Source organism: Varanus komodoensis, unplaced genomic scaffold (assembly GCF_004798865.1).
Source record: "Varanus komodoensis strain SLA01 unplaced genomic scaffold, ASM479886v1 scaffold4, whole genome shotgun sequence".
Classification (NCBI taxonomy): domain Eukaryota; kingdom Metazoa; phylum Chordata; class Lepidosauria; order Squamata; family Varanidae; genus Varanus; species Varanus komodoensis.
This window is the reverse complement of record NW_025335941.1, coordinates 62,187,055-62,259,143: the sequence shown is the minus strand read 5'-3', so window position 1 is coordinate 62,259,143 and position 72,089 is coordinate 62,187,055.

The window sequence follows — 72,089 nt, the reverse complement described above, 5'->3', positions numbered from 1 at the left end:
TGACAAGACCTTTGTTGGTGATGTGCTGCAGATTTAAACAACACCTAACTAAAGAGCTAATTCAAGTAGGATGAGGCAAACTTCCCTTGAGAAGGCACTCCAGAGTAGCGCCAGAACCAAGAGGGCCATTTCCTCCATCACCACCTACCATTCTTTGGATCGTGGGGGCATCCAGAGTTGATCCTCAAAGGATGATACTCAGGATCAGATGGACCAGGGCAGAAAAAGATGCTTGGCTATATCATCACTGGAAACATCCAGGAGAGAAGGGGAGGAGTGAATTTCCTTTAGCCGAGTTTTCATTGACATCCTGCCCTGAAGATCATCCTGTGGTGATGGATGCAGATGCGGATGGTGGTGTAGATTAGGGATGGGTGAGGAACCTATTTGGGAGGTGGGGATCCATCAGATTTCCTGGGCTGGGCTCCTCCAACTCCAGCCTGCTTTCCCACAGGCCTGAGTCTGACTTCCCAGCAATTGCGTCCATATGGCTGCTCACCATGGAGCAAGTCCATGTGAATGCTGGGCAAGTGGCATCCATCTTCCGAGCACCTTTCGTGCTGCTCATGCTGCAGAAGAAGTGTGCCGCCTGTGCAGCTAGAGTTCCGCAAGCGTTCCTGGACTTCCTAGCTAGGCTTGGTTTCTAAGTGAGGGCCGAACATGAGAAGAAGCTCCATGGACAGAGGAGGGCCAGACGCTGAGGAGGTTCATCAGAACCCTGGCACAGATTCAACTGGGAGGGCAATGCTCAAAGGCCGACTGCCCAAAGCTCCCTGAATCCATGAGCTGATAATGAGCCTGGATAATTTCCTCCCAGAAGTGCCCCTGCAGCGTCCTTCTCAGCGTGATGATCAGCTGCAGAGAACGAGTCATAAACGACCTGAGGTCAGGACACTGGAGAGAGCCTCTTTCTTGTATCTGCTTGCTCAGCCTCTGAGGTCATCAGACAGCGTGTTCTTGGTGGCTCTGCACGGACCTCTGGCCTGGTTGGAGTCCCCTTGGAGAAGGGCCTTCCGTGCCATGGCCCCATGTCTCCAGAACTCCTGCTTTTGGAGTTCAAGCAAGCACCAACATCATGTGGTTTCTAGGGCCTCCTGGAAAAAACTATTTCAGGAAGCCTTTCTTGGCCAAGCAGACGTTGTCTCCCCCCAACACCAATTCCCTGTTTTAAAATAGCATTTTATATGTTTAATCTTTTAAAAACTCTTTCCGTTGTTCACCCCTTCAGTACCTGCTTAGCTGTGGAATGGTATGTAAATGCTGTACAGAAATTTGCACATTAATAAAATAGCAACAGATGCAAGACCTGATTGTTTATCTATCCCCACGTGGAAGATGGTGTCAGATATGAAACCCAGTATGTGTTGCACATGAGGAATAGATGGGCGAGTTTGCAAGACTGGCGACCTGCACAAAGGGCGGATTGCCAACAGATCCGGAGCAGAAAGAACCCGTAACAGTGGAGTTTGCTTTCCCGGCTGATGATGTAATGATAAAAACTGAAAAGTGAGTGATTCTCTCTCTCTCTCTCATGCTCAAGCATGTGCTTTTGGCAAAAGATACAATATTATTTGACAAGGATTCCAATAGTTCTTTTGGCAATAAATGGATTCATATTTAAATGTCAGGAGAACAAAATGTGAACCCAAATTACTGCGTTTTAGGAAGTTTAGCAAATAGCAAGAAATGATCCTAATCGGGATTCTGGCTTAGATTTACTAATGGTGACAGGACATGCTTTGCTAAGGTAGCACAGGCGATTGCGAAAGAAGCTGCTGTCATAATGCCTCAGTTGTGCATGAGTGCATGTAATACCCTCTTAAAGGGCCAGGAGTCTCCCCAGCTGCCTCTCCTTCCTCAGGGAATCGTTAGTCCACATGTACATACCGCTGGCACCCCTTTTCCATGCGGCTGTTTCCGATTCCCAACGAGGTCCTAGTCAGGCCCCTGAATCAAAGTGTGCACTTCTTCTGGAGATGCTGCAGCATCACAGAATCCACCCCATCCACTCAACAAGCTACAGTACGACCCTGATGGGCACAGGCCCACGGATGGAGGACCCTTCTGAGGCCTCGAGTCACCCTGGGAAGGATTCCTAGCTCACAGTTCCATGATTTGAAAGACAGGATTTCCCCAAAGGGAAGCAAAACTAAGCAGCCCAAGGGGCTCCACCCTTGATACGCACAAGCCCTGACTTCAGAAGCTTGCAAGAATCCTGTGCAGGGCAGGTGGCTTGTGGAGGTGATCCACACCTTCCCATACCTCCTGCATTTTCATTAGATGCATCATTTTGGTCAGCTAGCTGGGGCACTCCAGAGAGGGAGTATGGAGACTGTAGAAGACACAGATAGCTTGTGCTGAGCTTTGGAGTCTCCTCCCTGCTCTACTTGTAGTGCTTTCTTTACCTTTTCTATTCCCTGCCTCAGAGAGGCTTCCGGTTCAGTTCTTTCTGGGTCTGCTGTGCAGGGAAGAGGAAGGACCAGAGCTCAGCCTTCTCAGCACTGTTTCTGACTCAGCTCTAGGAAGCCAAAGAATCCTATACAACCCCCCACCCCCCGTCCCACATACCCAGTAAAGTCCAGGGGCCATAGGACCACACTCTAAACATTATAACTTCAGCTGATGAAATAATTAGCAACCTGTTACTTGACTTTTGGTTCACACTTTGTACACCTGCCCAGATGGACCCGGCGAAGTTGTTTTATCACCCCAGCCTAGCAATCAGGTTACTATCCAGAGATGAATTTTATCCGTTTTACCAAACCAAACTTCACCACTTTCTTAATTTATGTAGCTGAGCTTTAAGGTTTCGGGATTGCAATCTCTTCAGAATCATGAGGTCTAGAAACTCTATTCATATTTAGTCTGCACCTCATGCTACTTCATCAATTTCAATTCCATCCCTTGTTGCAACAGATTGCAGGGTGGCTTATAATCATGTACTCTGACTGTATACAATATAAATTCAGGGTAACATGCTAACCAGCAGCAGAATGAGTGGCAGAACGAGGACTGTTAAACTGGTTTATAGGAGCAAAATTACTTCGACAATCACAGTTGCTCCAAATGGCTCTGGGGACAAAAATGGCTTGCCTTTTCTTGGCAGTAATCTGCAGAACTGGGCCTCAGGTGCATCTCGCCAGGAAATGCATTTCAGGAAACTGGAATGATGACAGAGAAGGCCCTGGTGTGCAAGCTCATTGATTTTTCCCTCCTGACAGGGTGTAGTGTTGGAAGAAAAAGAAAGCTGGAAGCCACCTTTCCCAATTTACACCATGGTAGTAGGCAAAAAATAATTCAAACAATCTGCAGAGAAGGGAAAGCAGCTTTCTTAAGCTCGGCAATATTTTGCTGGCTAGACCAGGGTGGGGAAGTTGTGGTCCTCCAGATGTTTTGGCTTGCAACTCCCATCATCCCCAACCAGGATCAGTTCTGTTCTGTTCAGTCACAAAGTTGTTCCTGACCCATCCTGAGCCCATGAACAGAATTCCTCCAGACTCTCCTGTTCTCTGTCATCCCTCGGAGTCCACCCAAGCCCACACTCACTGCCCCAGCGACCCCATCCAGCCACCTCATCCTCTTCCACCCCCTTCTCCTTCTGCTGTCAATCATTCCCAGCATCAGGCTCTTCTCCAGGGAGTCCTTCCTTCTCATCAGGTGGCCAAAGTATTTGAGCTTCATCCTCAGTATCTGGCCTTCCAGTATCTGGCCTTCCAAAGAGCAGTCAGGGTTGATCTCCTTTAAGATCGACTGATTTGAATTCTTTGCAGTCCAAGGGACTCTCAGGAGTCTTCTCCAGCCAGGAGACCCAATCATAAAGGATGCTGGGAGCAGGGATGTGTAAGAAGCTGCTGTGGTGCTGCGGGTGGTGGGGGGAATCTGTCCGCTTCACCACAGACTGCAGCCCACTTTCTCATGGCCATGAGCCTGACTTGGTGGCACGTGCGCTGAGTGTTCACAAAGGAGCCCTCCAGGAACTGAGCCCACTCAAGCGCAGTGCCACTGGCTCCCCCTTCCATGCATGTGTTTTCTGCACATGCTGCAAAAGAAGGTTTCTGGTGCACAGCTGGAGTTTTGCAAATGTTCCAGGTTTTCCTCTCTGCTTGGCTCACTTCCTAAGCCAGGCTGACCATGAGAAGAAGTTTGATGAACAGAAGAGAGCTGAGTCCCAAGAGGATCTTCGCAACCCTAGATGGGAAACATCAGCCAACATTGCCAACCCCTGGACTGGACAAATCGAAATCTCTTTTTTTGTCCAGGATGCATGCTAGGCCTTGAGAAGCCACTGGACTCTCGATTTTGTCAGGCCAGAATCTGCTGGCAATGACTCATCAGAGCCTTCCTTGGCCGGACCTTGGATCACCCTGTTTAACCTCAGGGCCTTCAGGGATTCCCCAGATGGGTTTACCTCCTTCTGCCTCCTCTGCCCACCTTCAAGTCCTGCCCTCTGCTCCAACCAAGCACCACTAAGCTCCGCCCCATACTCTCCGGCACGCCCCATCCGTTCACAAGCCCCACCTCCTCTATCTCAAGGAATGAACCTCAGGGGGACGTGTTTAAACAGACCAAGTTCTGCCCATGGTTAGGTCATTTTGGGTGCACCTGCTGTCCCTGAAGGCAGAACCAGAAAATGTCGTCTCTTTTTTGTCACACCAAAACCTGCCCATCCAAGGATTCCTTCCAAGACCAAAACATTTCTAACTGCATGTCAAATTATTCTCCTGGCTGCAGGAGGCACATGGACAGCCAGTGACATGACTCAGGCAAGGTCACATTGTGCTTCAGAGAAGGGTTTGAATGGTTTACAGCTGCAAGCCTCGTGTTTCCTACAGACAAAGCACTCCTTTGATGCTTTATGGTGTCCTTTCCAGAACCTTTTAAAGATCTCAGAGTATCATTAACCAGATAGAAATAAAAACTGCACTGGCATTTATGGCCTCACAAGTTTGCTTTGGCGGCAGACAACCGGCAATATAGTACCTACAGTAAAAGGTAGACGTCGACTAGCCCTCTAGAAAAAAAACCTCAAAGTGCTCACTTGTGCAAGCGTCGCATCTCACAAAGCAAAGATGATAAAACACGGCCCGGTTGCTCATCTCGGAAGCCCGCTGACTCAGATGCCACCAAGTCTCTCCCTCAACATCAGCGCTTTGCCATAACTGCAAATTCCACCAACCAGGTAAGCACCCGACAAACATCTGTGTTACACCGAGCAGCAGTAAACCCTAAGAAAATATTTACTCCACCTGGATCCAATTATTAATTCCAGGTCAGGAATTAAACCTGTGGAAAAGTTTGTGAACTCACATACCAAGAGGGCTTGGACAGTGCCCTGCAGAACGAGCTTCTCACTGGGATAATTCCTCCGTCCAGTACCTTCAGTTGAGTTTTAATTCCTTAGATATTTATAACCAGTGACAAGGAATCCTGAAAAGAGAGAGAAGGAGAGAAAGGAGAATACATTATGTGAAAGCAGGGCTGTCATGCAATTAACAGAGACATAATAATAGTAGTACCCAATATTAAGTAGTGCATAAAGTCTTGTGTTTATTTGCAAGGAGTAAATAACCAACTAGGGAGGGGAGGAACAATGTGCTTCTCTACATGCATGTGCAAATTCCTTGTTCATGGTTGTTTACGAACCCTTTAGATGAAAATGTAATCCTTGCAGTTTTGTTTCTATTCAGAGCACTCTCCTGCTTTGCTTTGCTGCATCTTATTTATTTATTTATGTCATTGCTGCCCTGAGACACTGTAAAGGATGGGTTATAAAAACTTTAAATAAATAAATAAATAAATAAATAAATAAAAGGAGGATTATTTCTGAAAGCAAAAGAAAGGATATTTGCCTAATTATGTAGTTGCAATATTTTATGATAGAACAGTGCCACCTAGAGGTTAGGAAGCAGAAGAGCAGGAAAGGAAAAGATCATTGCATAGCACTCAGAAACAACCAGCAGATACTGCACTCAATATTCTCAGTTAGAAAAGCTCTGTGAAGTTCAAGCTCAACCAGGTTCTCTGAATTTTATCTCAAGGCTCAGTCAGACTTGCTCCTCATCTCAGCAATGATTTTTTCTTGGCATTTGAAGAGGAAGAAAGCAACCTTTGGCTCAGGGCTTTTTAAAGTAGGCATGCAAATGTGCACAGTCCACCCCCCGCCCCACCAATGCGCTTAGCCATGAAAATGCATATTTTTTCCCCAAACATGAGTACATTTTCCAAACATGAATAGAAGTTTGGGAAACACGCAACCTTTTCCCGAAAACAACATGCTGCTGTTTGCATTTGGAGGTGCAAACCAGGCAAATCTGAATTGTAAAAAATGAGGAAAAGCCTTTTACATCCTTAACTCTAGACAACTGCTCCAAAAATAACCTACGACTACTTTTATTTTAAGATCATACACTTCTACAGTTGTAGATTGTTTCAAGTTTTTCCAGTAGGTCATCTTGGCTGCCATATTTAAGCCAAAAACCAAGTTGACAATCTGCACAGAATCCTAACCCTGATTTGCCTTCATTTCAACCTAATTTGTTTATTATTATTCTATGTAATAAGACATGGCCAATCACCAAAGCTCTGCTCGGAAATTGATCCCTGGTCTGTCTTAGCCCACTCACAGCTTCCAACATTGGTCATTGCAGAGGGGAAAAAACAGCACAGTCTCCAAGATCTCTCAGTTGTGAAAACAATGGAAAAGGTTTTCTCTCTTCAGGAAAGAAGTTATTCTATAAGGCAAGCTAAGATATGTACCAACACATCCTGAAAGCAAAGATACAATGCAGAAGGCTCATGACCAAGTAAAGTGAGATTCAATCACAAGGATTCAACAAGCCCGAAGAAGCTTGGATGACTTGGAGGTCAGAAATGGAACACCCTGGATTATTATGGTCAGGCAGAGGGTCACCCATGGGAGATGGCTTGAGCATGCTGGCCCTATGCCAGGCCAAAAGGAGTCCGAAGTCCAGAAAGCCGCATGCATCTCTGTCTCTCTCTGGTTCCTTCACTCCGTTCAAGGCAGGAGTCCTTCCCCTTTCTCCTCTCTCCCTTTCACCCTCCCATGAGGGTTGTTTGAGGGAATCCCCTCCTCCCTAGGGGAGGCAGGACCAGTATTATTCTCATGGGTAACAGTCCTCTCTCCAACTTGCTACCAGACTCTCTTCCCTGTGGTGTGTCCTCCACCATGGCAGGCATTTGCTCAGTCACTCCCTTGTGATTTTGCAGCCCAGGTCCCTTCCTTTCCAACCCTTGGCTGAGCCAAGCCTCTCTCTCCTCTCATTGCTGGGTTGGCTTGTGGTTTGCCATCACCAGAGAAGTCTTCTGCCCACTGCTTTCCATCCAGGCCACGGGGTTCTGCTCTTTTCCTGGCCATAAATGACACTGAGAACAAGCACAGCCTCTCTTTGAAGGTTCTTTTTAAAAATGCCACCCTGAGCTATGGCAGCTGGGTGCCCCACTTTCTTGAGGACTGTACTGGCAACCCAGCCAGAGGGACAGTCCTCCGTTTGAAGAGTTGTCCATTCCAAATGTCCAGTCTAAGTGAAAGAACTATAAAAAATGACAGAGATCTAGAATTTGATCATCAGTAATGGAAGGAGATTCGGGCCTGTCCTGCCAAGCTGAGCTGTTACAGATTGACTTATTAATTGATTACAGTCAGATTGATTGAACCTAAATTCTCATCTCTCTGTGTTAAAAAAATGACAGAACATGTATATTTATTTATTTATTTATTTATTTAGAAGGCTTCTATGCCACCCCATTCGCCGAAGCCTTGGGGCGGCTCACAATAATAAATGAATAAACACAGTATAAGACAATATAATATAATTTGAGTCAACCTGGCCCGGAAAATAAAATAAATAAATAATATCAACCATTAAAATGACGCTTGAATAAGAAGGTCTTGGCCTTGCGCCGAAAAACAAATAACGACGGCGCCAGGCGGACCTCTCTGGGGAGCGTGTTCCATAGACATATATCTGTGTCTTCTGTCCTCTTTTTATTAATGCATCTTCTCTTTTTTGGGCTTGTGTCATCGGCCACTCTATTTTGGGAAATGGCTTCCCGGTATTGATGGGGTGTTGCCTCATTTAGAAACTGTGCTGAACTTCTGGACTTAGGGCAGGAACACATTGTGGTTTTGGGTGGGTGTGCTTGGTTGTGCTTTGTTGTGAGTTGCTTTTCGCATCCTACAGGTGGAATAAGCAGTCTGTGGGTTGGGGGACTAGATGAAGCCCAGAGGTGACAACCCACCCAGGTTCCATTTCCAAGTTTTTTTGCTTTGTAGCTGAAAGCAAATTAAAAGCACAGTCCTTAAAAGGCCTGTGGCTCCCAGGATGCCTCGGAGCATTTTGCCACTGAAAGCACATCGTGATGCATCCAGGTAACACCTGCATTCTGCCAGATTAAAGGGGGACGGTTTGCATGGATTGATTTCAATGGCACTCACATCCTATGCCTGCTGATTGGAAAAAAGGCCTGTAACATCCAGAATGCCAAGAATTCCAGCCCCCTCCCCTTTTTTGGTCCAAATAGGCAACAGATTGCAATAAATAGCCAATCTGATACTGCTTTCCACTGAATGGTTTCACATTTGGGTTTTTTTTTTTTTTTTTTTTTTTTTTGCAGTGACTTTGTAGAAAAGCCGTGTTTGTATTTTTATCTAAATGCTTTTCTCCCTTGCTGTCTTTCAAAGAGCTCCATTGCAAGTGTGGACTTGGATTTCGAAACATTTCAGTCCATCTCAGAAGCCTGCATCGTGTCAGTGTGACCCGCATGCAACCTTTATTCCAAAATGCTTCTTGATTTTTAAGCCAACTACAGACTCTTGCAACACATCGCACGCAATCCTAGAGGCGATTGTGGTTTGATATGTCATCCCAAATGGTGCCTTTTTTAAAAAATGGAGGGGAAAGTGCTTCTGTTAATATTTCTATTCTTGCTTCAGGGTTTCCTGTCTCTTTTGTGCTGCATACATGTTGTTTTTATTCCTAGCTGGTCTATTGGCTGAAGTCAAAATAATTGTCTTTTGTATACACTACGGCTCTGCCCTTCATAGACCTTGCTCAGGTGCAAGCGTTTTAACAACACACAAAACAGGGAGTTGAGATCTTTCGATCTGTTCAGCTAAGCAGGCGTAAAATAAAACAACTGTATGCATCATGCAAGACTTTGGAAATGTGCTGGTTTCAAGGAGCTAATATGGATGTTTCGTGGCAGCATTTTTATTGTGTAGAACATCAGCAGTGGAATGCCCTCAAATGGGACAGGGGTTTGACTTGCCATGGGTTTTCGGGGTTCAAGAGGATCATGCTGGGACAAGCCTCCAAGCCAGAGGTCCTCATGTTTCGAGTTCAGTTCACTTTTTCAGGATCCGAGGAGCTGATACGGGAACACTTGTGGCAATCATTTCCCTGCCACAACATGCTACAGATTAAAAAGAAAGACCTGCCTGAAATCAGGTCCTAAGCATGTGGAAGCGGCAAAGGGGACCCCTTACCCAAGTCCAAGAGGTCCAAATCTGGGCTGCGAGCCTGTTACCATGAGGAAGAACTGAAGCAAGATGGCCATGCATGCTGGAAGCTGTGCATGCTCATATATTCCCCTGCAGAGCTCAGGGAGGTTCAGACTCAGCCCTTTGAAAGTCAGGTGCCCAAAACCGTCAGCCTAGCTGCACAAATCTGTCCATTTTGATTTCTCCGATGTGCATTAAAACTCTCTAGTTCTTTCTGTGCCAAGTATGAAGTATTTTGCAAATTTTGGTGATTTTTAAATAAAAACAATCTGAAATGAAATTCTTACTCATCCAGCGGATGAGCCAAATGCGTGTGGTTAGTTGACTTGGCTGGATCCACTTATGCAAGCTGCCAAGATGGGAAGCTGAATGCCACCCGTGCGGGGAGCCAGAACCTACGCATGGCATCGAAAGAGTATCTGCTAAGTGCCCAGGGAGGGAGAAGAGGGCCACACAATGATCTTGCAGCCTAAAAGCCGACAAGCTGTGAGTGAAAGTGAGGACACCTTTTCTCTGTCCCATAGTCTCTCGTAGAGAAGCTGCATGGAGATCCGTGCCTCAGGTCCTGACTGGCCCAGACTTAGAACATTTACCTCCTTCGGATTTAGAAACTGGAGAATGGAGTGACTTTTCCTTCTGGACAAAATCTAGAGTGAGGAAAGTGAGAAGTCATGTGTGGTGAGAGGGCATGTTGTTCTGTTCTGTGCCTTGAAACCGTCTCTGACTTACGGCAAGCCGGTGAATGAAAGTCCTTGAAAATGTCCCATCCCTGCTTAGCTGTACAAAATTCAAGGGTGTGGCTTCCTGGATGGATTCCATCCATCTCCTGTTTGGACTTCCTGTACTCCTGCCTTCTACTTTTGCTAGCATTATTGTCTCCTCCAGGGTTTCTTGCCATCTCATTGAAGGACTCGAGAGCTCCACACCTGGTGCTCTTTGTCAATTTACATGAAAAGGACGAGAGATACAAAACTCTGTTTTACTCCTGAGAATACAGTTTGACCACACCTGTAATGGTAATCAATCCAGAAACCATGGTGGAGTCCGCTTTTCTACCTCTGCTGACCAGGTGGTGATGACAGCTGCCTGTTGGGTTGGAATTCCCACCATGAGGTTCTAGCTATACTGATAACACCTGGGGACGTGGCCAACCTGTCTGGGCTTAATGCCAGCCCGCCAGGTATGTCCTACATCACAGTGTGTCCCAAGTATGACAGCCCCAGTTTTGCCATTTTTGCTTCCAGGGAAAGCTCTGAGTTGAAGTGACCTCGGACCCAATTGCTCATATTTGCAGGGTATTTGCAAAGCTCTCCTCCAAAACCATCGTCTGAATGCAGCAATTTTCTCCCAGTTAACTTTCTTCACTGTTGAGTTTGTGCTCCCGCATATAGTGATCAGGACTACACTGGTGTAATGATCTTGGCCTTGGTCTCCAGCAAAACATTCTTATACGCGATGATCTTTTCTAGTTCTTTCATTGCTGCTCTTCCAAGCGCTCCATGGCAATCTCAAAATACCACTTGTGTGACTTGGAAGGCATGCAAGCATAATTTTGAGCCCAGATAACGTTCCAGCCAGAAGCAGAGAAATCGGGAGCATTGCTTAGAGAACATGTCAGTTCTCATTTTCCTTCCTGTAACCTTTAAAGTAAAAGCAAGTGACATCCTGACTTGTACAAGGATTGCTAATGAATCTCAAAGGCTGTTGAAATAATTAGACAGCAAATCAAAGCATCTTTGTGTGCATAATCCAAGAGATGGCATGCATTCCTTTATCTTTACAGAGAGACACCTCTTTCCCTCTCCTTTCCCAGCATCTTTGAAAGCTGAAAATTAAAGGTTAAAAGGATAGAACGCTGAGGAACAAGCGAGGAGTTAGGACCAAGGGCAAGATTAGGACAGCAGGACATCGCAGAGCTGTGGTAGGCCTTGTGCCCTAGAAAGCTCCAACCTGAACAGGAAATGCTTTCTCGTCTTCTTGATCCAATAGCTGGCCTGAATGGGCTGCCTCAGTCCGAAGGTCATTCCCAGAGGAGCATCCTCTGCGGTTCAGTAGTTTGCCACCTGGAGTGGCTGCACACAGATTTAGTATCCCTGGGCAGGCATGAGCATGCAAAGAAGGTCAGTTGCAACCAAGGCAAAGGGGATGGTCCTGATGGTGTCTGAGGGGAGCCGGGAGCTGCTCGGTGTTGGCCCCACCATGAAGCAGAAGGTAGAATCACTGCAGGTGCCAGGTGGTGGGAGGCAGCAGCAAGGGGTTGGAAGAAAGAGCTGTGTGCCATGTGTCCTTCAAAGACGCTGCGGTACGCCTGGCACTGAAGGAATGGCAGCTGCCAGTCCAGTCGGGTCTTGCACAGGGAATGGGAAAAGGAAGCCAGTTCGATATTTGTCTAAGGCAGGAAACTATCTTGAGCCAGACATCTTCCACTGCTCAGTGTCCCAGATCTGAACTCCGTGCTTGGAAAGAAAGCACAAGCACTGGCATGCCTGGCACAGCATGAGCACAGAGTGCCGCAAGAGGGCCCAGCAAGAAGGTGATTTGGTCCATGAAACTTCCATGTAGCTTCCATATAGCCTGAAGTGCCTGATCCTGCCTAATCTTGGAAGCTAAGCAGGGTCAGGCCTGGGCAGAAGTGGGATGGGTGACTTGAATGTATGATTCTATGATTATTGTTGTCAACTGCCTAGAGAGCTTTGGCTATGGGCAGTATAAAATGTAATAATAATAAATAATAATGAAACATGGCATGGGAACAGTCGAGGAAGGCGTGGCCCTCCTCCTTTGGGAGCTGCTACATGTCTTTCTGGAAGAAGAGACCTAGGGATCTCAGGCGCTTGCACGTCTCTGTTAATTGTTGGTTAGCTTAATAAGGGCATCGCAGTAATATGGATTTTGGAAGTTTGTGCAAGATCCGCACAACTGTCCTTGATTTTCAAAGGCACATAAGTGCTCCTGGAGCAACTGGCTGGCCCTCTGGGTGCTCCATCAAACTAGGAGCAGAGGATCTATGCGTGTGATTCTCGCCTTCTGTGAGGAAGGTAGTTGGAGAGTCAAAATCTGGCAGCATGGACCTGATTGGACACCTTTAGATTCTGGCCCAGCAACCCAGCACCGGAACAACGTGCTCTGATGTGAGTCGAGTCCACACACAGTCTTGCACTTTTGAAGCAAGTCTTGATCCCCTCTCCTCCCCTCTTTTCCTTGAGTACATTCCATGCGAACCGGGGCCAGAATGTATGCAGATTGAGCTGGAATGTATGCAAATCAAGCTGGAATTTAGGCCACTTGAGCTGGAATTTATACAAATTTCCCTTCCAAAATGCAAATTGCAGCCTATTTTAAAAAGAGGCACCATGATTCCCCAGTAAACTTGGGGAATTTAGGCTTTTGCATTGGTGAGGTACAGAAGGTCACTTGCCCATGTCACCCATCGCTATATGTCTGCTGTGCTGAGGGTTCTGGTCCCAGAAAACCCCTTTAATGGATCAGACAATCCATCTTGTGTTACACAACAGATGCATGCCAAGTTTTCTAGTGCTTATTCCTCAGTGACCATCATATCTATTTATTGCTCCTTGGAGAAGACTCTTTTCTCGATCCTTCCTTTTATTTTTGAGCAAACATGTACTATTATTCTTTGAGTGCTTTTTAAAAGGCATGACTTCCCATTAGCCCCAGACATAAATTTCCTCTGCTGTTATTGAGTAGCCCTTTAAAAATAAAGCAATTCTGAAATAGGTACTTATGATAATAAAAGATGGATCTTTTCTTCATCATAATTCTGTTGAAGACCATCTCCATAGCCAAGAAGAAACTGCAGGGCTTTGTTTAGGGAAGAGAATGTCTTAAATCAGGCTATGACGTACAAGACCTGACTCAACATGGGCAGATTTCGGTGGCTGCCCCTCAGATCCGGAGGTGGCTACTGAGATGTCCGAGGAGAGGAACCTTAGCCAGGTGGGGACAAGGAGAGAGGCCGCCGGTGGTGTGGACAGCACCATTCATGGTGGAGAGCCCAAAGCACCCAGCACTGATAGAATCAACATGCAACAAGCTTTCCTCGCCAACAAAGGTCCCCAAAGATCTCAGACCAGCTCATGCTCTTTCATCAGCAAGGAGACAGGGAGCAGTTGGGTGTGAGACGGTGTTTCATCTTCAAGGGCACTCCTGATTGTGACTCCCTTGCTTGCTCTATGGGAAAAGAACCGTGACTCAGTGAAATTCCATGGTGTGAAGAGGAAGATCTTGCTGCTGTCACATGCCATCAAGTTGTCCCCAACTTACGATGGCCCTGTGATGAATGTCCTCCAGAATAGCCTAAGAAAGAGGCTGCAATCACCAAATACGACAAGGAAGAGGAAGAAGACAAAGAAGAAGAAGAAGAGGAAGAGGAAGAAGAGGAAGAGGAAGAGGAAGAGGAAGAGGAGTGTCCAACTATCCCAAGGAATATCCCCGTCTTTCCCTAGATAGTTCTGCAGTTAGCCTGAATTCAGGCCCCTGGAATATTTGGGCTCTGATATTTGGGCCCTCTCCTATCCAGGTGTGTCATCAACACTCGTCAACCCATCCAGCATGGCCGATGGTAAGGGATTATGGTTGTTGTAGTTCAACATATCTGGAGGGCACCTGGTCAGGGAAGGATGATACCTTGGGCGGGACCCGCTTTGACTACCAGACTATGGGGATGGCTGAGTTGCATGACACAAATCTGCTGCATACAAAAGATGTTAGGGTCCACCTCAGATTTCGCCAAATTTTTCAAGGGAGCCCTTCAAACAAAAGTGATGAAAGAATAGGTATGCATGTGCCTACAATAATATGTGCACATTATGCCAGTGTGGTGTGGTGGTGAAGAGCGTGGGACTGGGACTCAGAGGATCTGGGTTCGAGTCCCTGCTCAGCCATGGAGCCCACTGGGTGACTTTGGGCCAGGCACAGACTCTCAGCCCAACCTACCTCACAGGGTTGTTGTTGTGGGGAGAAGATGGAGGAGGAGAATGATGTAAGCTGCCTTGAGCCCTTTGTAGGAAAAAAGGCAGGATATGAATTGAAAAATAAATAAATAAATAAATAAATATCATTGACTGCACAGGAAATTATTGTAATTATCATGAGAAACAGAGTGAATCAGAAGGGACCTCCCGGGCCATCTAGCCTGACCCCAGGCTCCAGCTGGCTGTGCTCATGACATGCCTAAAATTACATTGCATTTATATCTTGCCTTGTAAGATGGCCTACATATCCCTCCTCTACTCCATTTTATCCTCACAACAACAACCCTGTGAGGTAGGCTAGGCTGAGAGTGAGTGACTGGCCAAAGCCATCCAGTTTGCTTCAGGGGCGAGTGTGGAGCCCAGATCTCCCCAGGTTCTGGCCCTGCACTTCCACTACCTCACCACACCTGCTGTGCGCGATGTTTTATATGAAAAAAATATTTGAAAGCATTTCTACATCAGGCAAAATTGTGCTCAGAATGGCTGCTTAAGAAAGAACCCCTTTTTCCTGTAAACGACTTAGAGCAGACCCATTGAAATGAATATGACTTAGCTGACTCATGGCTAAGTTAAGCTCCATTCAGTTCAGTGGGTTTTCTCTAAGTGCATTCAGTACTGCCTGCATCTCCCTGACTTCTTTTATATTTTATATTTTTATTTATTTTATATTGTTAATTTTAATTTTATATTGTTATTTTTGTATTTTATTGTGTTTGTAAGCCGCCCCGAGGCTTCGGCAAGGGGCGGCATAGAAATGTTCTACTACTACTACTACTACTAATAATAATAATAAACTTTGCACTTTCTGGACATGCAGAGCAGAATGCAAGCGTTCTTCCAATTGCACATTTGTCTGAATTCTGCAATGATGTTTTCAGCTCAGACGCTGTGCAAAATGGAAAACACGCATCAGGGAAAACTGAACACACAAGCCACTTGCAGTGCTCCTGCTGCCCCAGGGCAATGTGTGTGTGTGTGTGGGGGGGTAAGTTTGCACCTGTAGAATCTGAAGGTGCATACCTGTTTATGGCACATCAGCCCCTTGACCCTCTTATGCCAGACAATAAAATTGTTGCAAACACATAAAGGTAGATAGAGACATGGAGCACTGGAGCACAGCATCAAAACAGCCCTCGTATGGGCTGAACTGTTGCAGAAGCCCGAACCTGGACTACAAATTGCCAAATTTGCAGAGCGCTTAAAAATGGCACGTTGCTTCTCCTTTGAAGAACAAATGGATTGTGCATTTTTCAAATCAACTAATATTTTGATAACTGAACATTGTCTGAAGTTCAGGCAATCTTCAGATCATTTTATTTTATTTTATTTTATTAATTTTGAGAAAGGACACATTGCAGAGGTTGTGAGAAGATCCAGTAGTACTTGGGAGGCAGTCCTAACAGACTGTTAACTAAAGCTGGCATATATATATATTTTTAAACAGAATATACAGAATCTCGACTATCCGGCCTCCATACTATCCAGCTTATCCAGCCTAGTTAAAAAAATAACTATCAATGAACAGTAAAATAAGTTTAAATAGTTTTTGTAAGAATTAAGCCTATGTTTTACATTCATGTTTTGTTTATTTTAAAAGTGTATTAATTCATATTGTACAGTGTACATGATTTCATGTTTCCTGCAATTAAGTTAGACATTATAAAATTTATCTTAAAATGTGTACAATATTTTTATCCTTGGACTTCCTTTTTCTGTAATAAATTTTTAAAACATACAGTACAGTACATAACAAACATTTATAAAGTACTGGCCTGTACTAAGAGGTCAGAAAATATGAATGAGAGCGGGTTTTGGTATAAAAAGGGAGTTTTTAATGGTATGGATGGGGTAGGAAGTGAGCATTTATAGAACTCTGGCCTATCCGGCATTTTTGTTATCCGGCCTGCCCTTCTGCCACATTGGGCCAGATAGTTGGGAGTCTATTGTATATGTGTATTGAGAGAGAGAGAACAACATTCTTGCAAAATAAATTAAGTATTGCTTAAAGGGCAGCTGGTGTATTACCAGTTTGATGTTCATGGAACTGGATAGCTTGGAGATACCTACTGTGAAGAAGTACCATCTACAGAACAACTAATGCACGACCCAGATTATCCACATTCAGGAAGAGTGAAAAAGCATGCCAAAAGATCTGTTTAATTAAGCAAGGAGACCTGTGGAACCTTATCTGATAAAGACATTAAAAGAAAATTGGTCACATTTGTATTCCAACAAGTAGCTTAGCACAGTGCTTTTCACACAACAAACATACAGCTGAAAAGGAGGATGGAGTACTGCCGTCTATGATTTAGCAATATTTATTCCATCGCCATTAGATCAGAGATGGGCAACCTGCAATCCGAGGGCCACATACAGCCCTTGTCCCCCTTTCAAAGCTCATCTGCATGCAATCAATTCAGATCTCTGCTGAAAGCCAGCTGGCAGTCACGGCACTGAAGAGGGAAAGGGAGAAGAGGTGAAGTCAGACAGAAAGAGAATGAGGACCTGAAGATAAATAGGGTGACCCTCGGTTTTGGCTTTGGCCTGCCAGCCAGTCGGTTTGGCCTGCTTGCTACCAGATTTGGCCCGCAAGGGAATGTAGCTGTGGACAGAAAAACGGCTGTGCTCATCCCTGGGCTAGTATGCTTATGTTTCTCACCCCAAATGCAACAAGAAGTACACCAGACATCCCTGATTGACTTCCCAGCAGTCAGAAATGCTGGTGCCCACCTGTTTATTCCAAGGAAGTGTTTGCAAGCTGTGTGAGGGTGTTGATCTAGAAATGGCCCACGCCTTGGTCCTCCATCAAAGCACCTGGACACAGCCCAGAAACCCTACAGCGGATTGTGAAATATGGAACCAGTCCCACGGTCCTCTCTATGTTTGTTGTAAGCCGCCCCGAGGCTTCGGCGAATGGGGCGGCATAAAAATGCTTTAATAAATAAATAAATATGTATGTGCAGGGAAGCCTAGTCCAGCCTGGGGACAGAATCAGGGCCAGGGAGGGCCTTTGGCAAGCCACCTTCTCTTGGCCAGCCCTGGGCATCACAACATCACAGCCAGCTTCTGCTTCCAGAGGGTGACAAGCTTTGAATCATTTCTGGAAAGGGCCGCATCCCAGGAGTACATGCTGTGGAGCATGGGCCCGATCCCTGTAACCATGCTGCCTCCTCCTGATCAGACCCGGAGTGTCCTGGCCATCCAGTCCCCAGATCTGGGCACCAAATCTGCCAGAGAGCTTCGGCTACGGGGCGGTATAGAGATGAAATAAATAACAGCAGCAGTCATCACGATGATGCAGGGCAGCCCTGTGCTAGTCATGCTGGAAGATAAGGCCGTTTGTCACCTAGGCTGAAATGCTCCGTGCTCTTCACCCCTTGAGAGGTACAGCAGTTCCAAGCTCAGCACGCCTGGCAGGAACAACATTTCTTCTATACAGGAAATCAATGTCATTCAGCAGAATTCACTCTGCAGGGCAGGAGACCCTCCGGGTAGCGCTGCTCGAAATGCTTACACAGACAGCTAGTTTAATACTGTCACACAAGCCAGAGGCGATGGAACCTGTTGGGACACCCATGAAAGCCAGTGGCTGCCTCGCTCCCGCAGAGCAGCTGGCTGCAGATGGAAGCGCCTCGGACGAGTTGTAAAACAACCAAAGCGACAGCCAGAGGAAGAAAGGAGCAACATGTCCATTGATTGTTGTGTGTGCGTCCTGTTGCTTTTCCTGAAAGGAAGCCCAGGCGGCTTACATGGTCACACTCAGAGAGCCAGCGTGGGGTAGCGGTTAAGAGCACAGGATCAGGACTACGGGGACCTTGTTCTTGCCTCTGCTCAGCCAGGGAGCCAACTGGGTGATCTGGGCCAGTCACGGACTCTCAGCCCAATCTACCTCGCAGGGTTGTTGCTGTGGGGATCAGATTGAGAGCAGGAGGAAGAGAATGGTGTAAGCCACCGTGAGTTTAAGCCACCCTTCCTCACAAAGAGGAAGGGCAGGATCTCTTCTTGCTGATGCCAGAGTGTAGGGCATGGAATAATCAAGTCAAGTTGCAACAACCCAGGTTCAGGCTGGACAGTGAGAATGGCTCCCTCACTGTCAGAGCAATACAGCAGTGGGACCAGCTGCCTGGAGAGGCGGTGGGCTCTCCCACACTAGAGACATTCAAGGAAAAACTGGACAGCCATCTGAGTGGGATGGTGTAATGTGGTGTCCTGCAACAGCAGGGGGTGGACTAGATGGCCTTCATGGCCACTTCCAACTCTACTATGCTATGAGTCTATGAGTTCTTTGTAAGACAAAAGGCAGGAAATAAATCTGATAAAATAAACTGGCAAATAAACCAGCAATTCTCCCCCTCTTCTCCTTTTAGTCCTTATAACAGCCAGCAGAGGTGGGTTAGGCTGAGAGTCTGTGACCGGTCCGAAGTCAACCGGGAGTTCCATGGCTGAGCGGGAATTTGAACCTGGGTCTTCCAAGTTCCAGTCCAGTGCTCTAACCGCTAGGCAGCACTGAAGCTTCTCCAACACTGAACACTTGGCACCTCCATATCAGAGTGTCCAGACTTGCCCAACCGAAGAGCCACATACTGGAAATGCCTGATGTCTGAGAGCTGCAAGTGGGCGCCCGTGGGCCGCAAGCTGCAAGCCACTGCAAACCATTTGGCCACCCCATCCCTATAAGGACAGATTGCAAATTTTGAAACTCTTAGCTTAAAACGGTGGAGCAAGGAGGGATCTGCAGAAGTGCTTTGATTTGTGCATGGAATACGGGACATGGCAAGGATGCATCTATAATATTAGTCATTCCGTGAGATGGAATGGAAGAAATAGACGGCTGTAGGAAGGGCACTGATCCACAGAACAAGTGTCTCCCTACTCCAGCACAGGCACCTAGCTGCCACGAGAAGCCCATAAGCAGGATGGGGGGTGCCACAACACCTCCCCACTGCAACAGGGTACAGAGACCTATTGCCTACGGGCTGATCCCAGGAGAAAGCAAGAAAATGTCTCTCACCACTTTGACATCATGCAAATTCACAGCCCTCCCTCCGATAGCCTCCTTTTTTCTAAGCCAAACAATGCCAGCTGTTGCAACCGTTCCTCGTAGCAGAGTTTCTCTAGCTGCTTGATCAGTGTTTGCACGTTTTCTCACTCCCCTTCTTGTGTACATTGAGTTGAACTCTAGCACTATTCTGAGTGGTCACAGCAGAGGTTTGTACAAGGGTGTATAATCCCGGCATTTTTAAAAATCCCTTTCCATATTATGCCTAACACCGACTTTGCATTTTTCACGGCACTTGTGCACTGTGTTGGCATTTTCCGCATCCTCTCCTCCATGACTTCACCTGGAATCCTGTGTCCAGTTCTGGGCACCAAGATTTAAGAAGGATGCAGGTAAATTAGAAAGGGTCCAGAGGAGGGCAACAAAAATGATCCAGGGTTTGGAAACATTTCCCTGTGAGGAGAGATGGAGAGAAGTGGGCATGTTTAGCCTTGAGAAGAGAAGACTGGGGGTGGGGGGACATACATGAGATCCCTCTAGCAGTACCTCCAGGGCTGTCACAAAGAGGAAGGTCAAGATCTTTTCTTGCTCATGCCAGAGTGCAGGAAACGGAATAAACAATTCAAGTTGTGACAGCCCAGATTCAGGCTGGACATCAGGAAGAGCTTCCTCACTGTCAGAGCAAAACGGCAGCGGAACCAGCTGCCTGGAGAGGTGGTGGTCTCTCCCACACTGGAGACATTCAAGAAGAAACTGGGCAGCCACCTGAGTGGGATGGTGTAACCTGGTGTCCTGCAACAGCAGGGGTTGGACTCGATGGCCTTCATGGCCCCTTCCAACTCTGCTATTCTATGATTCTATGATTCCATGTACTCTTTTTTGGTCAATCATTTCAGGGCAGGTGTAAAGAGGTCCTTCTTCACTCAGCACATGGGTTATGGAATTTGCTGCATCCACATGTACTGATGTATGGAAAGCTTTAGGAAATGGAAAGGTAAATTCTGCAGAATGGCTAGATAGGACCTTTAGTATCAGTGGCAGGATGCTTCTCAGGACGATTTGTTGGGGAGCATGGGTGATGGGGTGCTATTCTCCTCTTGTCCTACTTGTGAGATTCCCATAAGGCATCTGGTTGCCTCTTGTCGGAACAAAATGATGAACTAGATTGGCCTTTGGACCTATCTGGGACTTCTTGGATTGGTCTGTCAAAGTTTCTTGCTGAGCAAGCTTGCTGAATAGTTATCTAAAGCATGAATATTTCACCATCTCAATATGCTTCAGTAGCCTACACTTGAATGGGCATTATAATGGGTGAAAAAACCAGAAAAGGCAAAAAGGCATCGTGGCTTTCTCTTGAAAACTAGTTCCAAGAGCACCATTGGGGGGGTAGGGGGGAGGATTAATGTTTTAATCTGTATTCCCAACAGACATTTAGTCCCTTTTATTTATTTATTTGGTTTTCAATTTATATCCTGCCTTTTTCCTACAAAGGGCTCAAGGCAGCTTACATCATTCTCCTCCTCCATCTTGTCCCCACAACAACAACCCTGTGAGGTAGGTTGGGCTGAGCGTCTGTGACTGGCCCAAAGTCACCCAGTAGGCTCCATGGCCGAGTGGGGAGTCGAACCCAGATTGCCTGAGTCCCAGTCCCATGCTCTTAACCACCACACCACACTGGCCCTTAATCCTTTTTCTTGCTTCTCTCCCCTTCAATCCTGCTCACAGCCAGGCATGGAATATGGACAGCCATATCTGATGCTAAGGAAAGCTCTATAGATTGGTGAAAAGGAGAGCCTTTGATTATGGGGCAGCATACAAATGTGATAAATAAAAAATAAATAATAAGAAAATATGGGATTTACATACACAGTATTCCAGGTTCGGTCCCTGGCACCTCCAGATATATAGAACCAAATTGCAAATGTTGGGAGAAACCTTTGTTTGAGACCCTGCATAGCTGATGCAGTGGTATGTGACACAGCAGAAAGTGAGCTTGCCAAATTTCTGAGGGTTTCCTCACTTGGCAGGAAAATCCATGCCTGTTTTCCTGAAGGGACACATTTTTGATGGTGCCCATTTTTGATGTGTACTTATTTCTGAAAAGTACGCACATATATTTTTCGGGTCCACAAATTATATCTCAAGCAGAGAAATATGTGGATTTTGATCACAGATTTGATCTGAGTCCATGTTTGGTCAGGAGTGGGAAAGCTGGACAGGAACCTGACAAAAAATGGTCTGAAAAGGATTTCTCTTATTCAGGATCTCTCTGTCCAGGTTTCTGCCTCTGACTTTGCCTCTGAAATTTCCTTTTTTCCCCCTTTTTCCTTTCTGTTGCAGATTCCCCCAGACCAGTGCTCAGTGCCAATTGCAATATCTCCGAGCACTGAAGCAGTAATAAGTCTGTTTTCACTTGTGGGAAGACACTCAAAGAAGCCATTTGAGATAAATCTTTAGCAGAGGAGACCAAAATGTATTCTAGGATATGCTTGGCCAATTGCATCAGAATCTGTGCAGGCCTCTAACTGCTGCTGTCAATGCTGCTGAGGCGTCTTTTGGAAACAGAAAGGAGTGTCATGTTTAAAAAAAGCCAGTGGAAAATAAAGGACATGATTAAGGAGACCACAAAGCCAAAATGTATGCAACTTTGTATGCATTGCAGAATTCAGGGAAGTGTGAATTTTGAAGAATGTCTGGGTTTCAGTTAATGTATTATTTGAAAGTGGAAAATTAGGTAAGTTTGCATTAAAATGCATGCACATTTCCACCGTCTCCCCTCAGCTTCTCATATTCAGAGGTTCACTACCTCCAATCGGAGGTTCAATTTTAAACTTCATGGCTAATAGCTTTTGATAGACCTGACTTCCATCAGGATTAGGAAGATGGAATAATTAGCTGGGTTTGAAATGCTTAATGTTATAAAAATTGTTCATTCTGTGAGTCTATTTGAGTTTTTCCCCCTGACTTTTTAATGTGTCTCCTTGTTAAATTCCACCGTTGATAGGACTGAGCAGTTTAATAAACTCCCAACAATCTTTTCTGAAGTCTTGTTTCTTTCCAACCTCTAACTTCCATCTAACATTAGACTTAGATCCTTCCGTGCCAGAACAAAAAAGCAATTAGACTGTTAAAAATAATAAGTCAACAGAGAAGAAATTTGGCTTTAAAAAATTATGCCACACACAAGTCAGAATGAGAGTCATGCAGCTTAATTCTTTCTGGATTGCAATCCAGTCCGGACTTGTTTAAACTGCACCCACATGGAAGAATAATCCAGAAACAAAGAAAAAGAGGAGTTGCATTTAAACATCAAGGACAAAACCTCCCACTAAGTTTGAAAAGGTAGGCAAGTAGGTTTTGGCAGAGTTTTTCTTCTGTTCCACTGCAAAAGGCTTGCAATGAGCAATTCAATCTAATTTCTTGGGGAGAGTCTGTTTAAATGATATTACAGAGAGAACGCTAATGGCAAAACCCACTTTGCCATGCTGGCATGAAAAGAAACTGGCCAGCTTTTAAGCAGAGCCCGACAAGCCCTGTTGATCCTTTGATTCAGATCCGTCTGCCTTGAGTTGGTCTTGCTAAAATGTCAAGCAGTGTGAAATCCACCTTCCCGATATACCCAGGTGGTAAGACAGTGGTGAATTTTCTTCCCCAGCTTTCACGGTGCCTAGAAATTCTTGTATGCCTATTTGAGCTTTCCGACAGAGACTGAGAGTGCCTGATGCTATGCTAAACCACAAAGTGATATCTGTGTTCTCCAAGTATCTCCATATGAGCTTGATGATCCATATAGCGGAAACAATTCTAGACAGGTTCTCTTGGCCAAATGATTCGAGTCTTACTTCTTTCTTCAAAGAACTAAATGTCTCCAGCATCATAAATATTGCTGTGTGTTGCTGGGCCTTCAGGAGTGAATATTTCACCATTCAAAGACTCTTTCCATACCCTACACTTCAGTGACCACTGGATTGAGCAAATGAAAGGATAACACAATGATGGATTGGGATTTGCTCAAGGAAAACCTGTGCTAAGAAAGTGCAGGTTTTTTCCTCTGATCCCCAACTATAGAGTGTTGTGCTGTGTTTGAGCTGACCTGCCCCTAAAGAAACGTTCTTATGGCTCCCAACTTATAATATGTCCTGAAGCAAGGGCATTCAAAGGAACCTATCTCTGCTTTTTTCAGGTTTAGTGTTCTAGGTCCGATCCACAGGTTTTCTGTTTATGGTGTCTCTGGTGCTGTAGCTCAGACCACATCCTGAGTCCACAAACAATATCCGGTAAGAGATTAGTTATTTCATGGATGGGGGGCTGTCTGCACCGCTTCCTGGTAACACGGGTAATTCACATATCGAGTCAGAGCTCCAGTGAAGGACAAGGACAGGCAGAGTGTTCCGAAGCCTTCCCTGGAAGATGGTTTGCTGCTTGAACCCACCAGGAGACAGCCTGAACATGGAATAACGCAGAGCGAGCAAGACAAGGGCTGACACTGGTATCAGCTAGGCAAGGCAGACTTTGCAAGCTGAAAGGTGTTCTGACTCAAAATGGCATTTTAAAAAGCATTTTTCACATTTTCCTTTGCAATCGTCATCCCAAGGTAGACAATGATTAATACCAGAATCAGTAAATGCAGATCCCCTACAATTCCATCTTTATTTTTTGCAATCCTCCAGCCAAAATGTAGATGAAGGGCAGTTTCATACACTGCTTTTAATGGTTGCAACTGCACTAGTTCCTATTCATGTATTCCACCTAGGAAGTCTGGGCTCTTAGCAACCAGCCTTAGCCCAAGTTAGGATTTATTAAAAACATTTTTATGCCGCCCCATTCGCCGAAGCCTCGGGGCAGCTTACAACGTTAAGTTAAAAAATAATTATAACATTAAATTAAAAAATACACACATTAAGTTAAAATGCAAAAATAACATTATAAAATGTTGGTCCATCTGTTGCATTTTCATTGATGTCCATAAACCTGGTACCCTCCAGATATTTTGGACTTCAGTTCCCATCAGACCTGGCCAGAATGGACCATGGTCAGGAAGGCTGGGAGCTATGGACCAAGATGCCTGGAGGACACCAGGCTGGGGGTGGCTCCTTTACACACTCAGAATAGCTCTTCAGGCTTGCAGACCAGAGTCCCCTTTTAAAACCATCGTAGCCTAGGCCAAGCCTAGGTGAATTCCATATAGGAATCCCATAATTAAGTGAATGCCACAAGACCTGGTTGTTGCCCAGGGCAAAAAGACTTATAAAGAGGACCAGACAAGTGCCCAGAGAACAGATTTCACAGTGGCCCTCAGTCAGGAAAGCTACACCTTCATGTTCAAGAGCTGCTGATCAAATTCACAGACGACACTAAAACTGGAGCAGTGGCCACAATTGAGGAGCAGGTACTCCAGATCCAGAAGGATCTGGACAGACTATGGAAGTGGGCAGGAGGCAACAGGATGGCGTTCAATGTGGATAAGTGCAAGGTCTTGCACTTGGGGGTTAGGAATGGGTGTCATAAGTACAGGTTAGGGGACAAGTGGCTGGAGAGCAGCACTTGTGAAAGGGACCTCGGGGTGCTGGTTGACTGCAGGCTGAACATGGGCCAGCGTGTGACATCTGGAGCAGATGCCCTATTCCAGGTGCCCTCCCTGAAGGCAATAAGGAAGGGCCTTCTCTGCGGTGGCACCCCAGTTGTGGAATTCACTCCCCAGAGAGGTCCGCCTGGCACCGTCACTGTCTTCTTTTCAGTGCCAGGCTAAAACTTTTTTCTTTTCCCAATGTTTTAAGACTTGATCGTTTTAATTGGGGCTTTATTGTCAGGTGAATTTTTTTTAGGATGCTGTGTTTTATTTTACATTGTTGTATTGTTGAACCATCCCAGGTCTTCAGTAAGGGACAGTCTAGAAAAGTTGTAAATAAATGAATGAATGAATGAATGAATGAATGCCTGTTTCATTGACTTCAGCGCTGCCCTTGGCTCAGTGTGCTTGTAAGAACATGAAGGGACATGAATGAACCATAAATCACACAATGATAGAGAAGTGTTTCTTATGGCCTCCCTGAGAGGGAATACTGGCCCATTTCCTCACTGTTACCTAGAGTGGCGGCTGGCCTCCCATCCGCCCATTCTGCTGCTTGGCTTCTGCATAGCATTTTTGGCCCATGACCAACTGGTGACTCCCATGTCTGTTGGGCTCCTTATCTACGTCAGCTTTTGTTCCGAGCCTCATGGGGGCTATCCATGGTGATGTACCTATTTGGGGGAGGGGGTTCAGTACTATATTAGTTCCAATAAAGCTCAGAATAAAGGATGAAATGAATCAGGAGCCCGAATGAGACAGGAGTCAGCTCTAACGTTTGCTAAGTCTTGTTACCCACCAAACTGACTTGTTCTGAGCAATTCCCGCCCAGCCCACTTTCTGAAGGTTGGGGTTGAATTATGTAAGAGTAATCCAGAAAATCTGATGTGAAACAAAGGCATTATTTTGCAAATTAACATTTAACTCTAATTGTTCTTTTCAGCATTCGTTTGTAACCGGTTCCTCAGCACGCACAAAAATTGGAGCCGAAAAGGTCACATTCAAATGTTGATTAAATAGGAAAGTGCCTCAGCTCCAATTTACCATTTTGACTCTGTCAAATAAATAAAAAAGCCAGGAAAAACGCTTCCAGTCCGCCCTGCATTAGAATCATAGAACACATTGGCAGCCGCACCTCCAAAAAGAGAGAGAAAAAGAATAACCAATTTGCTCCTGTGTAGTTCAGAGGAAAATAGCCTTGAGAAAAAGTTACTGATGCAGTGTATTTATGTAGGGTTGTAAGACAGATTATGCCATCAGCAAATAAGGTCAGGGTAGCAGATTGTATTACTGGTAAAATTAGGTAGCGTGCCACAGCCTCCAGACCTTGAAGCCAGCAGAGGAAGGAGCGAACAGTCGGAAGTGTACAGCGCTGCTTTTTGTCAGGGCTGCAAATGGCAGACTCCCCATGTGCATTTAGCCGGAACTGGGTTGCCACATTTTCCAGCTAACTCTGCTCCTGTGCTTCTAACAACCTGGAAACTCCAGAAGGAAAGGTAGCATTTCTCTAGAACAGCCTTTCCCAATACAGGGTCTCCAGATGTGATTGAACTACAACTCCCATGATCCTTTTATTTAACCTTCATTTTAATAATCAAGGGTTTTCGATGCTTTAAGATTTTTTAATTTTATTTTTATTTTCTCTCTCCCCACAGTCACATTTTCTACTCTTTTCCTCTTTTTTCTTTTAAGTTCATGATGTGTTGTTTTATATTGTTTAAATACTTGAGGTTTTACGTTGAGATTTTATACTGTGTAAGCCGTCCTGAGCACTTGGTGGACGGACGGGATATAAATGCTTGTAATAATTAATAAATATGTAAACAATGATTGGCTATGCTGGCTGTGGATGATGGTAAAGACTGATCTTGATCATCAGTGCTGGGGAGTGCAAAGAGCAGGAGAGGGGCTGCTACCAGGACTTTCCGAATGGCCACTCCTGAAAGCAAAATTTAGGGTATGGTGGAACTTTGGGCCCACCAAGGAAACTATTCTTGTGGGCTCAGGATATTTTTTTCCACTTATTGGAGGGAGAGGAAAAGTTGGGATATTGTGCTCAGATTGCAGACACCACCATATTAAAATTTTAATCATCGGTATTAACACCAGGAGCTGGTTCAGGGACAATTCATACAACCCAATCTATTCTGGGTGGAGAATGAGGGTTGATTACAGTCGTGTGTGATAGGAAGGCATGAAAATTTTGTTTCAGGTTGCAAATTACTAAAGAATGGCCCATTTGCTACCCTGAATGCAGATGGGAAGAAGGTGCATGTTCTTTGAAAAAGTTCGCTATTTCTCCAACTTGCACTTGGGTTTGCAAATTATACACTAACCTCCACTCCACCCTGCTTCCAAAAAGGTGCACTTTTCTTGGTAAATGCACAATTTAAAAATGCCTACCATACTTTTTGGAAAAAGTGCACTTTTCCTGCTCAACAGAACTGAAAAATAGAAAGTCACGACTAATATGGGAAGAGAGACAAACTGAGCTTTGAAGTTATCTTAGAAAATTTCAGCGAGCTTCTTGTTAACAATTTCCCTATTCCCTCTTCACTAGTTCCATTAATATTTTGTCTCAGCCTGTAAGAAGGGAATGCAGTGTTTTGCCTGTGGTTGGTTTTGTTCCTCTTGACATTTCATTCATATTGGGGATCTGGTCGACTGCAAGCGAAACATGAGTCAGCAGTGTGATGCGGCGGTCAAGAGGGCGAACGCCACCCTTGGTTGCATAGCCAGAAGTGTGGCTTCTAGCTCAAGAGAGGTATTACTACCACTCTATAAGACTCTGCTGACAAAAGTGTGTATAGTCAAGGCTATGGTTTTCCCAGTTGCAATGTATGGCTGTGAAAGCTGGACCATAAGGAAGGCTGAGCACCGAACAACCGAGGCCTTTGAATTGTGGTGCTGGAGGAGACTCCTGCGAGTCCCTTGGACTGCAAAGAGATCAAACCGGTCAATTCTAAAGGAAATCAACCCCAGTATGTTCTCTAGAAGGACAGATACTGAAAATGAAACTCAAATACTTCGGCCACCTAATGAGAAGGAAGGACTCACTGGAGAAGAGCCTAATGTTGGGAACGATTGAGGGCAAAAGAAGGAGGGATGGAAGAGAATGAGGCGGCTGGATGGAGTCACTGAAGCAGTTGGTGTGAGCTTAAGTGGACTCCAGGGGATGGTGGAGGACAGGAAGGCCTGGAGGAATGTTGTCCATGGGGTCTCAATGGGTCAGACACGACTTCGCCACTAGCAACAGCAACAGCAAATACGACTCTGGTGAGCCTGCAACTGGAGTATTGTTTTCAGTTTTGGGCCCCTCATTACAGGAAGGATATAGCCAGGCTAGAGTCAGTGCAGCGAAGGGCCACAAGGTTGGTGGCCAATTTGCAGGGGATGCTGTATGAGGCGAGACTGGGGAGAGGAGACTCCGAGGGGATCTGTTGGTGACGTATGGGTATGTGAGGGGTCAGACTAGATGGCTTAGGATACCCCTTCTGACTCACTCTGTTTCTATGTTCCTATATCAATGCACAAGCACACCCTTGTTTTCTCCATCACGTGCAATTGGCTTCCTTGTGCATTGTGAAACCTGTTAAGGAACAAGGGATCGCTTCCTCCACAGCACAGAAGGAACCCTCCCCACATACAAACACACAACAAGGGATCGATAGAGGTGACGCTCCTCCTCACCATCACCACTGGTTTGTTGGCCTCCTCCTCACTCCGGCACAGAGAATGGTGGCCAAGAGGAAGAGTGGTAGGCACCACTCCCTGCTTGGGTGGCCATTGCCTGCCAGTCAAGGACCTTGTAGCAATGATGAGGGAGAGGATAAGAAACAACTTCAGATGGTGCCAATGCTGGTGAGAAGACAGGCCCACTGATGGGAGGGGCCCAGTCAGAATGTCCTGGAGGGTCTTGCAGGCCCAGACCTGGAGCCAGTTCTGGGGAACGGCAAGTTCCACGGTTAAGTCATGCTCTCCTCATCTTTTTCACAAAGCCATGGTAGCACCGACCCTTAGACTTCTTCCTCCAATATATGGAGAAACTCTGCAGGGGAACCATTTTTTCTCAATGTCCTGAGAAAGTCTGCAGGGGAACCATTTTTTTCTGTCCCCTTTGCCTTTTTTTGTCACCACAGTGATATAACAAGGGGACATATTTGCAGGAATCTGTATGATGTCTTTGGATTCCTCTAGCAATGCTGCGGTTGCTCAAATTGTTCCGGAGAGTTGACCTGGCCAGGGACACCTGAACTAGCTGAGAAAAGGGAAGCAGCAGTATTTTTAGCTTCTGGCTGTTCTTGTTGCTTTGGCGGAGCATGTGGTGGGGAGTTGGAAGGATCCTAGCAACATCAGGAAGCTCTTGAAATCACTGCATAGCAACCAGATTGCACAAACTGCCTACCCTGTGGAAGGATCTTTCTGCACTGAGTCCTAATCAATGCTGCAAGAAAAGGCAACGAGGAGAAAGCCCTACTTGTCCCAGCAGTTTATCTACTCATTCTTTATGCCTGGAACATTCCCTAGAGATGCAGTATGTATGTATGTATGTAGGATATTTCTAAGCCATCCATCACTTTAGTCTCTGGGAGGCTTACAATAAAATCTATAAAAACAGAGTGCATATCCCAAACAATAATACATTAACTATCCCATGACTGAAATATAAAATTGATTGTTAAAATAAGTTAGACAGATAGAAATAATTTTAATAAAAATAAAGATCTATTCAGATTAAAATGCCATTTAAATAAAAAGGTCTTGACCTGGCGCCGAAAAGCAAATAACAACGGCGCCAGGCGGACCTCTCTGGGGAGTGCATTCCATAGCCAGGGTGCCACCACAGAGAAGGCCCTCCTCTGGGTATTTTGTCTCCTGATCTCCTTCAAGGAGGGTTCCTGGAGGAGGGCCCCTGATGCAGATCTTAGGGAGCGGGAGGACATAAAGGAAAAAAGACGTTTCTTTAGGTATCCTGGTCCCAAGCCATTTAGGGCTTCATAGGTCAAAACCAGCACCTTAAATTGGGCCCGGACTTCAATGGGAAGTCAGTGGAGCTGATAGAGGACCGGAGTTATGTGAGAATAACGACCAGTCCCCAACAGCATCCTGGCAGCTCTATTTTGCACCATCGGAGTATCTGGACCATCTTCAAGGGCAGCCCCATGTAGAGCGCGTTATAATAGTCCAAGCAGGAGGTTACCAGTACATGTGTCACCGTTGCTAGGAAGTATCAACACATCGCTCTCTCTTTTTCCCACTCTCGACCTTCCCTGCTCTATTTTCTGTCTTTTCTGTTTCATTTCCTGCGGAGTTTGGTGGCTCCACTTGGAGTGAGGCAGTGTATCCACTCCAGGGTACAGTCTGAACTTGCTGCAGGACCTACTGAAGCAGGGGAAACCAGCACCACAGATAACCCTGTCTAAGTTTAGACTGAACCTAGATTTATACACAGTCCCCTGACAATGAGACCTTTCCCTCCGTTGCCCCCTTCAATATTCTCCCAAATATTTCTCGCACTCAAACTTCCTTTATAAAGCACTTGACTCAACTCCCATTTTCCCTCGTCTTCTATCTGGGAACTGCATTCTTGTCTCTGCCTCCCTTTTCCGGGAGCGGAGGTGGACAGCTGGATGAAAATGCTGACCCAGTGCGCAGCTCCTGTGAGAAAGGCAGACTCCCTGCTAGGTGTAATTAGGAAAGGCAGTGAAAATATAACCGCCAGTGTCGTCTTGCCCTTACTCAAATCCGTGCTGAGGCCACACTTCGAATATTATGTTTGGTTCTGATTGTTGCTCCTTAAAAGGCACCGAGTTGGAAAACAGTGCAGGGAAAAGCAGTGACAAAAATCGAGGTACTACAGGCACCTCCCTAGGAGGAAGAATGGAAAAAGTGGAGATGGCTGAGCCTGGAAAAATGGCAAGGAAAGGGAATGGTGGCTGCACGCAGTGTCCTTGTTCTGTGTGCTGCAGCCTCTCCTAATGGGGAAGGTTGCAGTTGTGCAGCTCGGGTCCCCTCATCTGCAGCCTTCCTCTTGCTTTGCAGGACTGGGCTGAGCATGGGAAGACATCTGGGGACGGCAGTGGGGCGGATTCTGAAAGGGTTTGTTCCAACCCTAAATGATGCAAAATTATGTAGGGTGTGGAGGAAGTTAAGAGGAAGATATTTCTCTCCTTTTCCATAAAGCTAGAACTCGATGGGCTCTTTTCATGATGGGCAGTAGAGACCTGTTCTCCCCTGCAGGGGAAGGCAGGATGCTCTCCAACTGAGCCAAGCTCAGGGAACCCAGGTTCCATTTGGATGCCAGGAAGCACTTCCTTACAGTTAGGACCCCGAGGGCGTGGAATGAGCTTCCTCGGGAGGTGGTTGAGGCCCCATCGGTGTGGGTGCTCAAGGATAGGCTGGACGTCCACATGGTGGGCCTGTCGTGAGCGGAGCCGGCTGGAGCCGGAGGTCAGACTAGATGGCCCGGGAGACCCCTTCTGACTCGCTCTGTTTTCTATGTTTCTATGTTTCTAAGATTCTGGACAGAGACATGGAAGGCTTTCTTCACATAGCCTGTAGTTAAGCTGTGAAATTCCTTGGGACAGGAAGTAATGATGGCTCCTGATTTGGATGGCTATCAGAGGGGATTGGGCAAATCCATGGAGGAGAAGGTGGCCAGTCACTACTAGCTTTGAGGGTTCTATGTGACCTCTGAGACATGTGCACCACTTGCTGGGGCGCTTGGCCAGGATGCTGCTGCTCCACGCATGTGCTGCTTGAGGACAATGGGCTTGCCACTGCGTGAACAGAACGCTGGACCATTCGTCTGATCAAGCACAGCTGTTCTGATGTTCTAATGTAAGGACCCTGCTTTGGTTTGGCTCCTGCCTTTGTCGCCCATTATACGTCCCTGGCTCTACCTCTTCATTCTGAATGACTCATCCACATCCATTAAGGCTCCCTTCTGTAAGACAGAAATTATCTCATTCTTTCCCAAAAGGACTGGGAGACTTGAGAACTTTGTCTGAGCCTCTTCCTTTAGCCAGAGTTGTGTTCGGATGCTTTAACCTGGAGTGAGCAGGGGCGGGACCCAGTGGCGGTACTGGCCACTTCCGACACAACTCTTCTATGATTTTAACTATGGCTTCCAAGTTGTGAATGTGCAGATATTATTCAGCTCTGCCCTCAAAGAGCTGAGGATGAAGTTTGTTCTTTAGATCTCCTTTCAGATCAGGTTCTTATAAGGATGGAATAGAATGAGAGTAAAGATATGGGATCTGACTATCAAAAGGACAGCTTTCTCCTGTATATTCCTGCCTGGTTACTAAGATCTGGGCAAGAGGTCCTTCTAAAGGAGCCATCCCTCAAGGATTTAGAGTGGTGGCAAATAGAAGAAGGTGGCTTTTTGGTGGCTGCCACCCACTGATGGAATGAGCTCCCAATAAAAATTTACCCAGTGCCAACATTAGTTTCTTTCTGGTGCCAGGCCAAAACATTTCTCTTTTCTAGGTATTTTAATCAATAAAAAATTAACAGCTAGTTTTAATGCTTATGTTAATCATCCATTTTGTTTGCCCCCCCAGTGGTTTTAGTGTTTTATCGTAATGACCTATTTATTGTTGTTGTGATACAAACTATTTAATATTTTTATTGTATTGAATTGTTTTTATTGTTTTAATGAGTGTGTTATTTTTAAATATTGTAAGCCAGCCAGAGACTCCATTAGGAGTAGGGGCAGCAAATAAACGAAAAATGAATGAACGCATCAATCAATCTTTGTTTCACAAGAAGGCCGGTCTTCCCCTGAAGGCAGAAAGGTTTTGTTGCCCAGAATATTTTTTTTTAATGTACTCCAGTGCTAATTTTTAATGTTTTAAATACTGTTATAGGCATTGTATTTATTGCTTTTAAATCCTGTTGTGAACAGCCCAGAAGTGACAACAACAAGCCATATAGAAATGTAATTAATCCTCCTCCTCCTCCTCCTCTTCTTCCTCCTCCTCTATGCAGGCAGTCATGCTCTGGTCAAGGTGTGGAAAAAGAAGTTTCTTATTCCCTGCAGCTATGAGCTCTCGCGTGCCTAGGATTACTCTAGCTCCCTAAAACTATGGAAGCCCAGTCCTCTCTTGCAAGTTTTGGTCCACTCGTTTGAATTTTACCAATTCAGATCCGGATTTCTAGTGGGGGACAGGAAAGAAGGAACAGGCCAATTAGAAGGCAGTGAATCAAAAGTGAGTCTCAGCCTGGAGACTCAGGGGGGATCTGTTGGCGACATACAGGTATGTGAAGGGGTGTCACACGGAGGTGGGGAGAGACCTGTTCTCCCCTGCAGAGGAAGGCAGGACGCGCTCCAACGGAGCCAAGCTCAGGGAACCCAGGTTCCATTTGGATGCCAGGAAGCACTTCCTGACAGTCAGGACCCCGAGGGTGTGGAATGGGCTTCCATGGGAGGTGGTTGAGGCCCCATCGGTGCGGGTGTTCAAGGATAGGCTGGACATGTACATGGTGGGCATGTCGTGAGCGGAGCCGGCTGGAGCTGGGGGTCAGACTAGATGGCCCGGGAGGCGCCTTCTGACTCAACTCTTTTCCCATGTTTCTATGTTAAAATGGACTGACCCCTCAAAGAGAGAATTTATTTGCATCTTTCTTCTAGTTGGTGTTTCCTTTTGCATAACTCCAGTTTTTGCTAAGAGATCTTTGCTAGTTTGAGGCTGTTTGGGACCCTAGTTTGTTGTAAGCCGCCCCGAGGCTTCGGCGAATGGGGCGGCATAAAAATGTTTTAATAAATAAATAAATAAAATAGTTTGCAAGTCAGCTATCATTCTGAGGAGACTGGGCATGCCTTACTTTGACATTGTCCCTTTCTCAGGTTGCAGGTAGCCATCAATTCTGAATGTGCTTTTTTCGGGTAGACACTTGGCTCCTGAGCGTGGTTCATCCCCCCTCCCCATTTCATGGTAGTCATGGAGCGCTGACTTCACCAGACTTTTGCATTTTAGTTTTCATATCTGTCCTTTCCTGGGCCCTGGATTCAGGCTGCAGCTGGATCGAAAGAGGCCTTCTTCTCAGACTTTCGCTTGGGTATGTAGCTACACATTCCTTTTCATCCCCCCATTGCTTCTCCCTGAAGTTTTGGACTATATTGCCTTACAGTTGGAAGAATTAAGAAGTGCATTTAACTAGTCTGGACTGGTTAGAACTTAAGTGACACTAAGTAATAATTCAAACTGCTGCTAGCTTGAATTCTGTTAACTCCTGTCACTTTTTTCTGCCATTGCCATTTTATTCCTTGCTCTAACACAGTTTTCCTAATATCGTTTTCTAATGACCTCAGTAAGACTTAAACCGTAGTTCACTTTCCACAGTGTAGTTTTTGCATGCAACACTGCTTTGTGGTTCATTGTTACAATTGTATTTTTTCCATAATCATGCCATATTTCAACTTTTACTCTTACATGGGATTTTCTTTTGCATTTTCCCGTATAATCATTTACATCTTAATGCTTTGTGCATGGCATATTTTCATTTGTTTAAGAAGAGGAAGGGCATTTACTGTTTTCTGGCTTACATTTTTCTCTATTTTTTTTTCAAAGATAATGAACATTCCAATAGCTTTCCTTTGGCCTTAGTTAAACTTTCTCGCCTGTTGGAGCAAAGTCAGAAGCTTGTTTCCAATGTGCCTCGTCTCCCTCCATGGAATTCATGCAACAACCGAATAAGGCAGATTAGATTGTGACCAGTACAGAGTTAGAAAGACATCCATCATCATCATCATCAAGCTTCATAGTTGAGCAGGGATTAAACGCTGTCCGGTCTGATGCATTCATCCTGTATCTCCAACATGATGCTTCCAGGTGCCAGCATGCCTCTGGAGATCCCCCACTGTGAATTGTATTTAATTTCCTATGATTTAAAATAAAGAAAAAACTGTTTTGGAAGGCTGACATGCTGCAGAAGGAAATGCAGGTCCAGCACGATTTGTATCTGGGTTCCAAAAAGGTATCTTATGTTTTGATGTTTAGGCTCCCATCTCTGGCCTGCAATTTTGTTTTAGATGCAAAATATCCCATTTTGCCTTCTGGGATGTCAGTGTTTTGTGACTGGTGATATCTGCTCTTCATGGTAGACGTTTTGTGAAGAGGCGGCCTCCATTCCTGCCCTTTCGATTTTGTAAAGGTTTCCACAAAATTCTCAGAATTCCAGATGGCAACCCTCAACCCTTGCTCTTGTGACTGTGCCACACTATCTCCTTACCTGGGTACTTCTTTGGGAAAAAAATCTACCCAGGTTTCCTGAATCTGCAAGAAAAAGTTGGGCCTTTCCGAAGTGCATTCATAGGAAGCATATAGATGTGAGAAAGGAATCAAGATTCTATTTTTTCTCCCATTTTCTTGTGCATTTTCCTTTGTATTGAGAGCCTGTTTTAGGCTTGGCTGAATCCTATTTTCCTCTAAATCATTCTCGGTCCTGGAGACAATGCAGCAAAGTTATATTATTTTCCAAGCCGACAATTGAGTGTCTCTGTTGCTCCCCATTTCTCAATATTTCTCTTCTGCCTCACGGAGCTGGTGCAAATGTTATGAAGATGAATTTGTTTGCTAAGGTAAATACAGTGTGTGCGCTGCCGTTATACACACACCTGGACACGTATTAGGACGAACGATTATTTCTGGTACTTTTGGAGTGAGGAAAAGAAAAACAAGAAGCCATCTGGCAGGGCTGATTCACAGTACATCTCCCTCTTGCTAACCCTTTCGTGCATAGCTAACTCATGTCTCTACAGGACTGCTGATTTCCTCTCCAGGTCACTTCAAATTTCTATAGATCAGCCTATAGACATCTTGGAAAGATGGACAGCAATTTTGTAAAAAAACCTGGCAAATCAGGAGCATGCTTGCAATGCCCTAGCAAGGAGTACTGTTGGGAGTGAGAAGGACGAGGACTTTGGGTGTTTGTTTTTGCGGATTGCTGGCTGGACTTCAGGAGAATCGAAAGCAGAATGTGAAGCGGAATCCGAGGGGAACGTCGAGCAGAACAGGAGGGGGCTGGAGCAGATGGGCCTTGCCCAAGACGTGGAGATGGGAGAAGGGAGACACTTATCTCAAGGCCAGACTCCCCAGTGGGGCAGGCCATCTTGAGCTGGTGGGAGGGGACCCGGAGCAGGGCAGTTCTTCGATGAAGACCAGGGACCCCCGACACGTGATCCCATGATGAGGGAGGGAGCGAGACCCAGCTGCAGGATCGGCATGAAGAAAGGTGGGGCGCTTGCTTTCAGATGAGTGTCCCAGAAGGGCCCAGGCAGGTTTACAGGGAGAGTTTCTGGAGGTGAATTCTTGACTGGGTTCAGCAAACTGCTCCGTGCATGCTCAGAGATACATCCTGGTGATTTGTGCTTTTTGGCAAATAAAGAGCACTTTGCGAGGAAAATGGTCTGTGGCTTTTGAATGCTTGAAGGAGGTACCTTTGACTCCCAACAGCAACTGCCCAAGCTTTCCTTTCTATTATTATTATTATTATTATTATCATTATTATTATTATAAAATATATTAATATTAATATTATTTGCCAATGGCAGGACTGATATCAGCACCTGGCATCATTGGAAAGCTGCCAAGAGCCCACTGCTTAACTGCTGAAATTTCTCCTGGGCCACCTTAAATGATAGTTCTGTTCTGGAAATCCAAGCAGTACCAGGTCGCTGGCCCCACTGAACCTTTCTTTTCCCATAATGCCCCTGAGCTGCATCGCACTGAGGCATTGTAGGAAATAAAAACATTTCTTGGAACACTATCTGGATCTAGTGCTGGGTCTGAGTTTTTCAGAGCACTTGGGGAAGGTACGATGAGTGCCCTTCTCAGCTCCTCTGCCTGCACCTGCTATTGCTTTTCTCCTGCTTTCTCATCATGGCCACTGTGGGAGCGTACGTGCCAGATCAGTTGTGCACACGACTAAGCCACGTACCCACAGGGATGTCGTAATGCCGGGAAGCCTGGCATGAGGGCCCTCCTGTCTGCTCCCAATCTGATGATAAGCGGTAGGTCAATGCCCCCACCCCCCTGCAGATTTCTGTTTGTAAGATAGGCTTGTTTTTAACCAGTAAAGCAGTTTGTGCAAACATTCGGTATTCGTGCACACTGAAAGTCAGAAACAACACTGTTTTAGCAGAATTTGCACACATAAAATGACAAAGTCTTCACCAGTTTGTGAAAAAATAGTGCAACTGGACTGATTTTTGCACAGTTCATAGGTCTTTTCATGTGCAAACCACGGGCCCGCTCAGAAGTCTGCAATCTGTCTTGATTTTTGCAACAATGAGTTAACCAGAACCCAGGAACAACGAACCAGAACCCTGGAAAAATCCACTGGATTTGGCCCATGCTACTGGATTTGTCACACACTGCTACATGCATAGGGTTTTCCTTGTCTGCTATAAATCCAAAGTGCTGGGAAATTGCAGAAATTCATTTGGTTCATGTTTTGATGTGAACTTACCAAATTTCACACATTTGAACTTGCATGAAAAATGAAACTCAATTAGTCTTCTGAATTTTTACTTTGCCAAATTCTGGAATATGGTTCCCCATTTTTTAAAGTCCAAAAATGTGTATATTAGGGAAAGTGGCATGTAAAAACATGCCTATTAGTGAGCATGGTACTTGAAAATAGTATATTCTGAAAATTCCAGGGTGGCTACCAGAAGCTGGACCTTCCCAATTGTGGCACCCAGGCACCTGACGCCTGCTCTGTATTCTTTTTCCTGCCAGGTGAAAACTTCCTTATTTTCCCAGCATTTTAACAGTTAACGTTTAAACATTACTTGTAATACTGCATTTTATCCTGTACCACTGCTATACCTCTGTACTGATTGTTTTTGTCTTATGCTAAGTTTTGGTGTCTCTGTGTTTTTAACTTTTTCTAACTTCCCAGAGAGCCTTGGCTATTGGGTGGTATAAAAATTAAACAAGTGCATGAATACATAGATAACATTGCTTGCAAAAATGTGTCTACTAGGCAACGTTATGCACAAAAAATGCATATTATTCTTATGCAGACTACTAAAAAGATGATCATAACTTGTGTATAAACTGAAGGTAAAAGAGGAAAAATGAAAAACTGACATTGGTTGATTCATCCAAACAACCAAATGGTATCTCATGTTCAGTTCTCATTGGCACTCACCAGCTGAAATTTGGAATTCCTCAGAGAAGCACAGATTCATAGGTGTTAATGACCCTTGTGTTCTTTCAGTGTAAGTGGTTTTAGCTTTTAGTTTTTAATGTTTTCACATATTTATATTTTGATAAGATTTAATGGCATTTATAAGTATTTTTATGAACTGCTGTAAACTGCCCAGAGCTTTGACTACTGAGCAGTATAGGAACAAATTGTATTTCTGTAGCACTGCTGTGCTTCTGTGCTGAATAATAGCAATTGCAATTATGCTTTTGTTCTTTTAATTTAATTGTTGTGTGTATCTTTTACACTTTTGTTAAATTAAATAAATGCATAGATATGTAACGAACAGGAATAAGGATATGGCATGTGGTGGTGGTGGTGGTGGAGGGCGCTGCTGATAAAGGCACAATATCAGCATTGTTCAGAAGTTGCCCGGTGTGTAAAAAGGCACGCAGGATCTGCTAAGTGAACAGGAGGCACCTGTGGTCCAAAGCATGCCCAAAGCTGGTCTAAAGCCTGTGACTGACGTGGTGCAATGTTCCTTAAAGTATGAATTCTGGAAGAAATTCAAGGAATTGCCTGGATGAGGGCTAAGAAATTGATGATTAGCCCGGACAAGATACCGTTGGTGGTGTTTCTCTGCTCTGCCTGTTCTGGACAGGGTTGCTTCCCTTGATGGAGAAGATTCGTAGCATGGCGTGTCCTTGATTCATCCTGGTCACTTGGGCCTCAGGTGGTCTTGGAGGCTTGGAGCACCTTCTACCAGCTCTGGTGGTGGCCTAGCTATGCCTCTCTGTGGGAAGGGATAACCTGATTTTCAGAATCTTCTGCTGCTCTTGTGAAGTGCCGTCAGGTTATGGTGGCTCTATGAATGAAAGCCCTCCTGATGTCCTAACCATGCAGCCCTGCTCAGCTCTGGGCAACTCAAGGCCATGGCTTGCTTTATGAAGTCCCTCCATCTCATAGCCAGTTTTGGATGCACATTCTGTGGGGCAGCCCTTGAAGACTGTTCAGAAGCAACAGCCCCACTAATAACCAGGACCAGAAGGCCTGATCATTTGGGACTGTAAGGTGCAGCATCTGAATATATTAATTGATTATATAATCTTAATTCTGGCTCACTTGCATTAGCTGTCTATATGCATCTTAGCCTGAAACAAAGTTCGTAACCTTACATGGCCCAGGCCCGCGATGCCTGAGATGATGCCATTCCCCAAACGCAATCTACCTGTTCACTATGATTAGCATCTGAGCATCTCCATTGAATGTCACCTCTGAGAGAAACTTGGAGGACAGCAAAAAGTGAGATAAATTCTCCCAGTTGTGGGAGATTCACCCCATGGAGGCCTCCCTGGCACCAACCTTGGCGTCCCTTCCATGCCAGAGTAACACTTAACCATGTCTAAAGTTATCTAAATGACTTGTTGGAGTTACTCATATCTGGTGTTCTAAACAGGTTTATTTAGTATTAAATAGTTTTTAACTGCTACTGGTTTTAAAACTTCTAAACGGATTTTAAGTTTGGGATTAAAGTGTTTTTTTTTTTCATAAAAATTTTGACTTAGGTCATGAATTCCACATTGGGTGGCAGCTGCGATCACGGCCATCTCTCCCCCGCACCCCGAGTGGGGAGATGTCCGTGATCATGGTTGCGCTCACGCAGGAAAGACGGGCGTGATCTCGGCCATCTCCCCGCCCCAGCATGATCGCACCCAACTCCCCGCACCCCAAGTGTGCCTGCGTTCACGCCCATCTCTCCCCCCCAGCGCACCGGGATGACAGGCGTGCGCAGGAATGATGGGTGCGATCGCAGTCATGCTGTGGGGGTGCGGGGAGATGGCCGCCCTCATGCTTGGGGTGGAGGGGGAGAGATGGCTGCGATCTTTGCTGTTCTTTGTCACTTTGCTTCTTCACATTTTTCTGATTAAAAAAAAAAATAGTTGCAGAACGGAATAACCTTATTTACATTGAACCTTATGGGGAAATTTAACTTGGCTCACGACAAATTTGGATCACAACCAGAGTCCTGGAATGGATTAAGTTCGTGAGCCAAGTACCACTGTACTTTGAAGCAAATAAGAAGAATCTCAAGCAAGTAAGAACAGAGTTTCAAGGGTTTACAACTTGGAAGCCAGGGAAGGAATCAGGCTTTGTATAGTGAGCCAGGGAAGAAACGGAAAGACAAGGAAGAAAGGTCAGCAGACAAGGATATTCAACTTCTATGTCTTCCATAATTTAACATGTAATGATGGTCAAGTGGGCCAGTTTTGGTTTCTCTTCATTTTCCATTTCTCAATCTTTAGATTGGTTCATCTCAAACTTCGAGAATTCCTCCAGTCTTACATTTGGTTCTTTGAAAGCATCATGCTTTTTTAAGCACATGAGATGTTCTGGGTCAGAACAAAGGTCCACGCCATCCAGCACTCCATTCACATGGGGGGCAACCAGATGTCCACGGGATCCCTCCAGAAGGTTGGGCACCCGAATTCACTGGTTCATCCAGGCCGGAACAGTTTAATGTGTCTGGCAGTGGCTTTCCAGGGAGCTAATCCCCCTTCAGACCAGAGATGAGCCAGAGACCTCCTTTGCACAATGCATGTCTTCTAGCACAGAGTGATTGCTCCCACTTGGCTGCACCCAGCTGCATAGGAGACGCATGCTGGGTTCAAGGTGGTACATTCCCTGCACAAGGAATCTACCACCTGTGAATCAGACACGAGGGGAAACACATGCTCCTTTCCCCATTTTAGAGAGATCATATGGCCACTGAACCAAGTAATTTCATTCCTTGACTGAAGTCTAAAGTATGAATCAGATGAGACAGGTACATAAGGGGGAGTGAGGCTGCAGCTCTAGACCTATCCAGAAGCAAAACAGCTTCTCTGGCAGATTTCTCCCTTGGGTCCCCGGGTTTCAATTTGCACTGCGCTTCCAAAAATAATTCAGCCAAGTGGCAGCACCGTGTTTCCACATCCCGTGGGGACTCAGCAAGGCCCCATCCTAGCCCCTGAAGGATTGGTGCCAAGAGAAAGTGATAATTAAAAGACAGTGCAGGAGAGCAGCGGGCATCAGGCTGAAACGTGATCGGTTCGATGGAGAATGGAAAGAACAAAACCAAGCGAGGCGGGAGTAGGTTCACAAAGAAAAGGCCGTATAAGATAATAAGAGCCGTGCTAATAAGAGTCCCTTCATTTCCCTGGCAAGGCGCAAAACTTTAAAAGAGAGCGTTCATCCATAATTAACCAGAATGGGCTTCCTCTAATGCTGCTTTTCAATATTAATTAGCACAAGCCTTTGGAAAAAAAAGTCCTTTGAAGGAACCTTTTAGACAAAGCACCATGCTGCTGTATTTCCGTGCCTTTAATTTGTTGCTTAGCACTACATTCAGGGGCCTTATTGGCCGACAGGTCGTGCTTAGTTAAAAATAAAATCAAACTGAAGCACGGTGGATTCTTAGAGACATGAGCTTGGTAGGAAGGTGCTTTTTTGAAATGGGCCAAAATGGTGGTTTCTCCAGATAAGGGCATCCGCGCTCACATGTTATGCTTTGCTCAGGTAGATGCATCCAATTATGAGTAGGGGATGGAGGGGCAGAGGTGGGCAGGCGACTTTGCCATTTCAAGGTTACCGAAGTGAAGGTTCTCAGACAGAGCATGGGAACCAGCCTGCTTTGGAAACTGAGGGGCGGGGGGCATTTTAGAGCTGAGTTCGAGGCGATGGAGATTTCCCTATTCCATTTTTAAACTGTAGCTTTTCAAAATATGAATCTGTACACATTTTAATTGGGAAAAGCTACACTGCAGAATTGGGGAAGTACACATTTTAAAGGAAAATGAATGCTTGGTTCAGACGTGCAATATAAAGTAAGTCTGCATTCAAAGTGAAGAATTTCTTCTCCCTCACTGCTCTCCACCTAACACAACCAACACAGAAATAAAGCTAGCTGGCACTGATGTCCTTTCCAGGGTGGTACCCTAACAGCTCTGTCTGGCCCATATTCTAATCTCACAAACACTTTTTCATAATGCCAGGATATGAACAAACATGCAAACTAAGAATAGGGAAAAATCTGTCCCGGGATGTTGGTGGAGATTGTCAACAGTCCATGCCACTTCCAGAGAATGTAGAAAAATGATCAGAAATAACAAGGAATGTTAACCTCTGTGGCTAGAACTGCATAGACATTTCCTGACAAGTTATTAAAATAACTACGGAGAAAGAGAGATTATTACCTTCTCCTACCCCAAAAGTGTCCTTCTTACAGAACCGTGCACTGCATATCTTCCAAATGCTCCACACAATGGCTCGTACGTGCCCGAGAATAAACACCACGTTTCCTTCCGGGCTGCCTGGTACTGCTTGGGCACATCTCCAGCCAGCTTAGCTTCACATCTTCCTTCTTTTCTGTTCTTTCTTCCTATATTTGAACATAGCCATTCCCCTTTTCTTGTCTGCTTGGCCTGCCACGTGCCAGGAAGTCCCCAGCCGAGGAACCACGCTGCTGAGATTTTGTTTCCACCCAGGCCAAACTTATCTCTCCACAGCCGTCCTTGGCGGACAGACTCACCAAGGCTTCCAGATTAGTCAGGAAGCATTCTTCCACATGGCGGAACCTCTCTGCACAATGACATTCCCAAACTCCGCTTCCTCCCCACATCCTGCTTCCCTTGCCAACCTTTGGTAAACCATTTCTCTTTTTTCACTCTTTCCCTTGAGTTTGTAACATCTTTTCTGCCCAGAGTGGAGAAGATTACAAAGCTCATGTTACACTTCTAGAAAATAGTGGGGTGTTCTTCTTCACTGAAAAGGAGGTGAGAGGAAAAGGATGGCAGGACAGACAATTCAGACTGAAACCATGGCCTGGATAGGGCTTTCAGGTAAAATATGTATGTATGTATGTATTTATTTATTTATTTATTTATTTATTTATTTATTAAAACATTTTCATGCCGCCCCATTCGCCGAAGCCTCGGGGCGGCTTACAACAATAAATTACAATAAATATAAACATTAAAAATCCAAAAAATACAATATAAAATAAGCCGCCCTGGCCAGATAAGATCAAATAATACTAACAGTTGAAATGCCACTTAAATAAAAAGGTCTTCGCCTGGCGCCGAAAAGCAAATAACGACGGCGCCAGGCGGACCTCTCTGGGGAGCGCGTTCCATAACTTAGGTGCCACCGCAGAGAAAGCCCTCCTCCGAGTAGCCACCCTCCTAATTTCTTTCTTTCACGGAGGGCTCCCGGAGAAGGGCCTCTCCCGCTGATCTCAAGGGGCGGCTGGGCATATATGGATGTAAGCGCTCCTTCAGGTAACCAGGACCCAAGCCGTTTAGGGCTTTATAGGTCATCACCAACACCTTGAATTGGGCCCGGACTTCAATAGCAGCTTGGAAGAGGCCAGGTTGCATATGGCAAAGACAGAGGCCTGTCTGAGGTGAAGAACAAGATGGCAGCCCCTTCTCTTCTGTGCAGGCAAGCTGACCAGGCTGAGAGTTGACCTTTAACGCTGGCTATGGGGGCACCATCTTTCATCACACACGATAGTAGCGGGCTACCTTCTGGGGCAAGGAAGCTGCACAGCCCAATGTGCTCTCCTTGCCATAACTGCTCTTCATCTGCCTCACGCCACCTAAGGATGGGGTGGCACATGGCTCAATCAGCCCAGGCATGCTTTTCATCATGGTGCAAAGGTACCATGTAGCTTGGCCCTAGGACAATGCTTTGGAAAGGGAAGAAAGGCAGGGCTGACGAAAGAAGCAGACAGAGGGAAACTAATTTGGTGCAAAGAGAAAAAAGTGGGGTGGGGAGATCTTTCCTACCCCCTTTATTGTAAAATACAGTAACTTTATAATTAGAAGGCCTCCAGCTCAAAAGAGCTCAAGGATACACACCAAGCAGCTGCTGTTCTTGTTTTGCAATAGTGTCAGGATGATTTCTATTGTGGTTCAAGGTGAGCATCCAAATTCATGTCCATTTAGGGTGTGAACTCCGTGGTCCAGCTGGGTCAGCTAGGGAGGGAAATTCCCACAAGGCTAAGAGGCTGCTTATGCTGCAGTTGGGGTCACTTTGGAGTTAGTTCTGGGGGGCAGGACACTGTTCCTTTAAAACAGTGGTTTCCAACCACAGGTCTGGGGACCATCAACAGTCCATAGGACATTTCCTGTCAGTCCACGTGGGGGGGGGGGGGCGCATCCCGCTCACCGCAGACTGGCTTGGGGGCCAGCTGTGCTCCACCACCTCTTCCTCAGTTGACATTGCTTTCATAGGGGTTGCACCAGTGCCGCCTGGGAGGCCGGGGAGGGAAAAGATGGCTCAGGTAGAGCTGACTGGGAACCACGCCATGCAGATTTCAGTATTGTGTTCTTTTGTTAGCATTTTTCATTGCTCGGTTTCTGGTTGTTTTGGAGAATTTTCATTTTTTGGCTATTGTGTTTGGAAATGAATGCGCAGAATTCTGTATTATGTGTATGATGCTTATTGTTTCTGCCTCAGTGGTCCCCAAGGTAGTTTCCATGTTTTCACCAGTCCCCAGCTGTGGAAAGGCTGAAAACCACTGCTTTAAAACACATGCACTTTTAGTGGTTTCTAAAGTCTTGCTGTCAGCTATTGGGTAGCAGTTGACATTTTCTTCCCCCCAGAATGTCCAGGATGTTGTGACACCTCATGACATTTGGAGGAAGAAAAGTAGCTACCACAAAAATTGGCCAGCACCATCTTTCAACAGGGTGGGACATGGGAAGAGGCACTTTGCTTCCACACTGTTATTTGGCATCTGTGTTGGGGATGGGTGAGAATCTTATTTCAGTCCCTTTTATAAGAACTTACCCACACCAGCACATTCCTTCCGATTTGGAAGAAAGTGTGATCTAAAATAAAGTGTATTTTACTTTATTTTGCATTTATATGCAAGGATCCCTGGAATGAAGATGGTCTGGCTCCTGTGCTGAGATTTAGGGGGCGAGTCAACTGCGATGAAGGTAAGACTTCAGATTTGGAGCATCGTGTTCACCTTTTGCAGACGAGGAGGAGCAATGAAGGCAATTTTCATCTTCCTGCTCATCTCACTATATTTTTGGCTGTCTAGTGAATGCTTTTCAGAAAGGATGGGAAGGGGACTGGAATAGCTTCAGTGTATCTCCTGGCTTCTCTGGCATCTCCAGAATTCACCCTTTCACTCTGCTTGGAGGTATTCTTGGGGAGCTGCAGCTGCGGTTCTTTCTATGCCTGCTGCAAGGGGGCAGGGGTGGGGACTGGAGGTCCAATTCCCAGCTCCAAGGTTCCCCCAGCTTTGGACTTAGGATGCTGAGCCGTCCTATGCCCTCCCCAGAAAAATGTATGGGGCTCACAGGATTGCTTCTTTGATTTCTAGGACATCCTGGGCGTCAAAGAAATGTGTAGTGTACATGACGAACAGCAGGGCATACATGTGTGGGCTAGGAATATTTTTAAAACAATCTCTGCTTTGGGAATGGCTTATCCTGGAGGAACACTGGGTACCAACAGTGTCCAGTGGAAGCCCCCCCCCCCCACACACACACTTTAATGCCTAGATCATAGAATAGTAGAGTTGGAAGGGGCCATGAAGGCCATCTGCAACGAGATCAAACCAGTCGATCTTAAAGGAAATCAACCCTGACTGCTCTTTAGAAGGCCAGATCCTGAAGATGAAACTCAAATACTTTGGCCATCTAATGAGAAGGAAGGACTCCCTGGAGAAGAGCCTGATGCTGGGATCGATAGATGGCAAAAGAAGGAGGGGATGGCAGAGGATGAGGTGGCTGGATGGAGTCACTGGGGCGGTGGGTGTGGGCTTGAGTGGATTCCGGGGATGGTGGAGGACAGGAAGGCCTGGAGGAATGTTGTCCATGGGGTCGCAATGGGTCAGGCATGACTTTGTGACTAACAGCAACAATGTATGGCTGTGAAAGGTGCACCATAAGGAAGGCTGAGTGCCGAAGAACTGAGGCCTTTGGTGCTGGAGAAGACTCCTGCGAGTCCCTTGGGCTGCAAGGTGATCAAATCAGTCAGTATTAGAGATCAACCCTGACTGCTATTTAGAAGGCCAGATCCTGAAGACGAAACTCAAATACTTTGGCCACCTAATGAGAAGGAAGGACTCCCTGGAGAAGAGCCTGATGCTGGGATCGATAGATGGCAAAAGAAGGAGGGGACGGCAGAGGATGAGGTGGCTGGATGGAGTCACTGGGGCGGTGGGTGTGGGCTTGAGTGGATTCCGGGGATGGTGGAGGACAGGAAGGCCTGGAGGAGTGTTGTCCATGAGGTCGCAATGGGTCGGACACGACTTCATGACCAACAACAACATGAAGGCCATCAAGTCCAACCCCTGCCCCTTTATATATATTTCAGTACCATAAAAGTCATGTTAAAATGACATGATAAATATGGGAAACAATCATTTCCTAGGAAGAGAAGTGCAACCAAGTTGTGATCTTCTGCCACATCTATTTAAAATAGTAGACAAATCTTTTACAGCACAATCCTATACGCATTTACCTGTGAATAAACCCCATTTAATTCAATGGAATGTATACCTGGCTATACATTCCTGGCATTGCACCGATAGATGCTGTTCTAATCATACTTTCAATCTTGTTGGGCCTGCATTTGTTGCATTTTAGTATTGACTTCTATTGTTTTATAGTTATTTCATGATGATTTAGCATTTACGTCGCATGACACTTTACACAGTAGAAGAGAGCAAGTTACTGTCTCAAAATCCTTACTTAGCGTGTTTGGCAGTTAAGTTCTTTTTTAAAAATGCTACTGTTTTGCTAGTCATCCTGGGAACAGACTGGAGTCAAAGAGTGGAATTGTAGAACAAGGAAAATATGGGCAGAGACTGGTCATAACTTGCAAGATCTGTCCTTTTAAAATGTGGTTTTGCAATCTCTTTCTATTGCTTGTTGATTAAGCCACCCACCCATCCAAAGAAAGGACAGGGGGAGGAACCAGAAAACAAGGAAATGGGAAAAAAGAGACAGCTGCCTTGCATTCCCTTCTCTCAGAGTGGTATTTAGAATTGGCTTCAACGAGAACTGATTTGGGACAATGCTGATAAATACTCCTGGAAAAAGCCTGCCTTGACAAAGTCTGTTGAAAATAGGCAAGGGGGCAGCTGTGGGATTTCTTCTGGGGGGTGGATGGTGGTGGAGAGAATATGTCAGCTTTGAGATGAAACAGTGTTGAATCTGCAGGCTCCAGAAAACGTGTAAAGGCAAGCAGAGGAGAGAAGGAGGCAGGATTTGAAAAACAACACTTGGCAGTATTAGAGGGAGATCAGTGTAGATTCATGGGCACTAGCAGAGCGAGCATGGCAGGTTCATTTTTACACACACACACACACACACACCCATCCTGTTCCCCACTGACATGTCATTACCAACCAGCTACTAAATCAATGACGTGTTTTCTTTAAAAAATCCCATTACTTAAAAACAACCTCCATCTGCTCAGAAGAACCACCCACTGGTAGCATCTCATTCTTGTCCAAACTGGCAGACCTTCAGCCAGTCCATTGTTGCAACCGGGCACGGACGTAGCTCATCCGCAGCCTTACCTGATGAGGCGAAAAGAAGAAACAGAGCTGTGTGTCATCAGTCGACTGATGGCAAAGCACTCCCCAAATCCCCAAACTCTGGACGATCCCACTCCGTGGCTTCATGTGGAATAGCTTGGGGAGAAGACCAGTCCCTGAGGAACTCCATGCTAGAAAATCTGTTAATATTCCCCACTGGAACTAGTCACTCGAGTAGGAAGAGAAGCATGGCAATGAAATATCCGTGCCACTTCCAACTCAAGCAGTTACCTTGGGAGACACCATGGCCAAAGCTATTGGAATTATCAACAGGGTCACACTGCCCCTGTTTCCCTCCCAGCCTAGGTCTGCACACCAGATGACCCAAGCCTGGTTGCCATGCCAAACCTGGATTGAACCCCAGCTGTTCCATCCCTGCTAGTCTTCATAAGCCGAGAGGGACAAGGATCCAGTATAAATCTGGTTGCTGACTCCTATCTGAGCACTTTGTCAAAGTCCTTAAGATGGATTTTGTTGTCATTATGGTTAAGTTTTGGTTTTGAAACTCACAACAACAAAAGTTGGAAAAAAAAAATCTTTGAGCTGTAGCAACTGACGTTCATTCAAAATTTGGGTCCAGGTTGTGCTCAGGGTACACATCTATGTCCTGGAAGATGCAAGATGTTTTATCTTGGTAGTGCTGAGCAAATATATTGTAGTGGACTTCAGATGAATTTAGGATGGGGCAGCATGTAATAGGCCTTAGATGACCCTGCAAAGGTTATCTGGGTGACAAATATAAGGTCGAATAGAGGCAGTGAGATGATGTTTCTTTGCTGCCCACACTATGCCTGATTCTGGGCACATACCAAGTTTGGATTGCATCCACTGGCTGAATAAAAGTTGGATGGATGGATGGATGGATGCATGCATGCATGCATGCATGCATGCAGCTTGCCTCCTGTTTGATTTCACTGATCTCAACTCTGAAGTGTGTGTATATATGTATCTGGGTATGTACACGCATGCACATAGAAACATAGAAACAGAGCAAGTCAGAAGGGACCTCCCGGGCCATCTAGTCTGACCCCTGGCTCCAGTCAACTCCACTCACAACATGCCCACCATATGCATGTCTAGCCTATCTTTGAACACCCTCACCAAGGGGGCCTCAGCCACCTCCCGTGGAAGCTCATTCCATATCCTCGAGTTCCTAACTGTCAGGAAGTGCTTCCTGGCATCCACGTTGCACCTTGGCTTCCTGAGCTTTGCTCTGTTGGAGCGCGTCCTGCCTTCCTCTGCAGGGAGAACAGGTCTCTACCCACCTCCGTGTGACACCCCCTCACATACCTGTTTGTCTCCATGCATACATGCACACACACACACACACACGACAAATGTAGACAAGCTGGAAAGAATTCAGAGGAGGGCAACATGGATGATCCAGGGACTGGAAACAAAGCCCTGTGAGGAGAGGTTGAAAGAACTGGGCATGTTTTGCCTGGCGAAGAGAAGACTGAGGGGAGATAGGACGACACTTTTCTAATACTTGAAAGGCCGTCACACTGAGGAGGGCTGAACCTCTTCTAGATTGTCCCACGGAGTAGACCATGGAATAATGCGCTCAAGTTACAGGAAGCCAGGTTCTGGAAGATCTGGAAGAACTTCCGAACTCTTAGACCACTATGACAATGGAACCCATGACCTAGGGAGATGGTGGACTCTCCCACACTGGAGGCATTCAAGATGTGGCTGGACAGCCATCTGAGCGGGATGGTTTCACTTGGTGTCCTGCAGTGAGCAGGGTGTTGCACCAATGGCCCTCTGGCTCCTTTCAACCCTACTATTCTATGATTCTGTGATTTTATAGATTTGATTTTAATTCACAGATCAGTGTAAAGAAGGAACGGAGCAGAATTATGGGCGAAAGGTGAAAGTGAGAAAGTCTGGGAAGAAGGCTGCTCACCCATCTGTAGCTATTGCATACTCTTCAATGGACAAACCAACAAGGTTACAACACTGCAAGGCTGCCCCGGACATTTGACAAGAGGAGAGAGAAGCACACCGTTTCTTGCGGATCAGCCCATCCTTCCTGTCCACCCCGTCTGCCAGATGTGATAGGGACAAACAAACGGATGTTGTCAAAAGGGGTTAATTAAGCATTTTACTTGGGGATTACAAATGTCAGACAAAATTGTACTATCAGCTGGAAAAGCACAGATAACTCTGCGGAGAAACTGACTTAATTTAGTACAAGTCCTGTATGGGAATTTGCTTGTGTGTTAGAGAGAGGGAGAGGGAGGAAGATTCTCCAACCAGCATGAGGAGATGTGTTACTGAAGTCTGTCTATTGGCAATCAAGATCAGTATGTAGCAAGGATTCTGCTTTCTGTATTTCAGCAGGGTAGAAAACCCATGCACTTGGATGCTGCTTAAATTCACAATATCCCTTTCAAGGGTTTCAGTGGACGGCTGCTTCAGCCCAAGAGAGACAAGTCATCTCTGGGGCTACTTGTTCTGTTTTGAACCTACTAGAGACTGAAATCAAAACAGAATCTGAAATTAGCTAAGAGACAGAAATGGGAGTCCACGGGCCCTTTCATGTGGAAAAGGCAAAAAGTTCAAAGGCAGATGCTTTCCCGACCTCCTTCTTTTAGGGAACAGTTTGCACATAGATGTGTGGTTAGGGACTCCTGAGCATCTGCCACAACTCCCCTGAGAGTGCCACAATATGACTGGGTGTGTTATAGGACTCGGTTCTTGATGGGCTTTGCCATAGAATCATACAATCATCGAATCGTAGAATCGGAAGGGACCAGAGGTCCATCAGGTCCAGCCCTCTGCTCAATGCAGGACTCCAAGTTAAACCATCCCTCTCAGATGGCTGTCCAGCAGCATCCTGAATGCCTCCAGTGTGGGAGAGCCCCCCACCGCCCTAGGTCACTGGTTACTCTGTTGTACTACTCTAAGAATCAGGAAGTTCTTCCTGATGTCTAGCCAGAACCTGGCTTCCTGGAACTTGAGCTCATCCTCATTCCATGTCCTGCACTCTGGGATGAATGAGAAGAGATCCTGTCCTTCCTCTTTGCGACAGCCTTTCAAGTACTTCTCGAGTACTATCATATCTCCCCTCAGTCTTCTCTTCCCAAGCTAAACATGCCCAACTCTTTTAGTCTACTCACAGGGCTTTGCTTGTGATCCCCAGGTCATCCTTGCTGTCCTTCTTTGAACCCTTTCCAGCTTGTCTGCATCAACTAGGAGGACATTCAACATTCCCTGCAATTTCAGATTGTAGGGGAAGTTTGAAAATGGTGGGCAAAATGTCTTTTGTCTCCATAATCATTCTTATTCTACAGTTAGAACACCCCTTCACTTCCAGACTAATCATCTCCCCACCATCTCTAAGAGGTTACACATTCTAGCACAGGCAAAAGCTGTCTCTATAATGGAAGGCAGGACGTCCAACAGATATGGAACAGAGACCACAAAAGGACAGAGACAGACTAACTAACCAATGAATCAACTAACCAGCCAAAAGAAAAAAAAAATCCAAGAAGAAGGTTGAGAGGAAAAAACGAGAGCAAGGTCAGCCCCTGTTCTGTGCAAGCAAAAGTGGTCCCTTTGAGTCTTTGAGCAGAATGATAGATTCACACATATACACATGGCCATGGGCTTACCTGGCAGCAACAGTGCAACTATGAGCTATCATTTCAAATTTCCCACAATGCCCCTCAAATAATATTTCTGAGCGTTATGGGAAATTAAAGCATTGCTTAAAAAGTTAAATTGTGTTAGTTTGGCATAGTGCTCTGTGATACTGTTACATTGGGGATCCTTGGGCATTATGCAAGATGTGGAAATGGTTCTTAGCAGATCAGGATGAATGTTGGATTAATCAATAAAAAGAGCCAGGGTTCAGATTCAGGACAAAAGTCCAAACCTCACCAGCTAGGTAAGAAATAATGTATTGGCTCATAGAACTGGTAGATAGAACTGCTAGAGGGTTTAGAAGGAAAGAATAAAATTCTGAAATAAAGAAAGAAGGAAAGGATAAAATTCAGTCAATTGGAAGGACTGTGATCTTTTCAATGAGGAACCCTTGATCAAGTTTCTTAGGGTTCCTATGGCAAGTTTGGAAACTATGGCTTTACAGAAAGAGATTCGCCAGTTTAGAGTGATATCTAACCTGCAAAAGTGAAGCTATGTCCAATTATAATTCACAAAGTGAATAGATAGGTAGGTAGATAGATGATAGACAACCCTCAAAAATATTTATGATACATGGGGAAATGCAACAGTGAAATATGTGTCCCTTCCCACTCATAAAAAGGAGCACCTCTGAGATTTCTCGTTTCCAGAGGGGACACTTTCAGTCTTGGGATACTGATGGTTATGCACTTTGATCCAAAGCGCAAGTTGCTATGGTGATCTAGCAGTGTCAAACCTTTTGCAGCTTAATTAGCTCTGCGGTTTTTATTTAATAAGGTTGGATATTTATTCCCAATCAGTTTTTGAAGTACAATCTATATTCTTTTTCTTCTAAACATTTGAATGTTATGATTTCCAATAACAGCATTTGGGAAGTGTGTGTGCTTACCTGTGGTTTTGATTTATCATGTCCTTAGATAGGTAGGCCTGATAACTCACTTTCTGTGTAGAGGTTTGGAGGGCGCTTTCATAGGAGTTCAAGTGAAGTTTCTTGGAACACACTGTCAGGCCAATAAAAAATGCCTGAGCTCCATCCCTTGCCTTCTTCCAGGCCCTGCTCCACTGTTTTCCTCAAGCATCATACAAATGTTTCTTTTCAAGAGTTATCAGCCATGTTTCAGAACCAGAGAGAGGGTGGGGGGTGGGGGAGAGAGATCTAGCAGTGGGAGACAAGAGGAAATCAGTGCAGTGCGGTACTGGGACTCTGGCGGTCCTGAGGGTACTGGTCCCCGCTCAGCCATGATTCTCTCTGGGTGACTTTGGGCCAGCCACAGGTTCTCAGTTCAACCTGCTTTACAGGGTTGTTGAGGATAAGACTGAGCAAAGGAGGATGAGAGTTATGTTGCGGCTTTGAGTTCCTTGAAAGGAAAAAGCAGGATATAAAAGTATAAATAAACCAGAACATTCCAATGTGCTCAACCTTAGGAACTTTTCGATGGTTCATTGGTAATCCGAGAACGCTCTGTTAATACACCGGTCTGTAAGGCTGATGAGGTTTGCTGGGATGGTGGTGGCCTCACGTTGGTGAACGTCTTCCTAAGAGATCTGTGTGCAGCCCAACAGTGCAAGCTTTCAAATAGGACCTTAAATCCCACTTGATTCGGATTGATTTTTCTTACAGTGCTCCTGGTCTGCAATTGTAAAAATTTTTTCAACTATAATAGTGTGCTGTTGTTCATTGTGTTTTTTTTGAAGACACAGAGGTTTTAAAGGGTTGTTTTTATGGGGAGACAATATAGTAGCTTGTTATTATTTTCCCTGAACATTGACTAGATCCAGATGTGCTTAGCTTCAGGGTGACTGCTATATTATATCATCCCCATTATATTGGGGATAAGATGGAGGAGGAGAGATGATGTAAGCTGCCTTGAGCCCTTTGTAGGAAAAAGGCAGGCTATAAATCACAATATAAATAAATGAAATACATATTATGGTCCTTCAGATCCATGATCAGGGGTGCTTCTATGATCCCAGAGCCCTGGGAGACGAGCTGTATGCAAGCAGGCTCTTCCTTCTCAAAGCATCCTCAGCAACACAGATCTTCTGAGTGCTGCAGCCTGTTCCTGCACTTGCATCCTGTTGGGCCTTCATGCAGTCCAGTTCCTGCCTTGCCTTGCTTCATCTTGCCCCATCTCCTGCCTTGCCTTGCCTTCCGCACCTTGTTGTTCCTGAATCCTGCCTGGTTTTGCTGTCCCAGGGTACCAAGGTTCTCCTATCTTGCTGGTTCCTGACCTCTTGCTTGTTGGCACTACACTTTGTCTTGCCTCATGACATACTGCCAGTTTCTGACCTTGGTTCCTGACCTTCGTGACTGGCTCCTGACCTTGACCTGCTCTGTCACTACCACTTGGACCTGCTGTTGGACTCTGGACTTTTGGGTTGCCCTAGTTCTTGTTGCCTGGGTCCCTTTGCATCCGCCTCGTTTTTCCCAAGGCCTGGACCCTGACACATTGCAGCCTCTTCGGTATCTATTCAGCCCATCTCAGAATAAGGTGACTAACTAGTTTACCTGCAAAAAGCAAGGAGCTTAAGAGATGCAGGCCTGCTGTGCTTTCTGAAGGCCCTTGGGAAAAATACTCATCATGCCCCCTCCCCTGCAGCAGCTCTGCCTCCCCAGTGCATTGGAACCAGCTGCTTTTCCTTCGGGATGCTGAACAGGGCAACTCAGGCTCACTGAAGTTCTCCAAAAACTCATTTTAGCTTGTGTCTGTATTAGCTTGCAAGCTATTTTTTTAAAAAAAATTCCACATGCAAATTGATGCACATTTTTCTATGCATTTCCCCAAATGTATTGCATTCATTGTGTGTATCTGTATAATGTACGCATTCTTCTCTCGTTGACTGAAAAGTGTGCACAAATACTGCACACATGTTTAGGCACATATTTCAAATGGATCCAGGTGAGAAGACAGGATAGAATGCTCAAGAGGACCAGCTGGTCCCCGAGCTTTTACCAGGGAGGTCTCAGCAAGTACCCATCTGTGCCTGCCTTTGATATTGGTGCTGGGCAATGCCGTATAAAATATATCACAGTATCAAGATATTATCAGATCTTGGAGCAACACGGGCAGAACTTCAGTCCAAGAAGGGACATCGCCAACCCTCCATTTTACGTGCTTTCTTTTGCTATGCTAAAAAATGAATCCACCCTCTTGAAAATAATATCAGAAACTGTAAAGCACTGCACAGACCCCCATTCCCTGCATAGTTGATAATAGAAGCCCAAATATTAATGATAAATTGATATTCACAGTTCCAGACAAAGACACCCATATCCAAAGAGAATTTGGTTTCCTGTTGTGAAACTAAAGTGTTTCCTAGCACATGACTTGCCTCGCTTGCTAAGCTTTCTTCTACTTAATAAAACCCATCCAATCAGTTTTATTGCAGACTTAATTTATTAAAGAAAGTGCATTCATTTTAGCATCAGAATAATAGGATATGCATCTCATTTCAAGTTTGGCCTAGAGAAGTGTGCTCTTTGGCCCATCACTGAGGAAAAGCAAAACAGCTGAACTTAGAATCATAAAATAGTAGAATTGGAAGGGGCCAGAAGGCCATGGGGTCCAACCCCCCACATTGCAGGACACCCATTTACATCATCCCATTAAGAGTATAACATGCCCATGTCAAAGACTGAGTGCTACGCTTAAGGATGCATGAGAAATCTGATGGTGAGGGTGAAATTCCAATGGATTTTGATGATTTGAAACCCTGAATTCCAGCTCACCAGTACTCCATACTGGGAGAAAGGCCATCCAAATGGCAGCTGAGGTTAACAGGAAGAGCTGTGCTAAATTAAATGAAAGGTCTACCTAATCCAGTATTCTGTTCCCAAATTGGACAACCAAAGGCCTCAATGGGAAACCCACAAGCAGTTCAGGAGTATAACAACATTCTCCTGCACATGATCCCCAGTGGCTGGCATTCCAAGATGGACTGCTTTGACCTTGGTGATAATAGATAGCCATCATGTCTAGTAGGGAGCCTTCGTGATAGTCTCTATGAATTCATCAAATTGCTTCTCAGAATCATCCATTGTGGACAGTACATGGTGGGCAATCCTCTACTATGTGGTAGGGAATTCTATAGTCCAAGTCTGTGTTGTGCTATGTTTTAAATGTCTTTGCTTTGTTCTGAATCATCCTCCATTTTGTACCACTGGGTGATGTCTGTCTGCATTTACGGCACAGGAGTCTCTGATCTTAAGTGATGGGGACTGACGGAAGCGTGTGATGATTCTCTGAGGGGTCTTTGTGAAAATGAGGGGCCCTTTGGGTCCCTAGCACACAAGGCTGTCCTTCTGTTGATGGTGTCACATATCTGTTTTATATTCTAGGCCCCTATGGTATGGACCTGTCATATTTGTTATTCGCAAAGGTCTATACACATATGGAAGGGATTGCAGGTGGCGCAGTGGTTTAAACCGCTGTGCTGCTGGGCTGGTTGATCGAAAGTTCGCCAGTTCGAATCTGCACAATGCCCCAGCTCCTGCCAACCTTGCAGTTCGAAAGCATGCAAATGCAAGTGGATGAAAAGGCACCACTTCGGTAGGCAGGTAACAGCGTTCCGTGCACCTCGGTGTTTAGTCACGCCGGCCACACGACCACGGAGACAAGCGCTGGCTCCCTCGGCCAGGAAACGGAGATGAGCACCGCCCCGAGAGTCAGGCACAACTGGATGTAACATCAAGGGGAAACCTTCACCTTTTTATACACATATGAATAATAACAATTTCTGTAGGACTGGGAAACATGGACTGGGAACTGTGGTGCTGTAGCGGTGGAAATTGGCATGGGGAGCATGAGTTGTATTCCCCAAATATTCCAAGGTACGTGCTGCATTCTGTATGCGAAGGCTTTCCTGATCACCCTGTTTGCATGGTCCATTTGTCCAGATGAGCATCTAAGTGGAGGAGAGCAATGCTGAAGAGCAAAGATGCAAGCAGTATCTTTCTGAAGCCAATTATAATTGTAATTATTTACATTTATGCATCATTTCCCACCACTAAATGGAGCTTTGAAGTGACTTGTGCACGCGCACACACATACACACACACTTTTTTTAAAAAAATGCCTCATCTAGCAGGAAGACAACAGCAGCACCTCGAATCAGTACAAATCACCATCAGTATGAACCGTGAAAATAAAAACAAAGCAAGGGGGAAAACATAAAAATATCAGCTAAAAAACTCAATATGCAACATGGAAAGGGTTCATCCACAAATGCACAACGATGAACAATGCAAAAGAGGCCGCAACAATTGTCCAAGGGCTTGGGAAAAGAAGTGCACCTTTGCCTAGTTCTGGAAACCGGCAATGTCAGTGAAAGACCATCGTCGCGGGAAGGAGCCTTCCATGAATCGAGAGCCATCCCAGCAAAAGGTGATTCCCAGAACAATAAGAGAGAAGGCGAGTCATGTGTAATATGCTCTACATGGGGCTGCCCTTGAAGACAGTCCTATTCTACTCGTTTGTTATTGTAAGCCGTCCTGCGGTGCTAGTGGTGGATGGGTTAGAAAAGCTTTTGATAAATAAATAATAAAAATAAGGTGCGCGTTGCATGTCCAGCCGGCTGGTGCTGGAGGTCAGACTAGATGGCCCGGGAGACCCCTTCTGACTCGCTCTGTTTCTATATTTCTGTGTTTCCTCTTTCCTACCAACCCCAGTGTGTCCCCAGCCACCTGCATGCCACAAAAAGGTGCTGGCATCTCAGGGAGCCACGTGGCTACCGCATTACTGCCATGTGCCCTACATGGGGCTGCCCTTGAAGACAGTCTGGCAATTACAGTTGGCACAGGACGCGGCTGCTCAGTTGATGTCGGGGGCCCCTAGAGTGGCCCACGTAACACCTGTACTGAAAGATCTCCATGGATTACCATTTGTGGCCCAGGCCCAATTCAACGTGTTTGTGTTGACATATGAGGCCCTAAAGGGCTTGGGCCCTGGTTATCTTAGGGGGCGCCTGCACCTGTATGTGCCTGCCCAGCCTTTGCAATCTTTGTGTCTATATTCCAGGGTATTCGCTCTCCCACCCAGTGCTGTGTCATCTGCAAAGCTGAAAATGGTTCCCCGTGCTTCTTCACCCAAATAATTTATAAAGATGTTGAAGAGTGTTGGGTTCAGGACTGAACCTTGTGCTACCCCACCTGTTTCCTCTCTCCAATTTGAGAAGGTGCCATTGATGAGTCCAATTCATCCACGGATGAGTCCAATGCGGCCATATTTGCCCTCCCACACCTTGAGATCGGCAGCAGGGGCTCTCCTCCAGGAGCCCTCCAGGAGAGATATCGGGAAGCAAAGTACCCGGAGGAGGGCTTTCACTGCGGTGGCGTCCCATCTGTGGAATGAGCTCCCCAGAGAGGTCTGCCTGGCGCCGTCGTTATTTGTTTTTCGGCGCCAGGTGAAGACCTTTTTATTTAAATGTCATTTTAATTGTTAGCAATATTTACTTATTTATCTGGCCAGGGCAACTTCTTTTCTTTTCTTTTATAACTTTTCTTTTATAACTTCTTTTATATCGTTTGTATTTTTTATTTATTTTGTATTATTAATTTTAATTTTATATTGTTATTTTTGTATTGTATTGTATTGTGTTGTAAGCCGCCCCGAGGCTTCGGCAAGGGGCAGCATAGAAATGTTCTAATAATAATAATAATAATAATAATAATAATAATAATAATATCATGGGGCATTTTGTCAAAAGCTTGCTGAAGTCAAGATGAATTATGTCCACAGCATCCCCACAGTCCATTAGGGAGGTAACCCAATTAAAACATGACATCAGATTAGTCTAGCAGGTTTTGTTTTTAACAAGTCCATGTTTGCTTTTGTAATCACTGCATTGTTTTCAAGGAATTTGCAGATCAACTGCCCTATAATCTCCAGAGTTTTCCCAGAGATTGATGTCAGACTGAGCGGTCTATAGTTCCCAAGTTCTTCCTCTAAGATGGAAACATCAGGCCCACCTCCAGTCATTATGGATTCATCTGGGGAAATATACAAATATGTATGTATTTTCATGTAGAGGGAGGGAAACCCCAAAGCTCACAATTTGACACCGACTCAAGTTAGAATAACCCCAAGATGGAATTTGGAGAACGTCTGTGAGTTCATGCTTTGAGGACATCCTGAGCGCTAATGTTACTGTGATTTGCTATTCATTTATTTTCGCTATTTCTATGCTGTCCTGTAACTATACATTTTTCAGGACAGATCACACAAGAAAAACAATACAATAAATTTCAACCGCCACTCAGAAAAGAAGAACATCATACTAAAAAATATAAAAGTGAAAATGCCTGGGAGAAGAACCTGGTAACAAAGAGACAACTACAGGGGTCCAGGTGAGAACCATGTGTCCTTGGAAATACTTCCTTGTTGGGTGTAGCCACAGGACCCAGAAGAGGGGCGCCATGGATGATCATGCCAGGCACCATTCCTGGCCCCCATGTTCTTCTGCCCTTGGCATCACCGTTGGAAGCGGTGTGAGATGCAGAAGAAGCACCATGGGCTTAGCCCATGGGCTTGATTCCTTGTGTGCAACCAGCCAAATGTTGGGCACACTTGCCAGTAACTCATAGTCAGGGCCAGAATGGTGCCTGAGCCCAGGAAATCTGAGAGATTTTCATCCCCAAGTGGAATGCTCACCCATCCCTCCTTGGGATGGGCATTGTCTAAATGTGCCATCCCAATTGAGAAGAACTTATCCGAATGATATCCAGAGAGAGTCATTTATTGATTGATTTATTATATACATTACCCTGCCAACAAAAGTGCGTATAGTCAAGGCTATGGTTTTTCCAGTTGCAATGTATGGCTGTGAAAGTTGGACCAGAAGGAAGGCTGAGCGCTGAAGAATTGAGGCCTTTGAATTGTGGTGCTGGAGGAGATTCCTGCGAGTCCCTTGGACTGCAAGGCGATCAAACTGGTCAGTCCTAGAGGAGCTCAACCGTGACTGCTCTTTTGAAGGCCAGATACTGAAGATGAAACTCAAATACTTTGGTCACCTAATGAGAAGGAAGGACTCCCTGGAGAAGAGCCTAATGCTGGGAACAATTGAAGGCAAAAGGAGAAGGGGATGGCAGAGGTTGAACTGGCTGGATGGAGTCACTGAAGTAGTTGGTGTGAGCTTAAATAGACTCTGGGGGATAGTGGAGGACAGGAAGGCCTGGAGGAATGTTGTCCATGGGGTCTCAATGGGTTGGACACAACTTCACAACTAACAACAACAAAATCCCATCTTTTTTCTTTTTTAAAGAACTCAGAGAGGTGTATATCGTTCTCCTCTGCCTGCTCTCAATCTTATCCCCACAACAACAGCACTTTAAGGTAGGTTGGGTTGAGCATATGTGACTGGCCCAAAGTTGTCCAGTTTGCTCCATGGCTGAGAAGGAACTAGAACTTGTATTCCCTGTGACCCTGTCCCACGCTCTTAACCATTATGCCACATGAGCTCTCTTTGAAGATGGCTGAGGGTGCCGAGACAGAAAATATCTCATGCCCCAGGTGGCTTCCAAAACAAATGATGTTGATTAAAACAGGTGAATGAGCAAGCACAAAAATGCCTAAGATTGCACCCTTGGAGGTTGAGACAACTACCTTTTCTGACAGATACATATATAAAACTAATAATGGAACGCACATTCCTTTAAATTGGGATGGGAAACATCTAAGTTTTATGGATGGATTTAAACCATCCATCAAAGGCTTCTTCTGTAGAGTTTGGACCATGAGTGTGAATTGGCTGCCTTTCTAATAATTATCCTTTTTCTATTTCCCCAGTGTTGAGTTTGATTTGTTATGTTTCTGTTTTGTAGTTTTTTATTTTATTTCTTTTATTTTATTTAAACAACTTATAGACCATTGATGGTTCTATTCTGTTATAATTCTACATTTATACATTCAGGTTTTAATGCTTTTGATTGATATGTTTGTAATTGCTGTTGGGCTATTACATCGAATTTGCTCTGCTCTTCTGTACATGACCATTTCGACCAGTCCTAGTTTGTAGCCTAGCTGCTCTGTTTTGGAATAACGGAACTTTCCAAACCATCTTCAAAGGCTTCCCTGCACACGCTGCAATGTAATAATCCAACTGGGAGATGACCAGAGCATTAATAACTGTCACCAGGCTATCTCTGCCCAGATACGGTCACAGCTGTTGTATCAACTCAAGCTGATAAAAGCCACTCCAAGATGACAAGGCCACTGTGATGGATCCAGGAATGCCCTCCCATCACTGCAATCATGACAGTGATGGAGCTGAATTCTCCAAGTGGCACTGGTGGTCCTAGGGGCAAGCTTTGGTGCCCCAGTCACAGCTAACTTCCTTGGTCGTGGGTGCCCTTGAAGATGGTCCAGATACTTCAATTGTTTCAGAGTAGAGTTGCCAGGATGTTAGAGGGACTGGCCAGTTTTCACATATAATGCCAGTCCTCTATCACTTATACTGGCTACCAGGTGAAGTCTGGGCCCAATTTAAGGTGCTGGAGATGACCTATAAAGCCCTAAATGGCTTGGGTCTGGGATACCTGAAGGAACACCTTCTTCTCTATATGCCCTCCCACCCCTTGAGACCTGAGGCAGAGGTCCTGCTCCGGGAGCCCTCCTTGAAGGGGATTAGGAAGGTGACTACCTGGAGGAGGGCCTTCTCTGTGGTGGCACCTCGACTATGGAATATGCTCCCCAGAGAAATTCTCCAGGTGCCGATGTTATATTCTTTTTGGTGTCAGGCAGAAACCTTTATATTTTCCCACTATTTTTATGTCTAATTGATTTTAACTGGGAGTTGTAGTATATTAACTGTTGGATGCTGTTGTGTTTGTTTTATTCTACTCATTTATTGTAAGCCATCTCAAGACATTTGTAGTGAATGGGTTAGAAAAGCTTTTAATACATACATACATACATACATACATACATACATACATAAATGCAGTCCTTTCTCATGGGAGAAGAGGGTAGTGATCAGATTGCTTAAGACTGGATCCCAGACAAGAAGCCGACGATACACTGATCGAGGTGTGTAAGCCTCTTCCTACAGCAGTAGATGGAGCCTACCAATTATGCATACAGGAGGTCTTGCTTATTTATGGACAGTGTTGTATACCGGTCCACCTGCACAGGTGTGTAATCCTGGTTCCAAGGTGTCTGTGGCTACAAATGAATACATCAGGATAATGGGGACTGCGGAGTGCTTGAGACGGCAGGTGTGGCACACTGCGCATTTCTAGGCATATCTTGTTTTCTCGCTCAAGTTCCCTGACCTTTAGAATCCCTTTCATTGCTGCCTCGTGAGCCGACAGCACCATTGTCGCTATTTTCCTTTAATGCTCATTACTCTGAAACACTCCAGCCCACCTGCTCAGCCTTCAAGATTGCCAAAATCAAATCAAAACACTTAATTAAATCAGCTTTTTAAAAGCTTGCCGCCACCTGGACGCATGTGCAGTCTTCCCAGGTGGCAGCCTCGAATTTGCTAGACCTAGAATTCATCCGGCTGGTTGCTACCTTCTTCGGGTTTTTCCTTCTTTTATGGAGAACTTATGATTGTGCTCCAGCTCTCACCACCAGGAAAGGCAGAGAAGGGTATCTCAGGGGGCCAGGCCACAGTGCGCCAGAGTCAAGAGTAGAGATCGTAGAGAAGGGCTCAACTCTTGCATGTCACAGTCTGTTCAGAGATATTCGTCCGATTCTGAGGAGGAGGCAAAGGGGCAGAGGTGGGTGGACAACTTTGCGACGTCAAGGTTACTGCCAGGTGGAGGCTAAGGTGGAAAGTGAGAACAAGCCTGCCTTGGAGAAGCGTGCGTGTATGCAGGGTGGACGCTGCAGGAGATGGGGAGGAAATTTATTGACCCTCAGGAAATGACAGGCAAAGTAGGTGGACAAATTATGAAGTGTCTGTTGTGCCGGCCAGCTACCCATCAAGCAGCAGGATTCTCCCTGAGTCAGAAACTTTTCTGAACAGGAGGGAAAGAGGATTCAGCTCTTCCCATGGGCAGATGCTTCTCCCACATCTCAAAGAGAAAACTTCATACTGTATTGTTTATACTTTATTGTAGCCTATTGAACTCCAATAAAAGGACTGTGCTTCTAAAGTTTTGTCTGAGTTTCCCGGAGAGGAAAAGAAGAAGGGAGAGATCTGATCACCTCAGAGGTGTTAGAAAAGTGACCAGGAAAGAAAGGAAGGAAGGTCCACAGTATGGTGTGAAGGCACCTAAGGCATCTGCCATATTGAAGCTAAACAGGTCTGGGGCTGGGCTGAGCTTGGAGGGGAGACCACCTGGGAACTGCAGGTGGCCGCCTTGAGTTCCCCAATGGGAGAAATGCAGGATATAGGATAAATACATCTGTAGTGGACTCTAATGAGTCTGCATTTCTCACGGTCTGTGCTGTGGTTTTCTCAGGTGCACAGAGTTTGCCGGGCTTGTGGATCAGGTTTTGCATTTTGCAAAATTCATATGTGTGTGAATTTAGCCACAGAAAAATGGAATATGAGGGAAAACAATTCAAAAATATGGAGATTATCCTCCATCTGGTGTAAAATGTGAAAATGCATACACATGGGGGATGTGCTGTATGTAGTTTTGGGAGGGAAAATTTGTGCAAGCACAAATTTGCATGTATTTGTGTGAAATATTTGCAGAAATTACCAATCTGCAAATAGGTAGCGAAGGTAGCAAAGTCACCCCAAAATCTGCACATTTCCAGCAAGGTGGCTTCTTTCTATGGGCACATTCCTCGCTGAAAGCTTTATGTTTAATTCATGGCATCTCCACTTGAAGCAGAGGTGGGGAACCTCAGGCCAGCACACCACCTAAAGCCTTCCTAGGGTCCCAAAATGATCTTCTGGGGTTCCTAAGATGACCACGCCTCCTTCTTTCGAGCCCACCTGTTCTCCCACAACCACCTATCTTTTTGTGGTTTCTCAGCTTCTGTGTTCCTCTGCGCCTTCTAAAAGGCTGACCAACCTTTGGATCCACCTTATTTCATCTTCACCTCCCCCAAACCAGGCAAAACAGGTTGTCCACCCTTGACTCAAATGCACTCAGGTGATAGGGTGTGTTGATGTCCTAAGGCCATTTTCAGGCATTGGTGGCTGGCATTGCTGCCATTCCTGCTGGTCAAGCAGAACTCTCTCTCCCTCTCACTCCTTCCTTCTTAAGTGGAGATGGTCCCATTCTCAAACACTCAAAATGAACTCTTTGAAGTGCATATGGGATCCCACAGAGTCCCATGTAATCTCTTGTGCTCTTTAATATCCTTATGAAGTCACTGAACGAGGCCACCTGCATGTTTGGAGTGATAATTCGCCCTGATCTAGCCTGAGATGCTAGTATGAGAAGGTTATTGTTATGTTCTGTCAGTCTTCTCTGACTTATGGTGATTCAATGAATGAAAACCCTTCAAAAAGTTCTTTCCATGACAGCTCCATTCTGCTCTTCCATGGCTCCCTTGATGGAATCCATCCATCTCATGTTTGGTCTGTCCTTTGATCTTCTGCCTTCAACTTCTCCTGCCATGACTGTCTTCTCCAGTGAGTCTTGCCTTCTCATGTTGTGTCCAGACTTTGACAGCTCAGTTTCCTCATTTTTGTTTCTGGGGAAAGCTCTGGCTTGATTTGATCTGGGACCCAGAGGGTTCTGGTGGCCCAAGGGATTTGCAAACTCTTCTCCAGCACCTTGTTTCAAATGCGTCATATTTTTCCCGTCTGCTTTCTTCCCTGTCCAGCTTTCACCCCCACGCATGGTGATTGGGAATGCAGTAGTTTGGATGATCTTGACTGCAGTGAGAAGGAAACTTCCATGGTCCTATTGCTCCTTTACCATGAAAATGGAAGGATGTCATCTCTGCTAGATACAAATTTGAAGTTGTGTCTACTTTGGCCTGAATATGTTCAGAGAAGGGAATGGTCTCCATATTATTTCTTCTTAAGCAACCACTGGAATGTAAATCAAACTCTAACTAAGCTTCGCTTAAGAAAGAGAGAGTCTGAGTCACACCACAGAAAAAAGTGAATCTAATCAAAGTTCTCCCTTGAGAAGAAAGCCGGCGTTTAAACTCACCATTCTGCAAATAATTTTTATGAATAATAAGAATAATAAAAATTCTTTGCACTATCTAAGGCTGAGAGCCAACTCCATATGTCAAAGGAAATAGAAAGCAATTTTAATTCGCAAGAGGCTGTTTTTATAGACTTGTTTAACACAATGCCTACAGCAGCTGTTAGAAGAATGGAAGCCGATAAATATAGGACATCCTATATAGCTTCCTTGCACATTCCCACCTCTTGCTGGTACAACTTGGACACACCTGGTTCTGCACAATGCATTTTTAATTCAGACCTCTCCATTCCATCAGTTCAACCATTTTCCTGTCTTGACATAAGTTCTCATTGGGAGCATGAGAGTGCATAATCTGAAAACAGGTTTAAAACCTGTTTGGGTAGCTGTGAAAATCAGACTTCACCAAGAAGAAGCAACATTTTCCAGGCCTGTTGTTCAATGTAGTTTTTAAGTTGTGCCCCTCTTTTTTAGCCAGAAAGATTTATTGCTAGGGTTGGGGTGAATCCTAGAGGAATCTTTCCCAAAGCAGCCTCCCAAAGCTGCTGCCCTCCAGATGTTTTGGACTTCAACTCACATCAACCCCAACCAGCATGGTTCATGGTCAGGGAATCCTGGGAACTGTCATTCAAATCATCTGGAGCACACCTGGTTGTGAGAAGTGGCAATTGAACAAACTCCTGAGAGTGTAGAGAATGTTCTCTTCTACCCACTCAGGTTGGCTAAAACCACCTGGGTAGATTTCGCAGGTGTGCCCTGTGAGTCCTCTAAAATCTTGAGGGCCTCCAAGACTAACCCACTGGATGCATGCAAAATTCAGAGAGCCATCCTTCCTGTCTACCCCTGTTAACCCGATGACAGTCCTGCAGGACCTCTGCTTCTCTGCATGGAGATCCCATTGCAACCAAGAATGGTGGGGCTTCTACACAAATGGCACAATCTCTAACAGGAACTGGTAGAGGAGAGATTCTACCAATTCGAGCAGGATAGGCTAGACTCAAATCCAATATTTTGAGTGGGAAGAATTCACACTGTAACTCCCGCCTGCACCATATCTACCGATGGGATGGGACGATGGCTGCTTGTCAGTCATCACTGTGCAGGGGAGATATTAAAGCTTCTCCTGCCACCTGAACCAGGAAAACTCCTATCTGTTCTGCTGCAAATATGGGCAAGATCCCCTATAAGCCCCCTCTGTATGAAGCACTGTGGTAATATCCCAGGACAGTGGTGCAACTGGGTAATTTTAGAGGATGGACTGGATGTTCTGATGGAGGACCTATTCAATGGCCATCTGTATTACTTCCCTTAGCAAGCACAGACTCACTGCGCTCTTCCTGATCCAACCCACCATCCACTGCTTTAACATTCCCTCTACATCGCTGATATTTGGGTATATAAATCCCATAAGGTCAAGTTTGCAAATTTCTCCAAATTCCAACTCAAAGCTCATTTTTACTTGAGTCTGTATCCCATTGCAAGCTCTCTCTCTTTTCTTTTCTTTTTGCACATGGCAATCAATGCTTATTTGCATGTGTATTTTTCCTAATTTACACATTTTTGAAATGTGCACATTTTCTTCCCATGGATCAGAAGTGTTTCTGTGCATATTTTCTCAAAAAGACAGATTTTTCCATGAATATCTCACAAAAGTACACATACTGTTGAACACATCAGTTTTGGCCCACAAATCAATCTGCAAGCTCAGAAATGCACTGACTTTGACTACAGATCACGTCTGAAATCATGTTTAGTCCAGAAATCATGTACCGAGTAATTCCTAATGCAAAATAGACAGAGGCTAATTTTTCATACATTCCTGCCCATCTCTACCCAAATACCTAATTCTGTCTTCCAAACTGCCCACCCAGCTTGATCAGGTCTGTATGCAATTCTCAAATGCTGTCCTTTGTTAAGAGGCACAGTCTTTCCGCACACAGCCAGTTTCTCTGGGTTTGTGACATTCCATTTTTTCTTTCTTGAATCATTTGAAACTACTCACTCTCACTTGACTTTCAGTTTCACTTCCATTATTTATAAGACTAACTCTTTCAGACCATTCTTCTAGTGCAGCCTTGTGTCATTTTGTCTTACAATGACAGCAAAATGACTCCCAGAGTTTCACTAGATAAACACAGTGAAGCTGAGGATTCAAGTGGAACAGTCAAGAATCTGCCCAGAAATCGCCTTCTGGGCTGTATTTCAGAGAGCCAAAGATCACCAAAGCCACTCAGTTCTAAACAAGTATCAGGGCAGCCCTAGGAAAGTGAGGCGGCTCACGTCAGGAGGTGGGTTTGGGGTGGTAAGTCCTCAGTGGTGTTGCCAATTGTAGCACCCCAAAACACCCCAAAAGTAATTGGCCATAGAAAGGCCCCAAAAGTAGTTGGCCAGAGGAAAGACACATAGTAAAAACACCACAGTTATACTGTCTCAGAAGGGAGGGCAGATAAGAACAAAATGAACTTTGTGTAACCCACAGCTAACACGCCAGCCTGACCTCGAATACAGTAATCAAAGGGACAGTGGACACTGGTTCTAGCCACCATGAAAGTTGCACATGTGCAGGGAGTAAGAACAGGGCAAGCCCGTGTAAATCTCGAGCAGATAAGAAATAAACATGGGAAATGTCTGGTCCTTGACAGAAGAAAGAACTCTTTCTCCAGCATGGGAGGGGGTGCATACATTGATGTACCAATGCATTAGATGGGTATTAGGTGACCTAATTGGTTACCTAGGGTATAAAACACATGTACTGGGCTGCAACTTTGACACACTGCTTTGGACTGAATGTCCCCTTTTGTCTCCCTTTATTAACTATAGTGCACTAGAATGAAGCTGGTTTTGGCTCTAAGTCTCATCTCAGGCTCTGTTTGGCTTTGGGTCTGGGGTCCACCCAGTGCTTGCTCCAGCTGTTGACTGGCACAGTCAGGTAACAGTGGGAAAGGAGGCTGCTTTCCCCGTTTGTGAACATTAATACAGAATGGTGCATGTTTCACTCCCATTTCATGCTGTCAGACATGTATTTTACATGGGTGGGAGATAATCCATGAGAGCTTGAAAATGTGCCATCATAGATCAGAACCCCAAACTATCATGCTCAGAGGATTTTGACTCCTCCTCATCAGAAGAGGCTTTGGAGTTATTAGAAGTCTCACTCTTCATGGGACTTCTGTCTCTGCAGAAATCAGTTCTCTAGAAGAAGTCCAGGGACACCTCCTCTGTATCTAGAAGGGGCTCCATGCCTATTCTCCAATCCTTGGTTCATGAGCTATGAAAGAAGTTGTATACCATAACTGCTTCCATGTTGCCATGACCTGAGGATTCTAAAACGGGCTAGGCCCCTTTGACTGTCAACGGCTCAGTAGCGTTGGAGGCAGAGCAAACCAACTTGGAGGCCATTCACGTCCTATGTAAGCCTCTGCCTTAGTCTCCTGTTTGTTAGAACAACTCACAGACAATTCTTCTGATTTCCAGTCTCAGCACCACTTGGAGCTGTCTGTGGTGCTGAACTCATTCTGCCTTGGTTCCTGAGGGACCTGCTCCAACCTGATCTCCGCTCAAGATCGGGTTTCTACCAGAGACCTGCAACTCAAGCAGAACCCTGGCACAGTAGCTAGGTTCACACACCCCAGCAAGCAACTCTATGCTGTTTCCATGCCACATGGATCTCTCCTGAACTTACCTGTCAGGTAATTGTATGGTCCCCTGGGAAATGTTGTTTCTATGCTTCCTGCTCTGTCCTCACATCTTGCGATGCAATCCAACAGTCCTGTGAGCAAAATCTCCTCCCTCCCTCCCTCCCTGTGGACCTCAACAGCCTTTTGTTCCGATTGGTTCACTGAGGTCCTGAGGTCTCCGTGCATTTACCCACTTTCTCCTTCTTTCTGAATGAAACAGGGAGACAAGCACATCATTCGGCCTATAGTAGCAAAGCAGGCAATGACACATGTGTTGCTAGGGGGTTGAGGGCAGTAGAGAATGGATGGCTGAGTGGCCACTTACATAGCTGCTCTTTCCATGGGACTCTATGGTGTTTCCATACCAACAATGGTAAAATGGTGTTCTTGGGACTGGATGGCTAGAGAAGCTGTGGTGAAGCATGGAAACCTTAGAACAGACCGTTGATTCTTGCCATGGTTTCAGGAAACCAAAGATACCATCCATGCAGAGATTCTATGGCTGAATCTGATTTACCAGTGAAGGTAAGAAATCACCATGGAATTTTGGATTGTGTGAACTAGGTATCTAAAGGAACGCTTGCGTCCATATATGCCCTCCTGCCCCTTGAGAACAGCAACAGATGCCCTTCTCTGGGAACCCTCTGTGAATGATATTAGGAGGGTGTGTACCCGGAGGAGGGCCTTCTCTGCGGTGGCGCCCCACCTATGGAATGCGCTCCCCAGAGAGGTCTGCCTGGCGCCATCGTTATTTGTTTTTCGGCGCCAGGCTAAGACCTTTTAATTTAAAACTTATTTAAAGTGTTAATTTATTGGTTATTTGTAGGATTTTAAATTTTTTAAGCTGAGATGCACCGGGTTTTAATATTTTTATTGTATAATTTTGTTCTTGTTGTGAGCCGCCCCAAGGCTTTGTTGTGATGGGGGCGGCATAAAAATGTTTTAAATACATAAATAAATAAACTTGACCAGTACATGCATAGACTGTGCTTGCTAATTACACGTGAGCTTGTGCTAGTCTAGACCGTACAAACTGGTGTTTTCCTGAGAAAACCATGGACTGAAATATATTTCTCATAAACCTCTAATGTCAACAAAGCCCCTGATTGGAACTGAATTGTGTCACATTTACCAAGTATATGTACCACACAGCCAGAAATGGATTAATAGATTTGTACTGTATTTGTAACATTATTTCCCCCTCCTACAATTCCTCCCCCACTCCCCAAATAATTTAATGCAATTCATCTGTCCCCAAGCAAACAGAACATTTAATCCTCATCAGCCTTGGAAAGCAAGTCTGTTCTTCCATCTTTACCACGGAAACTACCACCATTCATTTTATTTGTTTCTGGGTAAATTATTCAGGCCTTATTTACTATAATATTAAATTTTAATTGTGTGATTGCATTTTCTCAAATGTAAACAAACGCGCAGCAGAACAAAACATAGCTTAATTAGGGCAGGTTCAATTGCATAGCAAAAGAGTCATTTCAGAAAGAAGGCATCTCTTTCCCTTTCTGGCTCTTTCGTCCTTGCCTAATGTCGCACTCCAGGCAAACTGCAGCTTCCTCAAACCTACAGGGGCATGAGAACATACGAAAAGTGTTCAGTGTTCAGTGCACATGGTGGCAAAGCAGCTGCCCACAGGATGCCTCCAGCAGGATGGGTGCGAGGCCTCCTCTGCCCAGCTGCTCAGCAACGGGCGCCTGCAGGCAGGCAACTTCTGGGGAAGGAGGTAGCCCAATGCCAGGAAGCCTAGTAGCCACAGATAGCTTCCTCCCTCATGAATCGGTCCATTCCCTTTAGGACAAGTGCCAGGTCCTCCAAAAAGAAACCAAATGCATCAATACAAGATGGGGAGGACATGGCTCAACAGAAATGAAAAAGAAAACGACCTTGGAGTGATAGTGGACAATAGGCTAAACATGAGCCAACAATGTCATGCAGCCACCAAAAGGACAAATGGCATTTTGGGATGCATTAACAGAAGTATTACTTCCAAATCTGGAGAACTAGTAGTTCCTCTATACTCCTCACTAGTCAGACCACATCTGGAATACTGTGTCCAGTTCTGGGCACTGAGATTTAAGAAAGATGCAGAAAAAGTAGAAAGGGTCTGGAGAAGGGCAACCAAAATGAGCAATGGTTTGAAAACATTGCTGTATGGGGAGAGACTGGAAGAACTGGGCGTGTTCAAGCCTTGAGAAGAGAAACCTAAGAGAGGACATGATGTCACTCTAGAAGTACCTCAAAGGCTTTCACAAAGAGGAAGGTCAAGATCTCTTATCACAGACACTAGAGTGCAGGATATGGAATAGTCAAGTCAAGTTGCAACAACCAAGATCAGGAACAGCTTCCTCACTGTTAGAGCAATACAGTAGTGGAACCAGCTGCCTGGAGAGGTGGGGGGCTCTCCCACACTGGAGGCATTCAAAAAAAAGCTGGACAGCCATCTGAGTGGAATGGTGTAACGTGGTGTCCTACAACAGCACTGGTTGGACCTGATGGCCTTCATGGCCCCTTCCAGCTCTACTATTCTGTGATTCTATGAAACCCATCCAGATTGGTGGCCATCAACACTTCCTGCAAGCAAATTTCATGGTTTAGCTCACACTGTGTGAAGAAGGACTTCCTTTGTTCTGTTTGAAACCTCCCACCAATCAGCTTCATGGGATGACCCCAGATTCAAGTGTTCTGGGAAAGAAAATGTCCCTTCTGTACTTTCTCCACGCCACGCAATATTTCAAACACTTCCCTCCTGTCTCCTTGACTCGCCCTTTTTCTAAGCCGAACAGTCCCAGTTGTCATAGCTGCGTCTCTTAGGAAAGCTGCTCAGCCCCCTGATAATATTTGCTGCCCTTCTGCACTATTTCCAACTCAGCAATGTCCCTTTTCAGGTAAGGCAACCAGAACCGAACACAATATTCTAACTGTTTACTTTCATTTAATAGAAATCTCCGAGGGGGGCTGGAGTGGCAGTGACATGCAGGTACACTTGGGAGAGGGGAGGGGAACCTGCCGCAGCCGACCGACTGGGAGCAGGCTGCGGCAGCTGGTGAGCAAAAGTGAGGAAAAGGTTGGGATTTTGCTTCCGAGGGCTGCTGGAATGCCTGGTGAAGCATGGGACATGGGAACAGTACTGCCCAAGTAACCATGGGATTCTCTGCTGAGTAATTTTAAGCAAAATCCACATGCCATGGAAACAGCAGAGGGTGTTTTGCCATATTGTGTGAATCCAACCATGGTGAGCTATTCTATCATACAATGGCTGGTTCTGCCCAATATGACTAGCAACCTTGCTTGGTGTTTTTTTTAAAACCTTTATCTACCGAACAAATAATCAAATGGTTCCTACTTTGTTTGTTTGTTTATTTAAAGTTTTTATATGCCATCCCCTTGCTATATAGCCTCAGGACCGCTCACAGAAATAAATAAATATAATACAAATAACAATTACAATTAAAACTCGGAAACACCCTGGCTGCACAATTAAAACCTATAAATATTAAACATTGTTAAAATATTGTTTAAATAAAAAGGTCTTGGCCTGGTGCCGAAAAACAAATAATGATGGCACCAGGCGGACCTCTCTGGGGAGCGCATTCCATAGATGGGACGCCACCGCAGAGAAGACCCTCCTCTGGGTACTTAGTCTCCTAATGTCTTTCACAGAGGGTTCCCGGAGGAGGGCTTCTGTTGCCGATCTCAGGGGGCTGGAGGGCAAATATGAACGCAGGCGTTCCTTTAGGTATCCAGGTCCCAAGCCGTTAAGGACTTTATAGGTGATTACCAACACCTTGAATTGAGCCCGGACTTTGATGGGGAGCCAGTGAAGCTGGAAGAGGACAGGGGTTATG